Genomic DNA, 72,089 nt, shown 5'->3' with positions numbered 1-72,089 from the left:
TTTCTTGCAGGATGGATGGGATTGGATGCTATAGAATCAAAATTTTAAAGAATCTCAGAGGTCATTTATGCTCCAGTTCAGAGATTCAAATTTCTTCTTTTCCAACAAGTAAGCCAGTCATTCAGCCTCTGTTTGAATATTTCCAGGGACAGAAATTTCACGATCATCTGTTTTTTATTAGAATAATTCTACAGACTCAAAATTTCTCTCCAATCCCTCCACTACTTCAACCCAAAAGTGATCGTTTCAGTGAAAACTGGCATCATTTGTTGGGGGGCAGAGTTATTTCCACAATTCCAGCTATACCCACTCTAGGGATTCTTCAATCACTTTCCCCCACTGCAGCAGAGAAATCTTTTCCTTCTGAACCTGACTAGTGCATAATTATCATATAGACTTTCAATAATATCCTTGGCTCCTTCGAAGGGCAAAAGGCCTTAATGTGACTCTTCACATTTTCTGGGACCACTCTGGGCTGAATGTCCTATGCTCTTGTCCTTCTTCAGGTTTCAGGGATTGTCATGTACTTTCTACCAGCTTGGAAAACTCTTTCTGGTTGCTAATGAGGTGTTTTTTTTTATTATTTCCATAAATTTGGGGGCATTTGTATCAGCTTCCCTTAACTAGGTATACTACCCTAATGTATGATCTCATTGTATATAATAAGAAGGAAATTTTTATTCTAAATTTTGTATTTCACTTATATGATTAATGAGTTAATGTTCATCTCTTCTCATCAAGCACCACATATATTAAGCAGGCTTTTTTGTTTGTTTCATTTTACCTTCAATGTTATAGAACAGTATCTAACATTTTGTAGGTACCAAATTAATACTAAATACATCCTTCTATGTCATAGTAATTTTTGTTCATGGTTTTAAGGTTTAGGCCCATGGTTGGCTGACTGTGTTGCTTTTGGGTCTATGATGAAGCAGACATTCTGAGGGTAAGTGCAGGGCAAAGGAAACTGTTTGCCTCATGGAAGCCAGAAAGCAAAGAGAGTGACAGGAGCGGGCTGGAGTCCCAATATCCTCTTCAAGAGCTCATCCCCTGGGGATGTAGTGCTCTTGCCTCTGGATTCAATCCCCAGCACTGTGGCTGGGAGTCAGAGAAGCACATTCCCAGTGACCAAGACCTTCCTTTAGATCCCACCTCTTTAAGGTCCCACCACCTCCCAATAACACCATAGGTTGAAACTAAGCCTTTAACACAGAGGCCATTTCATATCCAAACTGTAGCACCTACTTTATATTGCAAACTCACTAGCAATTCTTCTTATAACATTATTTGTCCATACTTCATTTAGATAGGCCTTTTTCTCCTGAAAATGTCCCAGTATTTAGAATGTTCGTTTGCATTTTGTTGTGTAGAAAAGATGTAGATGAGTTTTGATCTGTTTATTTTTGTTTTTGATCTCAATACTTTCATAAAAGACATTCTAGTTTTATATATTTAAATAATGTACAATATATAATACTAAATAATTTGTAGCACATAAACACATAATATTTGTTGAGGATTTGTGATGTAGCAGCTTTCATAAAGAAAAAAAATGATATGGAATGATCCAGTTAACTTCAACATAAACTTCAGCTTTAAGTTCTGTTAATATCCTCATTTATAAATAAGTAAATTGGGTCTCAGAATCTCTCTATTGCCTAATGTGCCACAGCTTGTAAGTGTCTCTTCTGGAATTGACTTTGGGCAACCTGACTCTGGAGTCATATTTTTTCAAACAGCATTCTCCTACACTGCTAAAAAATTAAGTCTAAGTTTTCATATGGCAATTCTTGTAAAGTTGTTTTATATGGTTATTTTTAACTCAACTGTTCAGCTTGTATTCACTAAATGCCAGCTACTTTTAAATATATATATATATATTTGAAATACACTTTCATATATATATATATATATATATATATATATATATATTCAAAAGACATTTATATATATATGCTTGTGTTGCAGACATTTGTGTGCATGTGCTATTAAACTGATTTATAATACAGGATATAGTTCAATAAAGAATCTTGAAATGCACATAGGTCCTGGCTTGTTTGCCAAATTTTACAATTACATTATGTTTTTCTCTAATTCGTCTAATTTCATCCATCTGAGTTTTGGCTTACTTTTGGCCTTGCTAGAAAGAAAGCAAAAGCCAAATGAAGCTTTTGATTATTGTCCATTCCTATAGAATTAACAAATATGGCTTTAAGGTGGGCCAAAAATTCCACAATTTTTTGAAACTAGTTAATTTGCGACACCCTATCCTTGTTTTGGGAATATCAACCATCACAATATTAGGTAGACAACATTTTCAAATCTACACCGATCAGCTTTCATCAAGTATGTTCTAGTCCCCTTATATAGTGGAAGTCCTTTTAAAAAGCCTTCATGTGTGGCTCTGTCTTTCAATGATGTAAAAGAAAACCAGAAAATAAAGTTTTAATTAATGTAACATATGCAAATTTTTATTTATAATTTCCATGAATGTGGCTTGTCAGCCCATGGGTTAAGGGCAATTTAACTGGAGAATAACAATAATAAAAAATTAACATTAATTTAAATTAATCATTGTCAAAGACCTGAAAAAATAATGGATTTCAGCACTTGCTTTGTTAGGAATCAAAAGGGAAATTAGATTATTCTTTGGCAGCAGAAGAGGTTATAATTTGTTATAAACCATTGACAGCCTTTAAAATATTCAAAATTTGTATAAAAAACAGCATATCTTTAGGAGAAGTACAATTGCTTGATTCATTTTTTGAATCAATGGATGTCATATCAGCATTAGACAACATGAAATGTTGTGCTTTTGCTCTGATGAGTAAAGTACTTATATTTTAGAATGGTAGTAAGTACTAAAAAATTTGCACCTACTGTTATGTAATCAAACAGAATCAGAGCCTCTTATTGGGTGACAATTACTTAGGAAAGAACATTCTATTGAGAAACTGTTAGTCAATAATTACTTACAAACAGAAGTTTCAAGGTGGAAAGGGACTTAGAGACCACAGTGGGTTTTTTTTTTCTTCTTTTCTTACACTGTTAAGGCAAAACATTTTGTTCTCAAAATATACATTTTATATGGTTTCACCAAATGAGAGGCAATTGTAGTGAGGTTCCTTACAGGAAATACCCTGAAGTCCACTCAATGAGACTCCCATTTTCCTGGATGGTAGCTCCTACCTTATTAGGCAGCATAGACTTACACACTAATTCTACTATGTGCTAGAAATAAGAAAATCGAGGCACAAAGAGTTGAGTATAAGAATTCAAACTTACTTTTTCTGATTCCTAGGTGAAAGCTCTATCTTTTGAAATGTTGCACTGAATGTTAATGTTCAAGGATAGATGTTAGCAAATTGTAATTCCAGGCCAAATGGAAAAGATCTTTACATTACCTGTATTTTGGAATTATTGATTCTACGGTTCTGCTCCATTAGTAGGGATAATTGCTATATGACTGTATTGAGTCCTTTTGAAAGCTATTAGATTCAATTGGATGCTAAATGCATTTTGCTCCCAGTAATAGGTTAGTTTGGCACTGAGATGAATTATCAACAGCAAGTTCTGAGATCGTTAGCAGTCATCAAATCAAATGTGTGTCCTCTTCATATGCCTGGGATAGATGGCCTTTTTGGGGATATTGATATTAAGGTTTTAGTTAATTTTTATGCCCCAAAGTAAGTGAGAAAACATCTGATTTGCAAGTGTCACACATTGCTCTTACCTTTTCCCCATTAAACTAGAAGGAAAATCTGAGGTAAAATAATTTTATGTATGTTGGTACAATCCTATGATAATTTACATAAATTTTAAAATTGCATATACCATATGATCCCAGTAACTCTGTTAACATTTAAAGACTCAATGACACACATTTCTTCAAGGTTTTGTTAATTCTCCACTTATGGGTAATTCTATGAAATCAAATCTCTCTTCATCTGGAAATAATATATGTGAATGGTAGTCCAGATGGAAGGAGCGCTTAGATTTGACTATTTCACTAATTCATCTTTCTCTTAGGTTACCACCTTTGTGCTTTGTTTTGTTTTTGTCTCTATTTTTTGGTTTAACTACGACTTTCCCCAAATTCACTTTCTAAGGGTGATCTGAGACCCTGTCTATCTTGCCCAAAGCATGGAAAATGCAGTTAAGAAAGAATACTTTTAAATTAAAAGTGCAATTCAATAGTACCTGTAAATGCTGAGAAATAGATTAATTCATAGGGTGCAGGTCTCTGATTCTATTTTAACCTAAGTCTGGCCTGAGTGTAGATTGCCAGACAATTTAGAGGACAAATAACTGCCCTTTTATTTTCTTTCTTTCTTTCTTTCTTTCTTTCTTTCTTTCTTTCTTTCTTTCTTTCTTTCTTTTTCTTTCTTTCTTTCTTTTCTTTTCTTTTTTTTTTTTTGGTTACTAGAAATTGAACTTGGCCACTGAGCCACATCCCTAGTCCTATTTTGTATTTTATTTAGAGTCAGGATCTCACTGAGTTGCTTAGCACCTTGTCATTGCTGAGGCTGGCTTTGAACTCTTGAAGCTCCTGTCTCGCCCTCCTGAGCTGCCATTGTTACAGTAGTGTTCCATTGTGCCTGGCCTAACTGCCCATTTCTTTCTCTTTGGAAACATGTTCTTATTGGCTATGAGCTGAAAGTCCTTCATGATGGTCCAGATAACTTCAGTTTTCTGAATACCTTTCTTCCTCTGTTTTAAAGCCTCTGATTTCCTGTGGGCTAATGATTCAGTTGCAATTCCTTAAATGATTATCCAATTCAATCTGTCACAGAATTAACATTGGAGAAATGATTGACGTATTTGATCCCACTGAAGGGTCATAGTGGTTCAGGTTACTCATCTCCAAATGTTCTTTTTTTGATAACATTTTTCTCATTTCTTCCAAGGGAGGAATTTTCAAGAATAATATGGTTTTGGTTTTATAATATCATTCCAAATTGATAAGATTTACCTTAAATTTGTGTGGAAATCCTGAGGCCTGGGGTACTGGAACTGGACATTTTCATGTCAAAAGTCATGATTGCCACTAGTAAGTAGAGAGAAGAGGAACAAAGTAATTCTATTCTTTTCTCAAAAGAAACTGAAACTATCCCTCTATTATTTCAATGACACTATGATTTCCAGATAAAGAAAGATATAATTCACTGGAAATATCCATAAATAGGAAACTTTTAACATTGATTATATATATTCCTTTAGGACTAGACATGTCTTAGAGGCAAGTGTTAAATTTGTAAAGATGATCAGAAAACTAGAGTTCCTATGCATATAGTGCTATGTCTCATCTTAATTTGAATGTTCTTGATAAAATCACCTGTTATTTTTCAATAAGGCTAGTGGTAGCAATTCTGATTTTTCCCTCCTTCAAACCATTCTGTGTATACCAGTCAGAGTGATCTTGCTAAAACAAAAATCTCATCAGGTTCTTCTCCTACATAGGCCATTGTATGACCCTTAACAGGGGACATGACTGTACTTGGCTCCATCTTCACCTTCTTTGTGTAGCATTATAGTGACAGATCCTTATTCAGTTCCTCAATAACATCATGTTCCTCTCATCTCCTGGCTTTACATGGACACTTCTTCCTTCCTGGAATGATTTTATTCATCCACTCCCTGTGTTATCCCCCCATTTCTATATAATTAAATACTCATCATTGTTGTAAGCGAACATTTGATTCCCTTTTATGTCAACCCACCCCTGTGTGGGGGGGGACGGGGGCAGGTGTTACTCATTTCCCAAAGCTTAGTGAGCCAACTTGACACTTGATCAGGCAGCACTGTCCAGAAATTATGTTGTGGACAGGTTGCTGGGAGTGTAGAGCACTGTACATGGAGACTTCTAATTTCAAACCACTGTTTCCTTGTGGAGACTGAGGGGTAAAAAAAAGTATTTAAACATATTGTGGCATACATTAATTCTTCCTATAAATTCCTAATAATTCAGAAATACCTCTCAGATATTTCTATGGCTGGAATCTGAAGAAACAACGATGTTGATCTAGCATGGGAAATAGATAGGCTAGCTAACCATGCCTCAGAAAAATCTTCTGTCTGTAAGTCAAGAAATTAGATATGACATTTATTGAAAATGAACACATTTTATATGTGATTTTCCTAAAAAATCCAGATGGATTTGGAATTGGAATTACAGATAATACCACATAAGCATTCCTAATGTTGTCAGCTTCTTTGGGATGAAGTGTCTCACCCCAACCCTTCAGATGGTCAATTACGACTTAAATCCTCTTTAAAGCTCCCTAGGGACTCCACATTACCTAATGTCAATTGCTCAATTACAAATCAGGTTTCAAATGTCTCCAAATTCTGCACACTGAAGAGGTAAATGGAAAAAAAAATTGAGTGATGGAGAAGGACCAGATCAATTTGGACTTTCATTAAACTGCACATAATTAACACAGAACAGATGCTTCCCAATTAATTGTGCTGGCTTTAGACTACTGATTCTCTTGGACAAAAGTTAGAGGAAGTAAAAGCTAGTAGAACTAAAGCATAGCCTATAAGTCTGTAATAGTTTATAATATTATTATTATTATTTTAGCTAAAATTATATGTACTTCATAAAATTAAATACCATATAAGGTTATTTAAATAGAGGTAGGCATCTTCATATAAAAGCTGAACATTTAAAACAGATAATATTGATAAGAGCATCCCAAAAGTGAACAAATACTAAGTAAAATGCATCTATCTACCTAAAGAATATATATGTATATTTTACATATAACATATATATGTAAATATATAATATATAAATAAATATATATGTAAAATCTCATTACTAGTTTTTCTCTTAGATTTATATAAAAATTTTCTGTAAGTGTAAGAGCAAAATTACTTTCACATATTATACATATTATATATAAATAAGTTATATTCCCAGGAATCTGAGAGCAAAATACTCTAGGTATTCACAAAATGCTTGAAACACTGGTACAGCAGGACTACTATGATGATTTTGACATCATAGAAAATATGACAAAACGACTTCCTCCTAGTAAATAGGAAGTGTCCTACACAGGCCAGTGAAAGAATGCCATACACCAGGAAAAGATACCAAGGCTTTTCTAAGGCACAATTCTGAAGGAAATGTAAGTTTTAAAAGATGACATTATGAGATGGAGTCATTATATTCATGCTCAATATAAAATATGAAAAGCAACCATCTTTCCCATCCCTTTAAAAAACTGGGATTTTAAAATTCATTTAGTTTTGTATATCTGTTTTTAAATAAAAGTTTAAAATGTTATTAGTTACTTTAGCTAAAATGATATCAACTTATTTTGTTTTTAAAACAATAGTACATTCATATCCTTGGTTGTCATGCAATCATCAGGGATGTTGAAAATACTTTCCATATGAAGAAAGCAGAAAAATGGGGATACAAATTCAATTGAAAAGGTGGATAAACAATGCATGATCTTTCCACATACAAGTAAATATGTATACACATGCATTTACAAACCAGTTTGAAATATGTCAAAATATCCATAGTGGGTTTATCAAGATGAAAAACTAAGTCTTATTTTAATTATATCTTCAGAATTGTCTATAATTCAGCTCTAATAACTCATTGAAGACCTCTGGTGTCAAATTATCTGTGATTTGATTTTCTTTATCATTTGCTGGATGTATGACATTGTGTAAGCTATGTGAATGAGCTAAGCTTCAGCATCATTCTCTGTAAAATAGCAATAATAGCACCTACTAGTAGAGAGAAATTTAGTTTTATGAGAAAAATCTAAAAGAATACTTTTCAAAGCCCCAGCACTAAAGCACAAAAATATTTTTAATTTTTGTGGTGATGATAATGTTAATAGCAAGAGGATGTAATTAACATTACAGTGATAATATTTATAGTATAAAGTGGCAATAGTTTTTACATAAAGAGGAACTGCTTATTTTAATAACCAGTAAAAATTACTTTTATGAAACCTAGCTTTGGTAACTTCTGCTTGATCAATAAGTTCTTGGGCAAATTTAGTGGTAAACATATACTATAAAATAATCATTCAGTCCTGTTAACAACCACTATCTGAATGTTACTAAAAGACTTAGCAAAATGCTACTTTAAAATATAACTACAAAAAAGTAATTTATGAAGAATTTGATTCTCGCCATATTGCTAAGTTGAAAGGGCTCCTCACCTTCTATCTCTGATCTCTTCAACATTTTTATCACCTAAAATTATTTACTCAGTAATTATTAAGATTTATTTATTTATTTATTTATTTATTTGAGAGAGAATTTTTTAATATTTATTTTTTAGTTTTCAGAGGACACAACATCTTTATTTTATTTGTATGTGGTGCTGAGGATTGAACCCAGCGCCCCGCACATGCCAGAGGAGCGCGCTACCGCTTGAGTCATATCCCCAGCCCAAGATTTATTTTGTACCAAGCATTAAGCTAGCCAATGGAGATAGGTAGTAGAAATGGTAGACATACCGATATTTGTATGAATATTGAATTGTTATCTGAGATACATAGCAGAAAATAGAACACTACAGCATAGTGTGAAAATATCATGAAAAGACAGGTGTAGTCTGCCCATATGGGAGCCCATGGATTTGGGGAAAAGGTTATAGAAGACTTTCTTGAAGGAACTGATGCTTGAAATCTTAAACATTAGTTGAAATTCACTAAGTGGAGAAAAAAGGGAAAGATCAAATAACATGTGCATATGCTGGAGCAAAAACAGAATATAGTGTGTTCTGGAAACTAAAGTGTAACAAAATAACTGTACAAAGAGTTCAGCTGACAAAGTTAGCAACAGGAAGACACAGTAGCAGACTCTCACTATTAAGGATTCTATACAGGTAATTTGAGATGCCCTCTGAAAGTACCCACTGAAGATGAGCTCAGAATAAACAATTATAAACCTTGAAAAGAATACAAGCAACAAAATGTGTTTATCATTGCATATAAACTTATCTCCTGGTATCTGAGGGGAACTGATTCTAGGAAGCACCCCCCCACCACCACCACCAATACCAATTTCCCTGGATGCTTAAGTTCATTATGTAAAATGGCATGATATTTGCATATAACCTATGTGCATCCTTCCATGTATTTTAAATCATTCCTATATTTCTTATAATGCCTAATAATATGTAAATTCACATAAATAGTTGTATTATTTATGGAATAATAACAAGGAAAGATATGCATGTTCAATATAGAAACACTATTTTTTCCTGAATATTGTCAGTCTCTGGTTGGTTCAATCCACAGATGTGGAACTCAAGAATACAAAGGGTCAACTGTATATGCATCATTTAGATTCTTGCAATAAGTAGAATCAATCCCAGCTGCTTCAAAAGTAGTCTGCTTACAGACGTATGTTAGGGTTGAAAAAACTAGCAAGTTATGGTAAAGCGCCCAATAACTAGCAAAAGTAAAAAGCCTTTTCTTCTGCTAGGTATTTTCATCAGGGAGATTGAATTAATCTGATTAAGAGTTGAACGGGATTTGAGATTTGTTGTGGCTCTGCTTAACTTCAGCACAACATGGGGTTCCCTATATGGACACCTTGTGTTTATGACACAAGGCTGTTTTTCCAATGTATTAAGTGCTCTGTTGTGTTTTCTTAAGTCTTCTCTTACCTCTTCTCAGAGAATGTCTCTTCACATGCTGAGAGGGTGAGACCTTTTTAGTTCTAATACCTATCTTCTATCTTTACTTATGGGCTTAAATCATAATCCTGCCTTGATCCCAGCAGAGTTTTCCTCCTTCCTGCCATAGTTGCAATAAGTTTTGACCAGTCTCCCAAGGGCAGCACTACATTTTTTCCTGCCTGCCATATAAAAAGGATTTTTGTTCCATAGTGGAGATGGAGGAGAAGGGTCTGGGCAGAGTTTCTTGTCCTTCTGTTATAGCCACTGTTCTCTTTCCCCTGTCTGCATCACCAGAGATGCTTTATATCTCTTCCTCATCTTTACTATGAGTTTTCAGCAGTTTTTGTGGAAGAAGAGCAGGAAGCAGACTCCTCCATCTTCTATACTCCCTGAGAGTTTCCACACAGACCCCCACCAGCCTACATTCAACTTTTATCAACTTGTCAACTATTATGGTTGTTTCGGCCTATTTTATGTTGCCATAATGGAATACTTGGGACTAGGTGATTTATAAGGAGCATATATTCATTTCTCATGCTTTGTGGGATATTGGAAAGTTCAAGTTCACAGGATCCATATCTGGAGAGGACCCACATACTAAATGTCCTATGACATTAGACAGAGGGGCGAGACTGCAAGAGAGCAATGGGAGAATATACATGCTTTTATACCAAACCCACTTTCACAATCATGACCCACACTTGCAAAAATTACATTAATCAAATCAGTAGGGCAAAACCAGTGTGATTTAATCACCTCTTTAAAGTGATTAACACTGTTGCACTGGGGATCAAGTTCCCAGCACATGAACTTGAGGGACACATTAAAACTTTAACAGAAACTGAACTCTTCTTAGCAGTTTCTGGTTTTTTCTACCCCAGCTTAGCATGTACTCACATTACTCTTCCTATAAGTACAATTTCTTCTCAGATTTGGAGTAATTTGTGCAGGCAACATCAGCTTTCCAGTAGGTTATGATTTTTGAAGTCTGTCTAATTTTTGTTGTTAGACTGAGAGCAACCCCTCTTCCAAGGATCTACATCCTGAGGGTAAGCCAGAAACCCTGCCAATGAAATAGTAACTAATACTATAGTATTTACTTTGGAGAATTTCCTATGTTCACAATAAATACAGTGAATGAGAAAAAATTGTTTTTTCACCCACAGAAGTTGTGCAGTTGCTTATCAGAGGAAAAGTATTTACCTTGTGCTGACTAACACAACATTAAATGCCTGAGATGACTGGCAGGGACATAAGTGGTGAAATTACAGGAGAGATATAAGGGGAGAGATAACCCAGAGGCCAAAAGAACTCTTCATAGAATTTCAGGAGGATAAAATGAAGCATGGGCCCAATCACTAGAAACTGAGTTATGAGGCAGACACTGGTTTATACAGTTAATGAAATAATTACAGAGATTTAATTAGAGTAAAATGAAGGCCAAAACACAGGGCCAAAACACATGGGAAACAAGGTAAGAACAAGTCACCCAGCAAAACTGACTCAGTGTGCACAGTGAGTTATGGAGTTCCTCCTGAGTCTCAGCATCTCAGGCAGAGCCCTAGCAGACCCAGCAATGGAGACTACAAGGATCTACCACAGGAAGCCAAAGAGTTGTCATAATTCCAAACAGGCTAAGAACCTTTCTTGCAGAAAAAGCCTCTTTAATGGAAGAATATATCATTTTGATCAAAATGCCATTGTGAACTTTTCCTTCTGTGGCAAGCAGCTTGAATGCTAAGACACCACCACCCACATCCATATGTCTCAGTGTATGCATTGCCAAGATGTCTGCTTGCCATTTGCTCTGTCTATACAATGCCAAAAACCCAGGTGAAAAGTGAAAGATTCAGTCAGTGTTTCTAAACACCCAGATGTTTGGCACCACGTATGTAAAATATCTGGATCCATGACAGCATCTCTCACTTTTTCATCTGGTTGTTTGGCATCACATAACACAAACCATTGTGTAGATGCTAAGTACTCCTAGGACTAACATAATGTAGAACATTACCACAAATCAGTACATTTTTCCTTAAGTAATAGAGAATCTTTCAGACTCAAATTGGACTTGAGAAGATATCTCATGTGACTTCCTCATAACATATCAGTGATACCTCTTCGAGCAAACCAAAGAAACTTCAAGAAATCTCATCTGATATTGAGAAAGATGAGCTTTCAATCTCTGGCTTTAGGTTATAAACAGGAATACAACTTCATTCAAAAAACATTCTCTAGATAACTCCCCTAATTCAGGCCATGGGACTGAAAAATAGATATATCTGATATGGTTTGAGTGTATATTCCCCAAAGTTTGTCTCGATCCTTACTGTGGCAGTATGGGACCTAATGGGAGGCTCTGACCTCATAAATGACTTAATGCCTTTCTGGTTCTCGGGAGTTCTCTACTCCTTAGGACTATTCATTATAGCAAAAGTGGGTTGTTAGAAAAAAGTTTGCAGCTCATGTTTTGTCTCTTCCACATGCACCTGCTTGTCCTACCACTTTCTGCAGTAAGCTGAAACAACATGAGGTCCTCATTAGAAGATGAGCAGATTCTGGCACAATGCTTTTGGACTTCCTAGCCTCTAGAATATACAGCCAAAATAAACTCTATTCTTTACAAATTATCCAGTCTCTGGTATTCTGTTATAGCAACAGAAAATGGATTAAAACAATGTTTTCAAGGAACTTGCTTCAGACAGGGCATAAGTAAGGCAGGAGCAGGGACATGAGGGGACTGCCTCATTAAGACAATGAGTCAAGAGGATTTAAGTACTTAAACACAACCATTGGTGCTTGAGTAGCTCTTAGTATAGGCATTATGATAGGTATGACACCAATTTTCCTCAAATAATCTGCATAAAACCCTTAACACGTGGAGATTCTTATTTCAATTTTAATGGCCATTTAGAGGAATTAAGTAACTATATTAAAGCCCTACAGGTTGAATATTCAGAGGATGGATTGTAGAACAGTATCTGCTGCCTCCAAACTCCTTTCACTGAAATACCTTGCCTCCCTTCAAACCTCTCTAACAAGTTCTCAGTGCCCACATCTTGTCAACCCAGGGGACAATAAGACCCCAGAGAAGAAGATGTGATTCCCCCAATATTTGGATATTTTTACAAAAAGAATATAATTACTCAAGATAGCCAAAACAGTCAAAAGAAACCAATAATACACACAAAAAAGAATGATTAACCCTGAAAGAGAGAAGAGAATTCAGTCTCCAACATTAGAAAACCAGGGGAAATGGTAGGGGTATGGATATTAAGAGCAAGTCAGAGACATTCAGCTGGAAGTTTTCTAATCCAAAGAGTCAATTTCTCACCTTGAGGATATCAACTAACAATAAGCTCAGACTAAGGACTTCCTTTAAGAAGACTACTGCAGTAAGAAAAATGTTCCAATCTCAGGGTTTGCACGTATCTTAAAAATAAAATGAAAAAAATAAAGCTTTTGTTTTACAGGGAGGATGATCAAGGCTAGCAGAAACTTTTAAAAGGAAATCAAGCAAGAAATCGGGGCAAGGAACAGCCAACAGCAGGACAGAGGAGGTCTGACATAAACGTTTCTTTTGGTCAGCTGATGGTTGGAATGAATAATGTTTGTTCAAAGTTGGGGCGTGTGCCGCATTTTAGTGCTTGCTCAGATTTGGGAGCAAGACAAAGTTCTGGCTCTGTGGAAAGGAAAGAAGCCTAACTAATGTTAAAAAAGGGTGGGGGGTAGGACATGGCAATTAAAAACACTTCGTTAAGAGACATCAGAGTATTGACCTCTGCAAAAAAAAAAAAAAAATCACCTGTTTCAGCTGTCACAGTTTATTTTGCCTTTAACAGCTTTCTCCTTTCATTTTAGCTGCATTAATGTTTTCTTTTAATAGTGCTATTACTATAAAATGCTGCCATAAATAACATACTCATACAATACTCATGGCCCTAGTTGCCCAACCTTGGCTTCATCCAATGCTGAATCAGGTTTCCTTGAATAGAGGTATTACAAATCCTCCCCACTCTGAACTGTTCTCTGTCTCATTCCAGAAGATTGGTCCATGGCTGTGGGGGATTCCAGTGAGTTGTATTTTTGGTGACTAAGCCTTTGGCTCAAGAAGCCCTGCTCGATTGCATTTCCTGGATTTCAGTTTGAAATTGAAGCATTCCTCAAATTTGCTCATTTTGTTCCTGATAGAACAACTTCTTGAAGTGGAAATTATGAATCCTTACCTCTGGACTGCTATGAGACTAAATGACTCACTCCTGAATTCTTTGGAAAGCTTAATTTAGAATATAAGTGCTTTCACAGAAGACAGAGGTTGATTGTCTCTTTGGGTTTCTGGAAAGAAACATATGGGGTTTCTTTGACCACTTGGAATTTTCTTTCAAGCACTATTAATTTGACTTAAACTGATTTTCATAGATTAAAAAAAGAAACCAAATTATATCCTACTCATCAGTAACTTCAATAACTGAGACCATAACTTTTCAATAAAAATAATTAAGATGAATGCTTTTATTCTGCAATATGAGTGAAGTGCAAGATGCAACAAAGCTTGTGGATATTTGTGTTAGAAAGCTTTTTGTGATTATAGGGAAATACCTGAGGCCACTAACTTTATGAAGGGAAAAGTTTTATTCAGCTTACAGTAATGGAGGTTCAAGGGCACAGCACCCATTCTTTTCATTTCTGGTGAGGATGCCATGGTAAATAACAGATGGCCATGATGGGAATGTGGGTCAGGGTGAGTGGTCTTGGATTAGGAAGCAGAGAGACTAGCATCCTGCAGTCCCATTAGGAGTAATACTCCCAAGTGCCTAAGGCCCTACCCCTAAACCCCATCTCCTAGAGGTTCTACCACTTCCCAAAGGTGCCAAAACTGTGCCAAGACTTCAATCGCAATGGACCATCGGGGGACACAAACCATGTTTAATTTATAGAAACATCCCATATTTTGCTGTTTCTGTTATTGTTATTTTAGGAGAGTTATAAAAAACAGTACACTGCTTAGATTATAATGATTATTTTAATTGACCACCCTCCCTTGCCATACGGGTATATTTTCTTAGTACTTTCTCCTTATTTCTAACTTTTACCATGATCATTGTTAATTGTAACTCAGGTTTCTCTTACAGAGATTGAATTATATATCCAAGAAGGCAAGATAGTCTGTAGGGACAGTAGCAGGCAAGTCATTATGGACTAATGCTGGTCTTACAAATGCGGTATTAAAGTTATAATGAAACACACCAGGGGTTCTGGATAATTTACCAACGTCTATCATACATATCCCAGAGACGAATGCTTGAATTATTCAAAGTTTAAGGAGGCAAATGGAAGAAATGCATTTTATACCTAAAAACAAAAACAAACAAATAAAAGGCCCCAACAGCTCTGATTACAATGTACATCCAGGTTACTGGAAACAATTTTTATTTCCTGCTTTTGTCAAAAAACAAGGAAATAAAATAATACAAGAAATGAACACCATCATGTCAGAGTGTGGTCATAAGTAAAGCTATTGGCAGTGATTCAGGCCAATTAATGTTAATGTTACAGAGAGAAAAAATATTCCATATAAATTGCATGGCACCCTTCCTCTGTAAATAAATAATTAGAAAATCATTGAAAAGTTCATTTCCTGCAGCTGCCATATACTCTTCCTGAGACTGATGCCATGTGCATTGTGTTTACTGTTCTACCTACTAAAACCTATCATTTTCTAAAGGAAAACCATGTGTGAAGCTGATCAAGAGTGAATAGTTGTTACCTAGGAAACAAATAATTCTACTAGTATTGTGCACTTGTTTTCAATGAGAAATTGTATCCCTTCAATTATTAGGTGAGATGGGAAAGTAGTAAACAATGTTATAAATCTTTGGAATCCACTCTATGGTAATGGTGCATTAAACACTTGGGCAACTAGAATTCTCAACAACAAATAGATCTAAGAGGGTGTACTACTGTACAATTCTATAAGGATCACAAACACAACAGGGGAAGGAAATTGACTACTCAGCATTGGCACTGCTGTGTCTTATCTACTTGTCCCTAGCCTAGGTTAACTGAGCTAAGGACATGCCCTGCTGTGCTCAAAATAGATAAACATGGCCCAAAGTTGATAATAATTGACAAAGAAAAATACTGTTGCAAATGACAAGGCACCTCAGAGGACTATCAAATTTATTATCTTGAAAAGATTGGATTTTCACAAGACTATCAAAGAGAAGGAGGGAACAGAAGGGAGTTAAGAAACTGACAGTTAATTGAATTTTCAAGACAAACTGTCAATAAGGAGAAAATCAAGGGAATTATATGAATAATTTAATAAAAGAGGACCCCTCCCTTAATGTTCTGAATTTTGTTATTCTTTATGGAAGTACTATAGGATGTTAGCGTGTGTGTGTGTGTGTGTGTGTGTATGTGAGAGAGAGAGAGAGAGAGAGAGAGAGAGAGAGAGAGAGAGAGAGATTTTAAGAACCATTTACATTGGTAGTAATAAATTCATTACCATTCTCGCTGTGGCTTTGCTCAGGTGAGAAAAATACCTAAGACTTTTGTGTCCTGATGTGAAGAGTATTGTCTTAGGGGTTACAGAACCTGGGCCTTGCTGCTCAGGGATGCAGTAATCTGGCTAGGTCATTTACATATAAAACTATGCTCTCTGCTTTGCCCTGGTCCACAGCAGTTTGCATCTTTCTAATATTTATTTGAACTTGAAGTTATATATTCACATAGATACCATCTGCTTTTAGGTACAGCTATAATCAAATGTAGCCAAATAACTGATTTTATGTGTTTTCCACTCTACATTATTAAATGGCCCCTTCACTCTAACAATAAGGATTTTCATTAAAAAAGAAAAATTTCAGCAGGTGTCCTCACATAATTTTTAAATTTTTAGAAATTAGCAAAACCAATTTACAGAGCTTTCCCAAAAACTATACACCAAACTCCTTTAATACGTACCCAGAACTCTATGTCTGAAAATATATAAATATAACTTGTGTATCATCTCTCTCTATTTAGGTCACCAACATAATATATGATGTATATGCTAATGGTTATTAATATGCATGTATGTATATAATTTCTTTGTGTTTCTCACATTACATTTAATTTAAAAAGAAGAATGTTTGTTTTAATTAAGTACATGAGGAGGAGAATGAGAGGTTGATGGACAATATTTTGGTTGCTTTAATACTCCTCTCAAATCCACTTGATATGAACTCTTTTTTAAAAAATATACTTTAGTTGTTAATGGATTTTTTACTTTATTTATTTATTTATTTATTTATATTTGGTGCTGAAGATCAATCCAAGGGCCTCACCCATGCCAGGCAAGCATTCTGCCACTGAGCCACAACTCCAGCCCCTTGACATGAATTCTTAAAGGACAGTCAAAGAATTCTGAGGTTCTAGTTTTCTGAGGAACACTAAAAAGTCCCTGACTCAACCAAATCATAGATCTCTCTGGGTTTCAGTTTCCTGGTATGTATAACTATGTTTTTTGAAATATAATTTTGTGCCTCTTTTTCAATGGTAAATTTACTATTAGGGCTTCCTTCCTCAAATAATGGGATGGGGTGGGTCGCAGAGTAGGGTAAGGAGGGTTGATATGCCTGCTCTGTCACTTCGGCTACTGTGTTATTTTGAGCAAATTCCCTTACCTTTCTCAGACTCAGTTTTCTCATTTGTAAAATAAGTTTTAATGATACTTGTTTCTAAGCATCACCTTACAGTGTTATATCCATTTCTCAAGTAATACCTGGAAGATGGCAGGCTTTGAAAGATATCCTGTGAAGTGAAAAAAAAAAGGTATGAAAGAGTAAGGAATAGATGCTATTCTATAGTATACCTAGAAGTATAAAGCCCTGCATAATGAATCAATAAATGTCAGTCATTGCTATTAACCTCACACTATATGCATTGCTATAGGTACTCCTCCTATCTTGGAATACTGGTGTGAACAGTGCACACCCAGTGGAGGAAAAATGAATTCTAGCAAACTGTGTCAAGCAGAGTCCTCCAGAGAAACAGAATCGATAGGACACGTGTGCACACGCGCGCACACACACACACACACACACACACACACCTTTCCTATTTTTTTTTTTTTTTTTTAAAGAGAGAGTGAGAGAGGAGAGAGAGAGAGAGAGAATTTTTTTTTTACTATTTATTTTTTAGTTCTCGGCGGACACAACATCTTTGTTGGTATGTGGTGCTGAGGATCGAACCCGGGCCGCACGCATGCCAGGCGAGCACGCTACCGCTTGAGCCACATCCCCAGCCCCAGACCTTTCCTATTAATCCTAAATAAATCTAACGATATTTATTTTAAGGACTTTGGCTCAGATAACTGTGAGCTGGTAAGTCTTAAATTTATAGGCCAGGCTGGCAGGCTGGAAACTCAGACTGGAACTGCTATGGTGGTCTTAAAGTAGAATTTTTCTTCTGAGGAAAACCTCATATTTTTCTATTGAGACCTTTATCCAATTGGATGAAAACCAAAAATGTTGTCAACAGTAACCTTAAAGTCAACTGATTTTAGATTTTGACATCTTAAAAATACCTTCAAAGTAACACTTATATTAGTAGTTGATTAGTGACTGGGCACTAGAAGCTAGGCTAGTTTATACACAATTGCAAAAAGCAACCAAATAGAAACCCTAAAAACAACAACAAAAACTTTATATCTTTTCTAATAGTTTAGAAATATTACTTGTATTTATTTATCATCATTTATCCATTTTCCATAAGAAGCATGCTAACAGAATTGCATGAAACGCAGATGAATAAACAATTCCACCTATATAAAGTAAAACAAATGTGCTAGAACAGAGATTTCTTTCTAATTTTAGTGCAAAGCACTTATAAGGAAATGTTAATTGGTTACAAAGAAAATATTGTCCTTTATATGTTCACTGTGCATATTATTAATATTATGTTGCCTTTGATCTCTTTACCATTGCTCTTAATATTTACTTGGCACAGTGCAGACAGGGGGATTGTCAGTAACCTGATTCACCCAATCACTATAGAAAAGCAACACAATGAATTAGGCTACAGTTGCCTATTGATGGTATAAGAGATTAAAAATTTTATTATAGTAATTGAAATGAAGAAAATAATCTACATTTCTTCTTACAGTATCAGTGTATTATTATGTTCATATTCCAAATACTATTTAAGTAATAATGCTATAAGTTACCTAACCTGAGAGTTTATCCTTCAAACTTAATGTGACACATTATAAAAGTCAGCCTTAATTTTCTTGAGCTGTATATGGATCTAATAAAGGAAAATCAACTTCAATATCTTGCATTTGCCTACTTTGTATTAAGCTGGTCCTCGTGGGAGTTACAAAGACATCTTGGAAATGGTCCTGAGTCAGTTAATAATAAAAATCATTTTCCCTGAAGAAATCAACATACCGTTTTGGGCACAATTTATTATTACATATTCATTTTAGGCAGAACAGCAGGCAGCTTCAAGAAGAGCTAATTTAATAGTGTCCTTAAAGTTCCTGCCTGTTACTGTTGCTCAGAAACCTACATATTTAATTGTTAGTTCACCTCATCTATCTACACATTTGGAAATAGCTACCTAATGCATCAATTAATTAAATGTAATATCAAAATATAAATGGCTAAAATGGCATTTAAAATTTTACTTCTAGATATTTTCTTTATTAGATTCATCTTTAATTATTCCTGATAAAAATAAAATTACATAAAAGTTAAGTACATAATGTCCTATGAAAAGTATTGACATAAAGATTGTTAAACATATATATGAAAGCTTTAATTCCTGTAAATGCTCTTAATTTTTCAGCATTAAACAACTCAGAACTAGTAGGAAAAAAATTACCTCATTCTGCTATTAATCAGAAATTTTTAACAGTGTCTACTAGTCATCATGGGGGGTCTACATCACTGGTTGTCAAAGCTGAATCATCAGTCATCTGTATCCTTTGGCAACCAAAAGACAACATTATTTCTATTTGACCCAAATGAATGAGAGTGTGGTAAGTTCCTAGTGGGAATTTTTGAAGATCAAAGTGAACCCCTGCTTGGTCTTTGTAAAGAGGGCACAATGCAATGCCACAACCTTCCATAGAAAGCACCACATGAGTGGCAGAGAACTGAGCAGATGGAGTAGAATCCAGGCACTTGCTTGGACCTAGAGATGATTCCAGTTGTGAGACACAACACTTTGGGCTTTAATGATGAGGGAGACCAGCACAATGTTCTTTGATATAATCCCAGGGAATGTTTCCTCATAATCAAAGAGAAAAGTCACATAATAAAATATCAGTGCAAGTGGCTTTGCTTTTGGTAATCCAGTAAGAACATAGCAGTGCCTGGGGGCGGGGGTGAGGGGGTAAGAAGAGCTAGACTGATGTCAACAGAGTATTCTCTGTTGATCTCTCATCTGAGGTTGAAAGAGTGACACAGACTAAATACCAATTACTGACCAGACAGCAGAATGGGCTGCAGTACATGCATAGGAATTAACACTTCCAGGGACTTCCAGGGACAAGTGGCGAGGCCCCAAGAACTCCAGGGGGAGGAAGAAGCATTGAGGAGCTTACATTGACTTTTCATAATGTGGATTGTTATCAAAGACATTTTAATTACTTATTCATGCACTGCTTAACAATCAGGAAGTGTTCTGATGTTAGGTAATTTTGTCGTTTTGCCAACTTCATGGAGTGCATTTACACAAACCTAGAGAGTCAACCACTTAGCAGGGCCTTTTGATGCAAACAGGAAACATGGGAAACACAGATATATGAAGCTGTTGGTTGTATAACACAGCACAGTACTTCCCAGTAATTTTTTATACATAGAAATAAAATAAGAGTACATAATCTAAAACAAGAATAAAAGTTTAGTATACACATAGGTCAAGAACACATCACCTATTTTCAAGTATTTATACTACACAATTGTATGTGTTATACTTTCACATGTCTGTCAGCACCTTAAGTTTGTTTACACCAGCATCAGCAGAAACACATGGGGGATACATTGTACTCCAATTTTATGATGGCTACAGTGTCACTTGGTGATAGGAAATTTTCAACTCCATTAAAATCTTACGGGGCTGCTCTCATGTTTGGTCTATTATTGATTGAAATGTCATTATGCATGAGTACCTGGCTGTGTGTGTGCTTCTTCCGAGTGCTTGCAGGACTGACTTTTTAATAATTATCTGAAATATTGAGTAAAATACTTTGTCAATCAGGAGGTCCCAAACTTTATCTCACTCTCTCAAAAAATTTAGCAAGACAACATTAACATGGGAACACCCATTTGGGATGAAAGATTCAGCATCTGATACTGCTTTTTATTTAATGGTTGCATACCATTAAGGGAAACAAAATTTTGAACAAGTCACCTAAAAAAGCAGCAGCTTTGCAAACTCTTTCTACCTACTGCCTGAGGAGTAATGAAATGTTCATCTTTTGGATGATATTAAGCCAAAAACCCATGATTCCCATTTTTGTCCTTGGCTCTTGGGCTCCTGTGCAGTCACAACCCAAAATTTGTGAAAGGTGTTTCCTGCCTTTGTTTGCTGTAGCTACCTAAATACTTTGGGAGTAAAGTAATATTGTACCAAGGAGTAAAATTAAGGATTCTTAAGAAAGTTTCATATTGTTTGCTTTTGAATATCAAACCTCATTTAAAACTCTATGGGTTCTATAATCTGGAAATAATTGAACTGTTCCATAGACAATTATCTCACTTTCCTGAAAATCCAGTACAATACCCTCCTTTCCTTTGAAGAGAACTTAAAGGGAAAATGTGTCATCACTCATGATTCAGTCCCACTCTTCAGCCATGAATCATCCTTAATTCATGTCCCCATTCCAGGTCACACCAGGATGAAATAGTCTTTATATCCTTGGGGCCTGAGCCTCAGTGGTGATATGGAGACAGTTCTCTAAGCATCTAAATAATCATCCAGCCAGGCTCTACCTGCATGGGAAAGTATAATCCATGGTACAGAAATGACATTCAGAGGGTCATTGTATAAAATATATAAATTTAGTGTAAAAATTCTAATTTTTTATTATTTTTTGTCTGAATTTTCAATTTTAATATTCCTTTAGTGTTGGAATCATGTAAGCCTTGCACATGTTATCTATATAAAAAATGAGAAAAACATTTGAATTGTGTAGGCTTATTAGACAGAGATTTTCAATTTGGGAATACATCCTTTATATGGAATGCCTATGATCAATATTTCTCTGTCAGATATCAAACTCATGTGTAAAACATATTGGGTAGGCACAATAGTTGTGGCATGTACAAATAGCCTTTAAAATAATTTCCTCTTTTTTTTCTTTCCTACTCCCAACTTTTTTTTTTCCAAATAAACTAGGCACCCAATTTGTTTTCCATAAAATTACTCTCCAGACGCTTCAAATGTATTCCTCTCAGTGCTGTTCTCTTAGAGCATTCATTTAGTTCTGAAAGCAGCATTCATCTGATTTGTCTCTGCAATCATTGTTTCAGATGAGCATATTCCCAAGGACAAATTTAAAAGCACTAATGCAGTTTTATCTGTTTGAAGTGGTCTGCTCTGTCATCAGCATTCACAAAGCTCTCAGGTCCAGCTCTAGCATTCTCAGTGAGTACCTCCAAGTTCTTATTCTGCTTTCATAAGAGCACTGCATTCTGCTCTCAGGATGCAATGGAAGGGACTTTTGTAAAGAAGGATGACAAGGAATCCCAGAAAGAAAGGCAATGGGTACAGTCAGAGAGAGTAAAAAGCTTTACTATTTATCCAATCCTGATGAAATGATTATTTCATGGAAGTGACTATGAATCTTGCTGTTCACAGGATTGAAAGCAGCCATTTAATAAGGGCTGCATGTAGTTAAGTTGACATAGTCAATGTGTCCAGTGTATTGGTATGTATGCATGTGGGGTACGAGTGTGTGCATTTATTCAGCCTGTATATATAAACCTGTGACTTTTCTTTTAAAAGAAAGCAATTCCTAGTTAAAAGTGACTTGATGGTGCAGTGTAGTACACTCTATTAAAAATAAAGCTTCACAAGTCAGCATTTGCTGGAAAGTGCCTCTTATCAACTCTAGGAAAAATGATCTTGACTATAATTTTCAGGCAGCTCCATCCTGTTCACATGTCTTCTCTTAACAGTACCTGAAAAGTTTTTTTTTTCCATTTGAGATTTTATAATAACAACAAAAAGGATTAGCTGAGAATGGTTGAACCCACTCTGTAGAATGAACTCTGGTGCATAGCAAACATTTAACTTAACATCAAGGAACATCTAGAGTTTGTAAAGAGGATTTTATTATGATCCCTAAAAAATAGTAGACACTTTTCAGGCACTTGAGATTAAGGGATTTGTGTGTCTTTTTTCTTGCAGAAATTTTCTTTTGGCTATGTTGTTTATAGGAAATTGTTTTCTACATTCTGTGTCGTAAGATATAGAACCATGACTTAGAGAAAAGAACACAGTGTTCAAAAGTGAAACATTTGGAATCAACTACTTGCTCTATTCCTCCTTATGTGTTAGATTTGGGCAAGCTCCTTCACTTTTTGACCTCTGACTTATTACTCTCTAAAACAGGAATAACAACATGACATTTATTTAAAACTTACAACAGTATTGTTAGGCCATCAGGGCTCAACTCCCAGTAAGCACAGAGAGTGTTACAGAACAGTATGTCTCTAACACTGCACAGAATACTGCAAAACTGGGACAGAACATATTTACTCCTCTCCAGTACATTACTGTAAACTGTTCCAAACCGATGTAAACCAATTCAATTCTGCATAAATCAGAGGTTCTGTTTTGTATAAAAGCTGAACACTTTAATGTGGATGTTTTCTGTTCTGTTTAAGCAAATTTTGTTACCAGTTGTAATAAAAGCAAGTCTCAAGCCAAAATCTATATTCGTATTGATGTAATTAATTAAGCCTGTACTAAGAGGTAGACATAAAAGAGTTCATTCAATGTTATCTATGTTTGATGAAGACCCACCTCCCTGTCTTTTTAGATGAAAAAAAGGTTCTATACATTTTTTATATATGAGTGATTTGTCAGAACCAGATACTAAAATATTTAAGAGGCAGATTTTACTACCTTTATAAATTATCATCAGTCACTAAAAAATTATCTCACCCAAACAGTGGACTGGAGTCCATTTAGCAGTTTAGAATGAGTGCCACTTCAAAGGGTATAAGTGACAGATCTCATAGTTTCTAATTTCTCACTTTATGGAAGTATTGAGTGTGTTTCTAAAATACTTTAACTGATCTACATATCTTGAATTTTACTAATTTCACAACTGAGAACCCATTTTTAATATCTATTATGTTGATTAACAAGCCTCTAAATGCACCAATGAAAATTCATTTCTGACATTAAGTATGCTAATTAGCCACTCGCTTCAGGGTTTCGTAAAATATAAAGATAGATGAAGCTCATAGTGTAGAGTCCTCTGAAGTGTGGCTGTTCTTGTATAATACTGCCTGACTACTGTATGTGAGTTTTTACCAGAACAGATGACAGTTCTAACCATTGTAAGAAGAAGTGAAAACTCCTAATAAATACATTCATATTTCATTTATTGTTGAATAATTTAAAGTGATTGACCAACATCATGACATCAGGTATCTCAACTTTTTTATCTGTTATGTCTGCCTCTGACATATTATGGTGTGTATATATATATATATATATATATATATATATATATTAGATACAGATAGATTATAGACAGTTATATAGATATATATATAGATAGATAGATAGATAGATAGATAGATATAAATGTCTTAGGAGAGACATATACACATATGTGTGTGTGTGTGTGTGTGTGTATATATATATATATATATATATATATATATATACATATATATATATATATATATATATATATATATCATATACAGTTCTGATCTTATAAGCCTCTCTCCAAGACATAGCATGAAAACCAGAATTTGTCTGCCCCAAGCCAGGTCATATAAGCTCTAATCTTCCCTATCCACCCATTGGAGTTGAAAATAAGGAAAATCTCTGATTGTTTATCTAATAGTGGATGCTAACACCTCAATGTTAGAAAGCAACCAGACCCATAACTGCAAGGATTTGTAATGTTGAAGAATTTGAGTAGATGGGGCTTGATGAATTTCACCACTCGGACTATTAGTATTAGATCAGATCCTTTTAGTCCAATCACATTTCAACATTGTTGTCCAGGATTCAATTATGCCTCTGAATTGAAGTTTCCATAAAAACCCAAGGAACAGGGTTCAGAGAACTTCCAAATAGTAAACACATGGGGGTTCCTGAGAAGTGGTGCACCTGGAGGGAGCAGAGATGCTCCGTGCCCCTTCCCAAATACCTTGTCCCATGCAGCTCTTCATATATGCCCTCTGTAATAGCCTTTATAATAAACCATAAATTAGAGATTCCCTCAACACTATGAGCTACTTGAGCAAATGAATCAAACATGAGGAAGGTGTTGTAGGAATCCAAATTGATGACTGGTCAGTCAGAAACAAAAATAAACTAACCAGGCTCTTGACTGGCATCTGAAATGGGAGGGGTTGCAATCTTGGGACTCGGTACTCAACCTGTGGCATCTGACACAATTTCCTGGTACACAGTGTCAGAATTGAATTAAGGAAAAGGACATCCTCATGGTGGCCACTGCAGAAATGATTGCTTGCTTGGTATAAGAAGTAATCTGTGTTGTGAAAGTATAGTAAGAGAAACTGAGTCGCTGTGGATTGGATTTTCCTTCTGCATCTTCAGATTTATGCTTTCTATTCCCCTTTTCTATTTAAATGCTGTTGTGGGGTTTTCTTCAGTCCCTCTTGCTTTTGGCAAGTTGATGCCTTCCTGAATCCACATCAGCAACTTGACTCTCTCCTATCTCCATATCCATTTGCAGAAGCTGTAACTCTCTGTTATTTCCTTTCACCAACTGTAGCCCTCTGGATTCAGCCCCCTGAGGGTCTTACAGTTTAACAATTCCATAATCACTATGTGTGGCCTATAATCACCTGGCATTATTCCACACTGCCTTATCTTTCAGGATAGTAAAGGCAAACATATGGGGAGAAGAGCTGTGATGGAACTCTCTGGGCCAAGGAATGTAGTACAGGTGCAGAGGCTAAATGCAGGCCACTTACAGGCCACTTACAGGCCACAGACCTTCTTTTCTTTTTTCCCATGGACTGTATGCATACACTTCAAACACACTGGCAGAGACCCCAAGCCCCCAACCAGAACAACCCAAATATCAAACAGGGGCTGGCCTGTGGAGAGAGCTAAATTTTCAAAAAAGCCAGGTGTAGTGTAGTCGAAACACACATACTATGCCCATTCTGTAGTTTTACATGGAAATGTAAATTTGGAACAGTTAGTAGTGTGTGCAAATGGATTAAGAATCTTGGCTGTTGCCAACAAGAAGTGTGTGGGCCTTTTAAACTGTGTCTGGGAGTGAGGGTGTGAGGAAGTAACTATGGGTGACGTTGGCCCACTTCAGTCTCCCTTCATCCTCCACACTCTGGCAAGACTTATGGATCTTGGCTGGAGAATTAGTTTCTTCTTGGCTTTTGTTTCTCTTTTCCTCACCTTACAATTTATATAGAAACTGTTTCCTCTTGAGTTTGTTCTTACACCTCAAACTCATTGGTCCATTCTGGTTTATTTATTCCAGATGTTTCTTATGCACAGAATAAAACATATAATGTATGACATAGTTGTGGGTAACCATGTTTTTCCACTGACTCTCATATTAGGTTTCTTGGCAACTTAAAATTTGCTAGGTGATGAGATTTTATGTAACACAGTAATAATGTTTCACTTTATTTGATATTATATGCATTTCAGATAACTTTAAATATTTTACAAATAGCATACTCATTCATTTTGTGTGGCTAGAGAGGGTAAAATTTCATGTGTCTAATTTAAAAAATGAGATTCAGAAATAAAAAAATACAAAGATTGTCTTGAAGCCTGGAATATCTGTTTGATCCTTTCAAACCATGATATTATGGGCAAACCCCACAGTTTTGGAGAATTAATCAGAAATCTATTGTACTAGGGGGTCATAAATATATAAGATAAAGAAATAATTACATGATGTTAATTTATTTAGAGAGATTGTAAAGATACAATCACATGGTCAAATATGCTTAGAAACATTCGGAATATCTTTACATAATAAATGTTATAAATTTCTGGGTGAGGCATTTTACCCCTATAATCCCAGAAGTTTGAGGTTAAAGCAGGAGAATCAAAAGTCCAAATCCAGCCTCAGCAACTTATTCAGGTCTTAAGCAACTTAGCAAGAGCCTATCTCAAAATTAAAAATATTAAAAAATTAAAAGGACTGTGAATGTGGCTGAGTAGCTAACCACGCTTGAATTCAGTCTCTGGTACCAAGTAAATAAATAAATATTATAGATTATCATAGTTTTAAGAATAGGTCTCTTTCAAAAAATATAAATTTATAGAAAAATATAAATGACCTAAATAAAGGAATCTTTCAGTGGGCTGAAAGAATGGAGTGATCCCAGTGTGTTTGGGGATTGACTAAATTGGAGATGCACAACATACCTGAAAATAATATTGTTGAAATTTTTAAAAATGAAAATAACTATTTTAACCTGCTTAATAAGTGTCTTCCATCACAGAATGAGAATAAAGTATGATAGGACTTCAAACTTCAGCTCTAACATGTAAGGATGTTTGAAGTTGTCGCCTCAGTTCTTTTTTCTTTTTAATTAATTAATAAATTTATTTTAATTATGCATATATGACAGCAGAATGCATTTTGATTCATTGTACACAATTGCAGCACAACTTTTCATTTCTCTGGTTGTACACAACATAGCATTGCATCATATGAGTCCATCTCATTCCACCATCTTTCCTGCCCCCATTTTACCTCCCCTTTGTCCAAAGTTCCTCCACTTTTCTTAAGCTCCCACCCCATTATGGATCAGCATCCACTTATTAAAGAGAACATTTGGCTTTTGGTTTTGGGGGATTGGTTTATTTCGCTTAGCATGATATTCTCCAACTCCATCCATTTATCTGCAAATGCCATTTTTTTTTGGTTCTCTTTTAATGGTGAGTAGTACTCCATTGTGTATGTATACCACAGTTTCTTTATACATTCATCTATTGAAGGGCATCTAGGTTGCTTCCACAATTTAGCTATTGTGAATTGAACTGCTATAAACATTGATGTGGCTGCATTACTATAGCATGCTGATTTTAAGTCCTTTGGATATAAACTGAGGAGTAGGATGGCTGGGACAAATTGTGGTTCCATTCCAAGTTTTCTAAGTAATCTCCATATTGCATTCCAGATTGGTTATATCAATATGAAGTCCCACCAGCAATGTATGAGTGTGCCTTTCCTCCAACATCCTCACCAACATTTATTATTGTCTTAATTCTTGATAACTGCTATTCTGACTGACATAAGATGAAGTCTTTGAGTAGTTTTGATTTGCATTTCTCTAATTACTACATGTGTTAGACATTTTTAAAATATATTTGTTGATTGAATGTATATCTTCTTCTGAGAAGTGTCTGTTCAGCTCCTTAGCCCATTTATTAATTGGGTTGTTTGTTGTTTTTTTTTTGGTGTTACTTTTTTTAAGTTCTTTATATATATTCTGGAGATTAGTGATCTCTCTGACATACATGTGACAAAAATGTAGGCTGTCTCTTCACCTCATTGATTGTTTCTTTTGCTGAGAAGAAGCTTTTTAGTTTGAGTCTAGCCCATTTATTAATTCTTGATTTTATTTCTTGTGTTTTAGGAGTCTTGTTAAGGAAGTCGAAGTCTAATTGGATGTGATGAAGATTCGGGCCTACTTTTTTCTATTAGGCTCTGGGTCTCTGGGCTAATTCCTAGGTCCTTGATCACTTTGAGTTGAGTTTTGTGCGTGGTAAGAGATAGGGGCTTGATTTCATTTTGCTGAATATGGATTTCTGTTTTTCCCAGCACTATTTGTTGAAGAGGCTATCTTTTCTCCAATGTATGTTTTTGGCACCTTTGTCTACTGTGAGATAACTGTATTTATGTGGGCTTGTCTCTGTGTCTTCTGTTCTGTATCATTATTCTACAAGTCTTTTTTGGTGCCAATACCATGTTGTCTTTGTTACTATAGCTTTGTAGTATAGTTTAAGGTCTGGTATTGTGATGCCAATACCAGAGTGATCCTTCACTCTTCTTACTAAGGATTACTTTGGCTATTTATATTACTTTGGCTATTCTGGGTCTCTTCTTTTTCCAAATGAATTTCATGATTGCTTTTTCTATTTCTATAAAGAATGATGCTGTGATTTTAATTGGAATCACATTGAATCTGTATAGTGCTTTGGGTTAGTATGGCCATTTTGAAAATATTAATTTTGCCTCTCGAAGAGCATGGGAAATTCTTCCATTTTCTAAGGTATGTTTCCAAGTCTTTCTTTAAAGTTCTGTAGTTTTCATTGTTGATGTCTTCCACCTCTTTCATTAATTTGACTCCCAGATATTTTATTTTATTTTTTTGAGGCTATATGAATGGGGTAGTTTTCCTAATTTCTCTTTCAAAGGATTTATCAATGGTGTATAGAAATGCATTTAATTTATTGGTATTGATTTTATATCCTGCTACTTTGATGAATTCATTAATTACTTCTAGAAGTTTTCCAGTGGAGATTTTTTTTTTGGGTGGGGGATATTCTAAGTCTAGAATCAATCATGTCATCAGTAAATAATGATGGTTTGAATTCTTTTTTTCCTATTTTTTCCTTTTCTATTTCATGGAATAATTTGAGAAGTATTGGTATTAATTCTTATTTGTAGATTTTGTAGAACTCAGCTGTAAATTCATCTGGTCCTGGGATTTTCTTGGTTGGTAGGCTTTCGATGGCATCTTCTATTTCGTTGCTTGAAATTTATCTGTTTAAATATTGTATGTCCTCCTGACTCAGTTTGGGTTAATCATATGCCTCTAGAAATGTGTCTGTGCCTTTGGGGTTTTCTATTTTACTGGAGTATAAATTTTCAAGATGCATTCTAATTGTCTTCTGTATTTTAATAATGTCTTCTGTGATATATCCTTTTTCATCACAAATTTCAGTAATTTGAGTTTTATCCCACCTTCTTTTTGTTAGGGTGGCTAAGTGTTTGTCAATTTTATTTAGTTTTTCAAAGAACCAGCTTTTGGGTTTGTCAATTTTTTGAATTGTTTCTTTTGTTTTGATTTCTGCCCTTTCTGTCTTCTACTACTTTTGGTGTTGTTTTGTTCTTCCTTTTCCAGGGTTTTGAGATGAAATGTTAGGTCATTTATTTGTTCAATTTTTCTTCTTTTAATTAGTGAGCTTAATGCAATGAACTTTTCTCTTAGCACTGCCTTCCTAGTATCCCAGAGATTTTGATAAGTTGTATAGAAGTTGTCATTTACTTCTCAGATTTTTTTTTATCTCCTCCCTGAGGTCTTCTGTTATCCATGTGTCATTCAATAGCATATTGTTTAGTCTCCAGGTATTGGGGTAGCTTCTCTTTTTACTTTAATCAGTGATTTCTAATTCATTCCATTATGGTCTAATAGGATGCATATTATTATCTCTATTTTTTTGTATTTGCTAAGAGTTGCTTTGTGGCATAACATATGGTCTATTTTGGAAAAGAATTCATGTGGGGGCTGGGTATGTGCCTCAAGCAGTAGCATGCTCACCTGGCATTCGTGCTGCCCGGGTTTGATCCTCAGCACCACATACAAATAAAGATGTTGTGTCCGCCGAGAACTAAAAAAAAAGAAAATGTTAAATATTCTCTCTCTCTCTCTCTCTCTCTCTCTCTCTCTCTCTCTCTCTCTTAAAAAAGAATTCATGTGCTGCTGAGAAGAAAGTATATTTGCTTGTTAATGGATGGAATATTCTATATATGTCTATTAAGTACAAATTGTTTTAAAAAAATTATTGATTTTTTAAAATAAATGACAGCAGAATGCATAACATTTCTTAGTACACATATACAGCACAATTTATCATATATCTGGTTGTATATAAAGTGTGTTCACACTACTTTGTGTCTTCATACATGTACTTTGGATAATGATCTTCATCACATTCTACCATCCTTGCTAACCCCCTGCTTCATCCCTTCCCTTCCCACACCTCTGTTCTATCTAGATTTCATCTTTTCCTCCCATGTTCCCTCTCCCTACCCCACTATGAATCAGCCACTTTATATCAGAGAAAACATTTGGCATTTTTGTTTGGATTGGCTAATTTCACTTAGCATTATCTTCTCCAACACCATTCATTTACCTGCAAATGTCATGATTTTATTCTCTTTTATTGCTGAGTAATATTCCATTGTGTATATAGGCCACATTTTTTTATCCATTCATGTACTGAAGGGCATCTAGGTTGGTTCCACAGTTTAGCTATTGTCAATTGTGCTTCTATAAATATTGATGTGGCTCTGTTCCTGTAGTATGCCTATTCAAGAGCAAGGTAGAACTTTCCATCTTCTAAGATCTTCTTTGATTTCTTTTTTTAGGGTTCTGTAGTTTTTATTGTGTACATATTTCACCTCTTCCATTAATTCCCAAGTATTTTATTTTTTTGAGGCTATTGTAAATGGGGTCCTTTTCCTCATTTCCCTCTCAGATGCTTCATCACTGATATACAGAAATGCCTTTGATTTATGGGTGTTGATTTTATATTCTGCTACTTTGCTGAATTTAGTTCTAGACTTTTTCTGTTGGAGATTTTTGGGTCTTCTAGGTATAAAATCATATTGTCAGCAAATAGTGCTAATTTAAGTTCTTTTTTTCCTATATGTATCCTTTAATTTCGTTTGTCTGTCTAATTGCTCTGGCAAGTATAGAATTTGGATATTCTATACTTAAAATATCCAGAAAAAAAACTCCAAACTATCATTATTTGCTGATGACATGATTGATTCTATACTTAGAATATCAAAAAACAAAAATAAAAACAAAAACCTGGAAGTGGGGAAAGACGGCATCCCTGTCTTGTTCCAGTTTTGAGATGAAATGCATTCAATTTTTCTCCATTGAGAATGATGTTCGCCTGGGACTTAGTGTAGATAGCCTTTACAATGTTGAGATATGTTCCTGTTATCCCTAGTTTTCCTAGTGTTTTGAACATGAAGGATGCTGTATTTTGTCAAATGCTTTTTCTGTGTCTATCAAGATGATCATACGATTCTTATCTTTAAGTCTATTGATGTGATAAATTACATTTATTAACTTCTGTATGTTGAACCAACATTGCATCCCTGGGATGAACCCCAATTGATCGTGGTGCATGATCTTTTGATATGTTTTTGTATTCAATTTGTCAGAATTTTATTAAGAATTTTTGCATCTATGTTCATTAGAGATATTGGTCTGAAGTTTCCTTTCTTTGATGTGTCTTTGCCTGGTTTTGGAATCAGAGTGATATTGGCTTCATAGAATGAGTTTGGAAGTGCTCCCTCTTTTTCTATTTCCTTAAATAAATTGAAGAGTATTGTTATTAGTTCTTCTTTAAAGGAATTGTAGAACTTGGCTGTGTATCCATCTGGTCCTAGGCTTTTCTTGGTTGGTAGACTTCTGATGGCATCTTCTATTTCATCACTTGATATTGGTCTGTTTAAATTGTTCATATCATCCTGGTTCAATCTGGGAAAATCATATGAATTAAGAAATTTGTTTTGATGCCTTCAATATCTTCTATTTTATTGGAGTATAAGTTTTCAAGATAATTTCTAATTATCCTCTGTATTTCTGTAGTGTCTGTTGTTATTTTACCTTTTTCATCACATATACTGGTAATTTTATTTTTCTCTCTCCTTCTCTTCATTAGCTTTGCTAATGGTCTGTCAATTTTTCTATTTTTTTCAAAGAACAAACTTTTAATTTTGTCAATTTTTTCAATTGTTTCTTTTGTTTCAATTTCATTGATTTCACCTCTAATTTTAATTATTTCTTGTCTTCCACTGCTTTTGATGTTGATTTGTTCTTCTTTTTCTAGGGCTTAGAGATGGTATGTGATGTCATTTCTTTGTTGACTTTTTCTTCTTTTAAGGACTGAACTCCATGCAATGAATTTTCCTCTTAGTACTGTTTTCATAGTGTCTCAGAGATTTTGATATGTTGTGTCTATGCTCTCATTTACATCCAGGAGTGTTTTAATCTACTCTTTGATGTCTTCTGCAATCTACTGTTCATTCAGTAGCATATTATTTATTCTCCAGGTGGTGGAGTAATTTTAATTTTTTATTTTGTTATTGATTTCCAATTTCATTCCATTATGATCTGATAAAATGCAGGGGAGTATCTCTACATTTTTGTATTTGCTAAGAGCTGCTCTGTAGCATATTATATGGCCTATTTTAGAGAAGGATACATGTGCTGCTGAGAAGAAAATGTATCCGCTTCATGCAGATTGAAATATTCTATATATATCAGTCAAGTCAAAGTTATTAATTGTATTATTGAGATCTATAGTTTCTTTATTCAACTTTTGTTTGGAAGATCTATCCAGTGGTGAGAGAGGTGTGTTAAAGTCACCCAAGATTATTGTGTTGTGGTCAATTTGATTCTTAAACTTGAGAAGAATTTGTTTGGTGAACATAGATGCTCCATTATTTGGGGTAAATATATTTATGATTGTTGTGCCTTGTTGGTATATGGTTCCTTTGAGCAGTATGTAGTGTCCATCTTTATCCCTTTTGATTAACTTTGGCTTGAAGTCTACTTTATTTGATACAAGGATGGAAACTCTTGCTTGCTTCCACAGTCCATGAGAGTGGTATGATTTTTCCCAACCTTTCACCTTCAATCTGTGTATGTCTTTTCCTATCAGATGAGTCTCCTGGAGGAAGAATATTATTAGATTTTTTTAATCCAATCTGCTAGTCTGTGTCTTTTGATTGGTGAGTTTAAGTCATTAACATTCAGGGTTATTATTGAGACATGGTTTGTATGTCCAGCCATATTTGTTTATTTTTGTTATTTAACTTGACTTGATTTTCTTCTCTGATTAGTTTTTCCTTTAGGGTCATACCTCCTTCTGCTGATTTTCATAGCTGTTTTTTGTTTCTCTTCGTGGAATATTTTTCCAAGGATCCTTTGTAGTGTCAGTTTTCTAGATGTAAATTCTTTTAACTTTTGTTTATCATGGAAGGTTTTTATTTCATCATCAAATCTAAAGCTTAATTTTGCTAGATACAAGATTCTTGGCTGGCACCCATTTTCTTTCAGAGCTTGATATGTGTTGTTCCAGGAACTTCTTCTAGCTTTCAGGGTCTATGTTGAAAAATCTGCTGTTATCCTCAATGGTTTTCCCCTATATGTAATCTGATTCATTTCTCTTGTGGCTTTTAAAATGCTCTCTTTATTCTGCATGTTGGGCATTTTTATTATATTGTGACTTGGTGTGGATCTGTTACGATTTTGTCCATTTGGTATCCTGTAGGCTTCTTGAATTTGGATTTCTTTTTTTTTTTCAGAGTAGAAATTAGAAGTTTATTAAAGGACAGCAGAAAAGACTTCTCCCGGAGGAAGAAGGGGACCCAAGAGGTGGAATCCAATGAATTTGGATTTCTAATTCATTTTTTGATGTTTGGAAAGTTTTCTGACATTGTTTTATTAAATAGATTGTTCATTCCTTTGGTTTGGACCTCTAAGCCTTCCCCTATTTTAATAACTCTTAAATTTAGTCTTTTATGGTATCCCATATTTCTTGAATGTTCTGCTCATGGTTTCTTACCTTTATCATTGTGTGCACTACATTCTTTTCAAGATTATATATTTTGTCTTCATTTTCTGATGTTCTATTTTCCAAGTGGTCTACTCTGTTGGTGATGCTTCCATTTGAGCTTTTAATTTGGTTTATTGCTTATTTCATTTCAATGATTTGTTTGGCTTTTTTAATAGAACCTCTATCTCCCTGTTGAGGTGATCTTTTGCTTGCTGTATTTGTATATGTAGCTCCTAGTCAAAGTGATCTTTCATTGCCTGTATTTGTTCTCTTATATCTTCCTTGAGTTCACAGAACATTTTATCCATGTACATCCTGAACCCCTTCTCTACAATTTCTTCTGCTGTGGCTTCCAATGATTCTAATAATGTGATGTCTTGATTTGTTTGGAGCATTTTCTTCACTTGTCTTTGCTCATGTGTCTTCCTTTCCAGCTCTGTGGTTCTGTGGTGTTATTCTTTTTACCCTATAGTTTTGTAGTGCTCTTATATCCTCTCAAGACCTCTTTTGGCCAGATGAAGATCCAATTTGGGAGCTACTCCCAGCAAATGTGGAAAGGGAGGTGAGCCAAGATGGAGGCAGTCTGCTTCCCACGCAGCGGTATCTGATGAGGTGGGGGGGGGAGCTGGGTGATATCAATGGTGTTGGCATTGTGCTGGGGTAAATAGCAGCTGAGTGACCTGTGTGTTGGCAGAGAAAAGTCTGGGAGTTCTGTAGAGGTACTGATAGGTGACTGTGGTAAGGCACTACTTAGTCCTGCATTTGTTGGAACTTTGGGCTTTGGGTGTTGGGAGCCAGGAATCTGGAGTCCTGCTTTAACACTGAGACCTGGAGCCCTGCATTGGTTCCCAGCATTGGTGATTTCTGTGGAAAGCAGTTGTATAGGGCTCTTCTCACACTCTCAGAGATGCAGTATTCTGACTAGGTGAGATCTGGATCATGTAGCAACACAGAATGCTGCCTCTCTCTGGCCCACCATCTTCATTCTTCAGGTCCAAATTATTGATTGTATTATTGAATTCTTTAGTTTCTTTGTTTAGTTTTTGTTTGGAAGATCTAGCCAGTGGTAAGAGAGTTGTATTAGTGTCACACAGTATTATTTTGTTGTGGTCTATTTGGTTCTTGTATTTGAGAAGAGTTTGTATGACACACACAGATGCCTCATTTGGGGGAACATATTTATAATCATTTTGACTTGTTGAGCTCCTTGAACTCCTCAAGCAGTATGAAATATCCTTCCTTATCTCTTTTCACTAGCTTGGTTTAAAGTCCACTTTATCTAATTTGAGGATGAAAACCCCTGCTTGCTTACATCATCCATGTGTGTGTTATGTTTTCTTCCCGCCCTTTCACCTTCATTCTGTGGATGTCTTTTGCTGTGAGACGAGTCTCTTGAAGGTAATATATTGTTGAGTCTTTTCTCTTTTTAATTGAATCTTCTAGTCAGTGTCTTAAATGATGAGTTTACACCATTCACATTCAGGGTTATTATTGAAATATGATTTGTATTCCTGAACATTTTGGGTTATTTTTGGTTTTTAAGTTGACTTTTTTTAGTTGGCCTTTCCTTTAGTGTAGTTTCTCCCTCTGCTGATTTTCTTTGTTGTTTTTCATTTCCTCTTCATGGAATATTTTGCTGAGGATGCTCTGTAGTTCAGGCTTTCTCACTGTAAATTCTTTTAATGTTTCTTTATCATGAAAGTATTTTGTCATCAGATCTGAAGCTTATTTTTTTTTTTTTTGGATATAAAATTCTTGGTTGGCATCCATTTTCTTTCAGAGCTTACTGATGTTGTTCCAGAATCTCCTGGCTTTGAGGGTCTGGGTTGAAAAATCTGCAGAGATATGAATTGGTCTCCCTCATAAGTGATCTGATTTTTCTCTCTTGTAGCCATTAATATTTTATTCTTATTTTGTATGCTAGGCATTTTTATTATAGTTGCCTTGGTGTAGATCTGTTGTAATTTTATAAATTTGGTGGAGGCTTACACTTCTGTAAGCCTCTTGTTTTTGATTTTTCCAAGTCGTTCTTCATGTTCAGAAAATTTTATGACATTATTTCATTAAAGATTTATTTTCATTCCTTTGGTTTGAAACTCTGTGCCTTCCTCTATCCCAAAAATTCTTTGATTTGGTCTTTTGATGCTATCCCATAATTCTTGGATTTTCTGCTCATCGTTTCTTACCAACTTAACTGTGGTCAACTTTATTTTCAAGTATGTATAAATTGTCTTCATTATTTGACATTCTGTCTTCCAAGTGATTTTGTCTTTGGTGATGTTTTCTATTGAGATTATTATTTTGTTTATTGTTTCCTTCATTTGAAGGATTTCTGAGTGGTTTCTTTTCAGAATCTTTATCTCTTTCTTGAAGTAATCTTTTGCTACCTGTATTTGCTACCTTATCTCTTTGTTGGTGTGATCAATGGATACCTGTATTTGCACTTTTATCTCTTAGTTGGAGTAATCAACTTTTATTTGTATTTGCTCATTTATGTCATTCTTTAATTCACATATAATTTTAATTATGTATTTTCTTAACTTCTTATCAAATATTTCATCAACTGTGCAGTTCATGTATTCTATTTTTGTAGTATCCTCATTTGTTTGTGGCACTATCTTCCCTTTTCTTTTTTTTCATGTTGTCTATGTTTCTTCCTTTCTTGCAGTGTGAACCTGAGGTATTATAGTTTCTACCCTATAATATTATAGTGTCTGTGCAGATTACCTGTACTTCACCTTGGTGTTAGGCTTCCAGACCCTGCTGGTGTCTGTGATGGATGCTACTGCAAGTAAAGTTGGTGGTGGCAATAGTGGTGGTAACTCATGATAGAAGTGGAGGTGTTCCAAGATGGGTGCAATCTCTTTTAGAGATGGGTATGAAAGGGTGAGACTTACACTGGCTTTGGCATTTATGCTTTAAGGTGCAGCTCCTTCTTGGCCCTGTCTGTTGTTGCAAGGTGGAGGCTAATGTGTGGGAAGAGCTATGACAATACCCTGGGGCCAGGCTCTGCAGTGGGTCTGTTGTTCAGCAGGGGCTGTCTTGGGCCAGGGCCTGAGCTCATATGTGGGAGTGCTGGGAGGGGTGTGAACCTAGGCCTACCCTGGGCCTGGGCTCCCATGAAAGTGGACAGAGGCAGTCCTAGGCCTGGGCCTGGATTTGGTGTAGGTGAGCAGGTCAGTAAGGGTGGTCTTGAGCTGGGGCCTGAGCTCAGACATGGTGTGCCAGTCACTGGGGTGGACCTGGGCTTAACTTTGGCCTGGGATCCTACATAGGTGGTGGAGAGGGTCCTCGCCCCTAGTTCTTATGAAAAGAAAAACAATCTTCACAAACTAAAAATCAATTACTTTTCTTTATAAGAAAACTGTTGTGTAAGACAAATTCCCACTTTATATCTGGAGAAATTGATAAATACAGAGAATCAAAACTAAAATCTGCTTATCATCAGCAGAAGTTACTAGAGAATTAACTGGTAGCAACACTTAAATGGTAATTTTGATAAATTGCTAGAGGCTAGTGTGGAATATCAGGAGAATAAGGAGTTCCCAATAGCTCAAATTTTCATGAAATCCCCACATTTTTGTAGGTATTAACTTTGGGAATACTATCTGATTGTCATAATGAAGAGTTGAGAAAGAGCCCCTTGGTCTCTGAAGGGGAAGTGTTATGGGCCAGGCTATAAATGCTTCTCCCATGGGAAAGTTCCACCTTTGTACCCATTACTCATTGCCTAGCATAGTATACTTGGCAGCACAAAACAACACTTCTTATATAATATAAAATTGTTCTCTTTGTTTTCCAGTTTTCTTGTACATTGTACCTTGTCAGGGATTGATTGTCTAGACATTAGTAACCATTTTCTAACTGGCACTCAACTAGGGTCATTTTGACCCACTTCCCTTCTGCTTGCTTGCTGCTATGCCAACCTGGAAGTTCCCATGGGAAATACCAATGTACCCACTGCATTGTTTCACTAAATGCTCGATTAAGCTTCTGTACCCCTGCTTGCTTGCAGCTACATGAACCCAGATGTGGTTTTTTCCTTTTATATATCTAAGATGTTGAGACTTGAGGCTTTTCCCTGCAGAGATAGTTATGAGTCCTGTGGGGAACAATCACTGGCTGGCTAAATAAAGACTCTTCAGTTAGGACAAAACTGGGACTTGGTGTGTTTTCTGAGTGAGCATCCCTAGAACAGATGAGACATCATTATAAAATATATCCTGGGAGTTTTGAACAACAATGGCCAACTCTTGAGGAAATAGCCTTTATTAGCACTTAATCTCACCTGAAAAAAGACATTCCTGCAACTGCAGCTCTTTCTAGCCTTCTGGTCTCATGTAAGTTGGTGGGAGGAGAAAAAGACAAGGAAAATTTGTAAAGGTCACAGGGTAGGAACTTGAAGACTGAATTTTAATTATAATATTATATAATTCTCCCCTTCTCTCTCTTGCACCTTACTGCAACATCAACATATCTCCAGTATAATGACAGTGGATTAGAACTGAATGAACAGTAAGACATAGATTTTTTTCTGTGTAGGAAGACAGAATTTCCCAAGCAAATAGGGAGTATAAAAACAAACATTGTGGAGGAATTTGAAGCATCTGGAAGCTACAGCAAACATTAAAAACAGTTAAGTTCTTAGCCAGAATAGTTTGAATTTCACACTTGTAGCCTATTAAACATGACTTATAAACTGAAAAATCATGTCCATCTTTCCAAAAGGAACTACACACACACACACACACACACACACACACACACACACACGATGGTATGCAAACATGAAAAAGCACAATGTGAAGAGTATGTATAAAACTAAAGAAGACTCAAATATATCATGGATGTTGAAATATTATGTAGAAATTTAGCTATGAATAGTATGTTAAGGAATCTAATAAAGAATATAAAGACAATAATATTGTGTAATATAAGCAGAGAAAAAGAAACTCTAAAAGAGAATTGAAACAAAATGCTGGAATAAAAAAAGTGATCCAATGATTTTGATGGGTCTCATCCATGTGTTCGACATTGCCAAGTTAAGGATAAGTGAGCCTGAAGATAGGTTAATAGAAACTCTCAAATAACAGAACACTGAGAATAAATAAAGCAATACATAAAATCCAAGATTTATGGGATAACTCTACAAGAATCCCTCAATTGGGAGATCAGAAGAACAAGGAGGAACAGGGAAGAATAAATAATTGAAATAATGACGGCTGAGAACATTCTGAATTTAATGATAGATACCAGATCTAGGAAAGTAGAGACCATTAAGTATGATCATTATATTTTTGAAAACTACTCCCAGGAATATTATACTCAAACTGAAGAAAACCAAAGAGACACATACACACACACACACACACACACACACACACACACACCCTCACAAACTTAAGACAGAGAAAAATGAACTGACAAACAATATATCTTACATATGAGAAATAAGACTCAGAATTACAGCAGACTTCTTTTCAGAAACTATGCAAGCAAGAAGAAAATGGAGTGAACTAGTTTTGAAAAAAAATAAATAAACACTAACCAATAATTCAAAAGCCAGTGATATTATCCTTCTAAAGAAATCAAGATTGGCTAGGGATGTGGCTCAAGCAGTAGTGCGCTCACCTGGCATGCACAGGGCACTGGGTTTGATCCTCAGCACCACATAAAAATAACATAAAGATGTTGTGTCCACCGAAAACTAAAATAAATAAATAAATAAATAAATAAATATTTAAAAAATTCTCTCTCTCTTAAAAAAAAAGAAATCGAGATTTTCTGAAATCAAAATTGAAGTAATATTGCCAGTAACCTGTTTGCAAAAAAATATTCAAAGGAGTTCTGAAGGTAGGAAAAAAAATGACATTCATCAGAAACTACACAAATAAGGGGAAAAATAGTGGAAATGAACTGAATACTCTAAAGTAGGCAGAGCACAAATCTCTACTCCTGAAGTGTGGGCTTTGTATAGTAACTTCCTTCCAAGGAGTATAGTTCAGAAATGGTATAAAAAGGAGAAAAAACAGATAAACACAACTGATAAAATGCTATTCTAGCCAGTTGATCAATACTAACATCAGTTATAAACCAATTTTCATGGTATGCAGCCTTGATTTGTCATAATTTGAATGAAACTTTTTTTCTTCCTTTCCAAAACCAATAATCCTGGTCTAAGGATGAGAAAAGCATTGGAAAAAACTGGACTGGGAGATATTCTGCCAATATCCTACCAGTACTCTTCAAAACTCTTTAAAAGGCCACTGAAAACAAGGAAAGTCTGAGAAATTGTCAGAGTATAGAGAAACCAAAAATAAAACAAAACAAAACAAATAAACAAAACATCATTAAATAAGGCCTCCAAGAAAGGATTCTAGAAAATAAAAAGTCATAAGATAAAAACCTAGGAAATCTGAATAAAGTATGAGTTTTACTTAATAATATTTTTAAGCATTGGTTAATTATTTGTGACAAATTGTTAGTCCAATTTTTGTCACTGTAACCAAAATACCTGACATGAACAACTTAAAGGAAAAAAGATTCATTTTAGCTTGCAGTGACAGAGGTTTCAGTCCACAGTTAGCAGGCTCTATGGCTTTGGGCCAGATTGGAGGCAGAGCATCATGGAAGAAGGGTATGACATAGGAAAGCTGCTTAGCTCATGATAGCTGGAAAGCAGCAAGACAGATGGGAAGAGGCCAGAGACAAGAAATACTGCAGTGATTAGGCCCGTTGACCTCCTTCCTAATTCAATAAGGCCCCCCTCCTCAAATTTTTACCATCTCCTGATAATTCCATCAATATAACCTGTTAGTATGTTAAGTACTGATGATATCAGGGGCTTCATGATCTAAGCACTTCCCCAAAGTCATACCTCTGAACATTGTTGCATTGGGGACAAAACTTTCAACACATGAGTCCTTGGGGAACACTTCATATTTAAAAATAACAAATATGCACTACAGTAATGTTAGATTTTAATAATAGTGGAAACCAGTGAAGGATATATGGGAAATTTTTGTAATACCACAATTTAAAAAAAAAAAACTAAAATATATTACAATTTTAAAAATAGTTTTTTAAAAACACTAAGCTGGGCATTATTTCTAGAAAGCCTTAGAATCATGATTATAGACTTATTGAAAACCCAGTATATATTTCTACTGTTTAAAAGCAAACCAAACAAAATCTCACTAAATTTTGCACTTTGTTTCCAATAGTATTAGTACACTATCTTTAGACCAATGAGAGCAGCAATCACTTTAGCTACAGATTCTTTGAATAGAATTAGCAATAATGAGTCTGGAATAACAAATAAGTTGAAATCTGTCAACAAATAGGAAGTGAGAAAGTAATCCATTTTCATATTTTTTGATCATTTGTCATCTGGCTCAAGGTGATCTCATCATTCCATATATTCAAAGTCTCTGAGAATGGACTGAGGAGACCATTTGCATTAGTCATGGAAAACAAACCTCACAATCTTTGGGTTTTGATTAGAAAACTAATTGTAATACTTTCCTAAAATAATCATTCTTAACTCATAATTCAAATCAGATTTGATCTAAAACTGCCACTGTATGTAGCAAACTGCAACCCCACTTGCAACCCCAAACTGCACCCTTAAGAGTATTTTGTGTTGGCAAATAGCTGAGTCTCAGCCAATCACAGCAGCCAAAATTCAGCCAATCTCAGGCTGCCAATGGATAGACCATGTCCATACAAGTCAAATGTCTCTTTACACCATTCCCAAATAAGGCAAATGTCAAGTTATGACCTAAGCTATATATTATTTTATTTTTCTATCCTATAAATTTTGCCTACTTAGATTACTAGGTAGAGCTTTCTGTACCTATCCTGGTTCTGAGTGATGCCCAGTGCATGAATTATTCTTTGCTAAAATCAACTCTAAATTCATCTAATTTTTTAACATGATTTTTCAGTTGGAGGATGCGATGAAAGCTTTGGATGTTTTTCTTACTCTATGATAATATACACAAGGGCTAGGGATGTACTTCAGTGGCAGAGCAATTGCATACTACATGTGGAGCCCTGAGTCCCACAAGTGTGTGTGTGTGTGTGTGTGTGTGTGTGTGTGTGTGTAATTTACTGTACTGTTTCGAAAATTTATTTGTATTTCTTAATGCCTCTATATAAATCTTAGATTATACACTCCTCTTTTAAGATACTTTCTTCTGATTTAAATTTATAACATTAAATAATTGGGCTCACCAATTTAAGGCTAGTGCTATTTACAGTTTTTGTTTTTATTATACTGAACTACACTTCCTAAAATTTATCAAGGTCCCACCTTCAATTTACTTGGCAAGCATGAACTGAACACTTTTATTTTGAGGTTGATCACTGAAGTTTGTATCATATTTGCTCTTATTTGAGAATATACTTGAAAACCAATGCCATTTTAGTTAATGTTACATCACCACATTGTTGTATTCAAGTAAGTAAAAGCTTAATAATAATCATGTTTTCACTGTGATTTATCATGATTCTACACATTGTCAAGAAAGGGAAATCAAAGGAATTGTGCTATAATTTTATCAGAAAAAAAAAAATGAAAGGCTTTGAAAACTTCATTACTCTGGATTGTGATCCCACTGTTTAGTAAATATTATGGTAGTATATTAAACATCTGACAAATTAAGTCCTTCTCATTGCCATTTTTCTGATGACATAAAAATTCCTTTATTAATAGCTTTGCTATAAATATACACACTAGATATTTAATAATTCAAATGTTCTGTTGAATGTGGTTAAAAACCAATATGCTCTTCACAGGAGGAAAATATTCCCAAGATAAATGTTAAAATGCAATTGTGGGAAAATAGCAAGAGATTTTAGGGCTTACAAGTGAATGATAATGATAGTAGTGATAACAATAATGGAAAAGTAAAATAAATAAACCAAAAACATTACTTGAAAGAGCTTTTTAAACACTTTCCTCAAGCATCAGTGTGTGTGTGTGTGTGTGTGTGTGTGTGTGTATGTGTGTATGTACATCCACATGTGCTTCCTACAGGGATTATATATGGATTTTTTGTTCTTCATAGTAATAAATTTATACCAAGAAGTTTCCCATTAACTTAATAACTCAGAAGCTACCAAGTGATGAGTGTCACTCTTTAGTAAAATAAAGGAATAAGGAAATGACAATTTAAATTAGATGTCTCCTTAAATCTGAAAGCCGATGCCATTCTGAGGCACTGGCATAGGAATTAAATGTTCATTTCTATCTATGGAGATCCCCTCCATTAAGTGTGATTTTGAGTAGAGATCCTAACAGTCATGCATGAGTATTCATATTTCCAGTTTCATTTGGCCTCAGTGTTTCTGGCTTATGAGCAATCGTAATGTGGGCAGCAAGAAAAGGGTAATCCAGATAACAAAAATAAAATAGCATCACACTTGCAGATGGCCAAGAATTGATACATTTGCTTTAGCCAATCCACTTAGGTTCTGAGACCAGTCTTCCCATCTACAAAATGTAGGTATTAATTATAGATACAGTCAAATGCTTTCTAGAAGTTAACACTCCTCTTGAGAAGCAATTTTAAAATATTGAGAAGAAAGCCCATACATATATATTAATTTGACCCCTGGTAAAGCATATTTTTTCAACAAAAAATATGTTTGGCCATATTAACAATACAAACTATTTTGGCAGATTTTACATGTTTGGTTCAAAGATTGTTTGAAAGATGCAAATAATCTTGAAAAATTACACATAGTCACTATGATTCATCACTTTTTTTCACACTCTACTGTGAGTTGATTTTTCTGGAATGTTGTATTCTCTATCTCAAATAGTAATTAGTTGGTAAGTTAATGTCTCAATGTTTGAAATGCTATGTTTTTGTTTTTGTTTATATTTTAATGTTTTGTTCTTGGCTGGAATAAATATATCACATTATTAGATCATGTTATTAAAATATGCAGGTAGCTCTCAATTCTTTAAGAAATTTTACACTGAAAGTATTTTTAAGTTGGCTTTGGAACCCCCAAAACTTCCCACCAAAAGATGGTGTGCATTAATACAGAAGAAAGTAGCAGTTCCATAAAAATAAGTAAAAATTCTACATAAAATATTACATTTGGAAAAAAAAAATCTCAGCAATCACAAAATTAACATCTATATGTTCCAGAAAAGGAAGAGTGATAGCAAAGTTTAAGCAGTGATTGGAAACTGAAGCAGAACCATTCCCTGGGGAAATCAAACAGATTTAGACCTTCATAATGGAGAACTTGGAGGTGTGTCAAGCCCAGTATGCATGGGGCAGGAAGCTGGACACCAGACTCCAAGCAAGAGCAAAGAATCAGGGGTGACTGTCTGCAGGGATGCCATAGAATATCATTAAGGATGACTTAATTTACCTAATCATGAAGAAGACCAGAACTTACTTTGATGGTTTAGGAGTGAAAAATGTTCTTCCTTGCTGTATACAGAAGAGAAACCTCAAACATCCCCTGGAAAATAGCATAGGACCACAGGAGTAGAAACCTGACAAGAGAGGAGCTACCACCAAAAAATTCAGACACAAGAAATAGTCTTTATTCTTCTCATCTTTAAGCCACCAGATCATAGTGGAGGATATTCTCCTCTGCTTCCTTCTAGCTATGTAAAGTTTTAAGAACTAAGGTAAAACTACTACCAGATCACAATGCATGATCACCATTTGCCTATGGGACAGCCCTTTATCATATACTCTAGTTCCCCTTTCATGCTGATACCCATTTGCTTTAACTTCTCTTTTATGAGTTCTCACTTTAAAAAAAAATTACCATGTGTCTATTTATGTGCTTATCCTTTTAAAATTACATGATGTTTTCTATGCATAGGTATTTTAATTTACATTAATGACATTTTGCTATAAATTTTGTTCTATTTCTTTCCTTTATCACTTAGTACAGAGCTTCCAAGGTCTTCTGATATTGTGTTTACATTTGATGCTTCAACCTACTGAAGAAGAGTCAGTCCATAGGTACATTCACTGCCTTGACCTTATTCATCCTTGGGAAGAAATCATCAAGTCTATCTCTAATTTCTCACTTGGAGTCTGGTGTCCAGCTTCCTGTCCCATGCATACTAGGTTTGAAGCAGCTCCAAGTTCTTCATTATGAAGGTCTGAATCTTCCTTATTTCCCCAGGGAATGGTTCTGCTTCAGTTTTCAATCTCTGCTTAAACTTTGCTATCACTCTTTCTTTTCTGGAACATGTATGTACATGTTAATTTTGTAATTGCTGAGATTTTTTTCCAAATGTAATATTTCATGTAGAATTTCTTCTTATTTTTATGGAACTGTTACTTTCTCCTATATTAATGCACACCATCTTTTGATGGGAAGTTTTTGGGATTCCAAAGCCAACTTAAAAAATACTTACAGTTTTTCTTCTATTCACATTCTCTGTTTGTGGGAACACTGAGTCATAGGCAAAATACTCATGGTAGTGTGCTAAACAAACTTATACGTGACCTCTGGTGAAACTATGTAAGCATTTCTCTGTGGTACACACCAGAGAACATATAAACACTACATTTTGCTAAATGCCACCATGGACTCTTTGAAACACTTATTCAATTAGTACTTTACACATTTTACCACAAGTTAATAAATATTCTCTTCTTCTGACATCCTGAAAAACATTTTGTATTCTTTACCCTACAAATTGTTTCCATTCTTATGTCCATAAATTTTTGGATTTTTAATAACTTATTAGTTTGCATTTATCTAATTACTGGTTTCAATGATCTTTTCCAATACTTGTTAGACATTTTTGCTTACTTTGATTAGTATATTTCTTTATATATTTGCTATTTGGTTTCTGGATTCTTCCCTCTTTATTTAGCGAATGTGTGTGTGTGTGTGTGTGTGTATTAGTTTTGTATTTGTCCACTATATACATTGAGTGGCTATGCCATGGCCAGGTAAGTCAGCAGGTCTGTCTGAGAACTGAGCAGTTCAATGGGTGATGGATTCTTCAATGTATGGTCCCCTTATCTAGAGCTTCTTGCTTTAATTTTGAGTGCCTGTTTTTGAGTACATAAGTTTTCTTAAGAGCTCTTCATTTTTGTTTGTTTTCCCCACATTCACTCTTGTGACATTGTGGTGGGGGTCTGCAGCTTGCTGAGGGAGAAAGAGATTTGTGCATCAAGTTGTTTAGGTGCAGGTCAATCTTTAAGGCTAACTACAAGGTATCTAAATTGTTAAACCTAGGCCTCCAAAGTCTAGACATTAACCCAGCAAACTTCTAAATTCTAATTAGCTTTCTCTTTAACCTCATCTTACTTTCCCTTTTGATTTTCATGGTGTGAAATTTCAAGCTGTTAATAGGATAAAATTGCTTCTACCTTTGTTTGCAAGATATGTCATTTCAAAATTTAATATCTGGAAAATGTCCAAAGGGGAATTTCATCAGATACACTCCATTCATTAGTAGAAAGGTTATTGAGGTTCTCTATAGAGTACATGTAGAATATAAGGACCATTTTTTTCTGTTGCTTGCTTGTTTTATTCTTTTCATTCTTGTCTCCTGATCTATTCATATTTACAAAGGTATAAACAGGTATATTTGATATATTCAGAAATCCACTAGTATTTTAATAAGAAAACTGAGCAATTAAACATCTTTGAAATTTGTTTTAAGGTAAGGTCACCAATGAATCACACTTATGTTTATGAATTGTTTAGTGTGATTTTAATAAATTTGATGAAAAGGAGGAAAATTAATGAAAGCATTTTTTTTTAGTAATTTAAAAATTTTCAGATTTATGAAACACAAAATTTGTTATAATTTATTGTATCTTACACTTTTAAAACATGGTTGTTATTTGTTTCATGATTGTCAAATTTAAGATTATATTGGAAACATACTCATTAGTAAAACCATTATTCCAGCCTGTGGGTATTTTCATTAGCTCTATCTGGATGGTATAAAAAGAGTTATTTCTTAATCAACATTGGTTACAGTTATTCTTCCTATTCTCCTTACTTACTTGGTACCATGGTACAAATTTAGTCCTCTACTTGCTGTTGTACTTTTTAATTTAAATTGATTTTAACTAATATATAAAAACATAAAAAATATACATGTCCATGGGGTGATGTGATGTTTCTATACATGCATATGTTGCATATCACGTTAAATATATCTATTGCCTCAAACATTCATTATTTATGGTGAAAATTTACAACTCCTTTTTCTAGCTTTTTGAAATGTACAGATCAATATTGTCATCTCTAGTCACCCTACTTTGCAATAGCACACCACAACTTCTTTCCTAATGCATTCTACTTTTATGTTATAAATACAAGATAGGACCAGAAAATACTTTTCAGAGTCAGTGCTTTAGTTAATGTGATAGGTAGAGAAGGGACAGTCAAGTTTACAAGGTGGTTTTATATTTAAAGGAAAAAAATTAATTGGGTTTTGTTGTTTTTACTTTTGTTTGCTTTTCCCCAAAGTCTCTTCTTAACTGGTAAGCCCTAAATGTCAGCTCTATAATCCCAGCAATAGCTTTACCAGGTGTGTGTGCCTGGATCACATGGTTCAATGAGCTGTATGATCTGCTCTGCACAATCTCTCCTCTAGCCAGTCACTGATGCTATAATCATAGCCTTGAAATGTGTGGGTAAATAAGGAATTCCTGTCAGAAATGTATGACTTCTCATTTGCTTTCCTCAAGGGACTCTTAATGGTAAAACTATGGTAAAATGAGCAGTTTCTTTTTTCTCATTATATGAAAACAATAAATTGTAATTTATGATTTCAAGCTTTCTTCCAGTACCTCATTAAATCGACTCCCGTGCTATGCAAAGCCCCTTGTGAAGGATGTTTCCACGGGAAACTCGTTTCATTAAGCTCTCAGTCTAGCACTTTTGTGGACCTTTGCTATTGCCTTTTGATCCAAAAAGGGACACAGAGATGGCCCATCTCTTCCTAGAGACTATTTAATGAATAATTTTTCCATCCATTCTGACTCTACATAATAATTAATAATACAAAATTAATCCAGTCATTTCCTCTACACTTAATGGTCTCGGTCTCGTAGGCTGGTCCTATTTTGGGATGGCATGTGGAATAGATTAGACATTTTATAATACTGAACCATTTCCATACAAAATGCCAAATTATTTACTCAGAAGGAAATTTTAATTTTTCCAAAGGTGAAACACACTAGATAAAGTTTTATTCCTCTCTACCATAAACCATAAAATTAAAGGAGATAGATGGGTTTTCCAGGGCTTACCAAGACTTGATCCAATGTTACTATAACAGCATCACATTCCCTCAAGGCCAGGCTGCTTAAAGCCATTCTACAATTTTTTCCATAGTTTTGTTTAAAAAGATCTCTCTTCAGACCAATCCCCTACCCCACCCCACCCCCATAAAAAGGTCCTATGTTCTCTTCAATATGCAAATGCTAACATACAACAAGGTTGAGAGGGAATAGAAGTTCAGTGGATTAGACAAAGGAAAATAGGGAAATGAATGGTAGGGAGGGGGGATAGGAATAGGAAAGACAGTGGAATGAATTGAACATAACTTTCCTACGTACATGTGTAAATACACGATGGTGAACCTCTACATTGTATACCTCCACAAGACTGGTATCCCCAAATAAGTGAGTAGACTGGAAATGGAGAAAGATCTTCATAGTCTTCTTGCACATTGAACCCAACATATTGCTAGAACTATGGAACACAGCACAGATTTCACCCTCACGTTTGAAACCAGACATGAATTAAACCAAATAGACCTTTTAGAGATGGGGCCCAGGGGAGATATTAGGTCTTTGAAGTGTGCTCTAAATGGGATTGTGGGATCCTGGCCTCTATCTTTCTTTTGTGTCCCAGCAGTGAGGTGACAGACTTCCTCTGCCATGAGCTCCTGCCATAATGTATTGCCTCACTACAGGCCCTGAATCAATGGAGCCAACAGACAATGAACTGAAACATACAAAACGGTGAATGATATTTTGTTACAGTAATAGTACAATGTTTGTCCTGAAATCAAGAGCAAATTACAAAGAGGCAGACACAAGGTTGCATCATGGGTTAGAATTAGTACACAGAGTGTTTAAAATTATCCTCATAAACATGTTAAAGAAAAATAGAGGCAAGAATGAACAGATAGCTGATAATGATTAATAATTGGAACAAAAAGGTAGAAAATCAGAGATAAAAAAGAACAAAATCAAAGAACTTAGCATCAAATAATTTGCCAAACATGCTGAAAATACCAGAACTCAGATTTTTTCCTTTGAAAAATAATGGCTCATATTACAATAACATGGGAAAGAAGAAGAACTGTTATTTTGTGCATTGTTCTCAATGAAAGGGAGGCTTTATTATTATTTTTCTTCCAAAAATAAATTCCTTGGGTATAGTCATTAAACAAATATTTAGGAAAATCCTAGTGTGTGCTAGGTTCTGAAGATAAATAGATGAGTAACCATCATGTCTTATTATCTGGAGACAGGGTGGTGAACAAATGGGTAATGTCTCCAAGTTCATGCATTGTACCTCAAATGTAGAGAGAGAAATAATTGTGTGAGTGTGGGAGGAAGAAAAAAAGAGTATTTTATTATAAAAAGACAATTCTGCATACTTGTCAATTCTTTTGGAGATTGGTATTTGGGTTTATTTATATTTTGGGGCTAACAAAAATAAACCTTCAATATGCATTCTTCTTCAAGAGAGATTCTTAATTTGAATTTACTTTAATTGATAATATAGTCTTAGAAAACAGTTCACAAAAATTAGAATTCATACAAAATGAGGCCATAAAATTCCACATAAAACTGAAATTCAAAATTTAGAGAAAATTCCCCACCCTTTCTACTAAAATAAAAATTATCTTTAAAAAAGAAAAACAGCAAAGAAAACACATCTATTTTGGGCTTTTCCATGGGTGAGGTTTTTTAGAAAGAAGAAAAATTTCTGCCAAGCATTTGGAATCACAATCCAGAAATGACACAGATTTGGGGTTATAATTTATATTATCTGAAAGTCTCTGAACTTCCAATTTAGTTTTAAACTATAGTGGATGCTCGATAGATAAGGTATGCCACAGGAGCAAAATCAACTCCTCAATGGAAAAGTGTTATTTATGTTCAACTCTAAAATTTATGCTATATAGAGTTTTAAGGAATATACCATCCACCTTCCTATTCACATTGATACAGGCCATACATGAGGAAGCAAGACATTATGAATGAGTGATCGCAGGAGAAACAAACCAAAAAACCTCTTGGAATTATCAGAGATCGGAGGGAACAACATGGCAGCAGGCGGAGAGGCAGTGCTTTCAATAGCCCCTCAGGGATGGGGTCATAAAGACGCATAGATAACGCTTAGATTCTACCAACGGAGAATCTCCTAGCAAAATTCCACTGAAGAGAGACCGGCCTGGAGCTACTAGGATTTTTTGAAGTGACAGTTTGCTCCAGATGAGCGAATCCCCGCCACGAGAAGCAGAGGTCCAGATCCGCAGAGGTCCAGATCCGCCAGCCGCTGTCCGCGCCCACGGCGGCTGCCTGCCCACTGGAAGCCAACGTGACTGGGTCCCGCTAGCCTCCAAGATGCAGCTTGGCAGGAAGAGGTCTTTAGCCAAGACTTCATGAAATAGCGAGCCAGCCGGGAGCTGAGGCCAACCGGGGATGGACCAGTCCCACACCTCCCTTCGGACACTCCAGCAAGGAGCCTGGGGCCCGCCATAGCAGAGAGGTGACGTCATCGGAGTCCAGCAGATGGAATTCCTTCCCAGCAGAATCTACTTTAGCAGGTGTGTGACTCCCGCCGCATCCAGATACAGGCAGCCAGGAAACATCGGGGATCTCTTTGGGGGCATGTCTGTGGGGAAGCAGAGGGGATCCCCGACCCCCAACCCCCCATATCACCAGCGGCGACTCCCAAGGTCTTAGCCGCCAGTTTATCACACCACTGGGGCTTAAATGGGACACACAGTGGGGCTGCAAGTGTAACTAGATCTTTGGGGAACCGCTTCCAGTGAACAGGACCTGGCTGGCCGGCTGACAGGAGGAAGGGGGGTAAGGGCTGGAGAAGTGAAACGGCTCTGGACTGACAAGTCTGAGAGACTCCCAGGAGATGCCTTACAGGGATTGCTATTGGCAGGTAGAGGGCAGAGGCTCTGCTCGGAGGGCACAGCTCCGCCTACTGGAAGAGAAGAAAATAGATCTCTAAGACTTCATTTTTTTTCTGCTTCTCTCTCTGTTCCTCTCTCCCCTTTTCCTTCCTTCTTTCTTTCCCATTGTTTCAAGTCTTATTGTTCTTTTCATTCTCCTCTAATCTATCTATCTCTTCTTTCTTTTTAAGAGCACCTTCATTCCCCTACCCCCCAACTTTCATCCCAAGCATTACGTCTTCCATTACGTGTAATTGTGTAAATGCAAATAGGTGAATGTCTCAAGGCTGTCTATAGGGCTCCTAAAAACCTAGCTACTACCAACACCCTGATCCAATTGCCTGTTAGTATCCCTCCTCAGTAGAGAAATCTTCGAAAGTAGCCAAGACATACTAACCCTCATACCATCATAGCACCTAACCTAAACATAAACTCCTAAGAACAAACAACAAATCACTATATGCATACAGAACCCGGAAGCCTTTTATGAATTGAATGAATCAGCTTTAAAGTACAATAAAGCCCAACATTTCTACACATAATCTCCCACCACAAAGGAGAGACAACAGAGATATACAAAGCCAAAACAAATGTATAGGACAAAGCAGTTACACAACAGTCAAACAGAGCTGGAAAGTAATATGAACAACATGAAAAAACAAGGGAAGAAAGGATTACAAACAATGCAGGACAACTTAAATCTACAGGAGGACCTAGAAGCATCAGAAACACGGACAGGGAAAGAAATCAAGGCATACCTAACTCAGAATGAACGAAATATTAGAGAAGACATGAGACAGCAAATCCAAGCAATGAAAGTACATTTTGAAAATGAATTAAACAAACAAATTCAAACTGCAAAGAACGAGCTTTACCAGGACATAGAGATTTTTTAAAAAAACCAAACAGTAATCCTAGAAATGCAGGAATCCATAAACCAGATTAAAAACTCTAATGAGAATATTACAAACAGACTAGATCAAGTAGAAGTCAGAACATCAGATAATGAAGGCAAAGTTTATCAACTTGAAAAGAATATAGTTAACACAGAAAGGATGCTTAAATCTCATGAGCAATCTATCCAAGAGATATGGGATCTCATAAAAAAAAACAAATTTCAGAGTCATTGGGATAAAAGAAGGCACAGAGGTTCAAACCAAAGGAATGGACAATTTATTAAATGAAATAATACTAGAAAACTTCCCAGAGATGAAAGATGGAATGGATTGCCAAATCCTGGAAGCCTACAGGACCCCAAACATCCAAAACCATAATAGACCAACTCCAAGACATATAATTGTGAAGAGAGCCAACATACAGAACAAGGAGAGAGTATTAAAAGCTACGAGAGAAAGGAGGCAGATTATATTCAGGTGTAAACCAATTAGGTTAACAACTGATTTTTCATCACAGATTTGAAAGCGAGAAGATCCTGGAACAACGTATTTCAAACGCTGAAAAATAATGGATTCCAACCAAGAATACTGTATCCAGCAAAATTAAGCTTCAGATTTGACAATGAAATTAAAATATTTCACGAAAAACAAAAGATAAAATAATTCGCAGCCAGAAAACCAGCACTGCAAAGCATTTTGAGCAAAATACTACAGGATGAAAAAGGCAATATCACAACAGACACTACAGAAATACAGAAGATAATTAGAAAGTATTTTGAAACCCTATATTCCAATAAAATAGAAAATAGTGAAGATATCGATAAATTTCTTAAGTCATACGATCTGCCCAGATTGAGTCAGGAAGAGACACACAATTTAAACAGACCAATAACAAAGGAAGAAATAGAAGAGGCCATCAAAAGACTACCAACCAAGAAAAGCCCTGGACCAGATGGGTATACAGCGGAGTTTTACAAAACCTTCAAAGAAGAATTAATACCAATACTTTTCAAGCTATTTCAAGAAATAGAAAAAGAAGGAGCTCTTCCAAATTCATTCTATGAAGCCAACATCACCCTGATCCCCAAACCAGACAAAGACACTTCAAAGAAAGAAAACTACAGACCAATATCTCTAATTAACTTGGTTGCAAAAATTCTCAATAAAATCTTGGTGAATCGAATACAAGAGCAAATCAAAAAAAATGTACACCATGATCAAGTAGGATTCATTCCTGGGATGCAAGGATGGTTCAATATACGGAAATCAATAAATACTATTCACCACATCAATAGACTTACAGACAAGAACCATATGATCATCTCGATAGATGCAGGAAAAAGCATTTGACAAAGTACAGCAACCCTTTATGTTCAAAACACTAGAAAAACGAGGGATAACAGGAACTTATCTCAACATTGTAAAACCTATATATGCTAAACCTCAGTCTAGCATCATCCTAAATGGAGAAAAACTGAAGGCATTCCCTCTAAAATCTGGAACTAGACAGGGATGCCCTCTCTCACCACTTCTATTCAATTTAGTTCTTGAAATACTAGCCAGAGCAATTAGACAGACAAAAGAAATTAAAGGCATAAAAATAGGAAAAGAAGAACTTAAATTATCACTATTTGTGGATGATATGATAATATATTTAACAGACCCAAAAGGGTCTACAAAGAAACTGCTAGAGGTAATAAATGAATTCAGCAAAGTGGCAGGATATAAAATCAACATGCATAAATCAAAGTCATTCCTGTATATCAGCAACAAAACTTCTGAAATGGAAATGAGGAAAACCAGTCCATTCACATTATCCTCAAAAAAAAAAAAAAAATAAAACATAAAATACTTGGGAATCAACCTAACAAAAGAGGTGAAAGATTTATACAATGGAAACAACAGAACCCTAAAGAGAGAGATAAAAGAAGATCTTAGAAGATGGGAAAATGTACTCTGTTCATGGATAGGCAGAACTAACACCATCAAAGTGGTGATATTACCCAAAGTTCTCTACAGGTTTAATGCGATGCCAATCAAAATCCCAATGGCATTTCTTGTAGAAATAGACAAAGCAATCATGAAATTCATATGGAAAAACAAAACACCCAGAATAGCAAAAGCAATTCTAAGCAGGAAGTGTGAATCTGGAGGTATAGCGATACCAGAGGTCAAACTGTACTACAAAGCAATAGTAACAAAAACAGCATGGTACTGGTACCAAAACAGGCAGGTGGACCAATGGTACAGAATAGAAGACACAGAGACTAATCCACAAAGTTACAACTATCTTATATTTGATAAAGGGGCTAAAAGCATGCAATGGAGGAAGGATAGCATCTTCAACAAATGGTGCTGGAAAAACTGGAAATCCATATGCAACAAAATGAAGCTGAACCCCTTTCTCTCGCCATGCACAAAAGTTAACTCAAAGTGGATCAAAGAGCTTGATATCAGAGATTCTGCGCCTGATAGAAGAAAAAGTTGGCTCCGATCTACATATTATGGGGTCGGGCTCCAAATTCCTTAATAGGACACCCATAGCCCAAGGGTTAATAACAAGAATAAACAAATGGGACTTACTTAAACTAAAAAGTTTTTTCTCAGCAAGAGAAACATTAAGAGTAGTAAATAGGGAGCCAACATCCTGGGAACAAATCTTTACTCCTCACACTTCAGATAGAGCCCTAATTTCCAGAATATACAAAGAACTCAAAAAATTAAACAATAAGATAACAAATAACCCAATCAACAAATGGGCCAAGGACCTGAACAGACACTTCTCAGAGGAGGACATACAATCAATCAATAAGTACATGAAAAAATGCTCACCATTGCTAGCAGTCAGAGAAATGCAAATCAAAACCACCCTAAGATACCATCTCACTCCAGTAAAATTGGCAGCCATTATGAAGTCAAACAACAATAAGTGCTGGAGAGGATGTGGGGAAAAGGGTACACTTGTACATTGCTGGTGGGACTGCAAATTGGTGTGGCCAACATGGAAAGCAGTATGGAGATTCCTGGGAAAGCTGGGAATGGATCCACCGTTTGACCCAGCTATCGCCCTTCTCGGACTCTTCCCTGAGGACCTTAAAAGAGGGTACTATAGGGATACTGCCACATCAATGATCATAGCAGCACAATTCACTATAGCTAGACTGTGGAACCAACCTAGATGCCCTTCAGTAGATGAATGGGTAAAAAAAATGTGGCATTTATACACAATGGAGTATTACACTGCACTAAAAAATGACAAAATCATGGAATTTGCATTGAAATGGATGGCATTAGAGCAGATTATGCTAAGTGAAGCTAGCCAATCCTTAAAAAATAAATGCCAAATGTCATCTTTGATTTAAGGAGAGCAACTAAGAACTGAGCAGGGAGGAAGAGCATGAGGAAAAGATTAACATAAAACAGAGGCGAGTGGTGGGAGGGAAAGGGAGAGAAAAGGGAAATTGCATGGAAACGGAAGGAAACCCTCAACGTTATATGAAATCACATATAAGAGGTTGTGAGGGGAAAGGGGGGAAAAACAAGAGAGAGAACTGAACAACAACAGATTTGGTAGAGAGGGAAGATGGGAGGGGAGGGGAGGGGAGGGGGGATAGTAGGGGATAGGAAAGGCAGCAGAATACAACAGTGACTAATATGGCCTTATGTAAAAATTTGAATGTGTAACTGATGTGATTCTACAATTTGTATTTGGGGTAAAAATGGGAATTCATAACTCACTTGAATCAAACGTATGAAAGATGATATGTCATGAGCTTTGTAATGTTTTGAACAACCAATAAAAAAAAGAATTATCAGAGTTCTTTAAAAAATTTTTTTAATATAACTGAAGAACGAAAGAAATTGTTGAGTACATGGCTAAGAAATAAAAGAGAACAAAAATATGATGAGACAAATTTGAAAAAGACCCAAATATAACACTGAAAAATGATATCAATCTGATAGTTAAAATTCAAATCCTAATATGAATTTAATTATTGGACTTGAAAAGGAAAATGAATAAACAGGCAATTCGATATAAATAAATCATCTAGAATGGAGTAGAGAAGCATAAAGAAGAGTAAACTTTTAAAGAAATGTTGAGAGTTGGGTAATGCAATGACACTTTAATAAACAATTCTCAGAGGGAGAGGGTAGTCACAAAGATGCAATAAGCGAACAACTCGTTGGTAAAAATTACAAGTTGGTTGGTCTTTCTTCCTCACACAGTCTTTTTTAAAAAATGAGATATAATTTACATTTTGGAAAATTTTCTGTTTAAAACTACACAATTTAGTGACCTTTTGTATATTCACAAAGTTGTGAATTGATTATCATGATCTAGTTCCAAAATATTTTCATCTCCCCTAAATAAATATTGTACTCATTAGGAGTCACTCCTCATTCCACTCTATGAATCTATGGAATTAACTTTTTTCACATTTCACATACATGAAGTAGCACAATGTGCAGTCTCTTGTGTCTAGGCTTTTTTTTCTTAGCATAATATGATTCATCCATGTTGTACCAGGTTATTACTTCATCTCCTGTGGCTGAATAAAGTACCACTGTACAGGCATATGGCGCTGTGTTTCTCCATTTCATAATGGAGTCTCTCATCTGGTTTGTGTCCACTTATTAGCTGCTGGAATAATGCTGATGTTGTTTCATTTTCTCTGATGGAAACTCTATCACTAATCCATAGCTACCACCTCTCTCCCTACACCGACTTTCAGGAACTGTTTCTGAAATTCTCACCCTCAAATGCTGCTTGTTCTGATATCATGGACCTTGTCTCAGATATTTCACTTTTGGAGGCAATGAAAAATAAATCATAATACTGCCTTTTTACATGGATTTTACAGACATTACCACAATAGCATTTGGGCAAGATGTAAACCTACTCAATCTATCCCATACTTTCATGAGCTCCATGAGCTCTCTAAGTAAAAATCAAAAGCAAAACCATTTTAACTACTATTATAAATATGCATACTGGAATAGATTTCTCATTGCCCTCTAAGAAAATTACAATATTTTGCCATTATTATGTTCTTTTATTTTCTGCCTTAGGAACCATGAAGAAGTTTAGACCCCCAGTTTTTTATTACATAAAACTATTTCTTAATGAATTGTGCTTCTCATTTTTTTGGAGATATCTACTCTTTCAGATCTGAGCAGGATCTAATTGAGAGTGATTTTAAGTGATACCAGGGTGCATTCAAATACCTTAACTAAGCCAAAGGGCACTTAACAGAATTGGAAGGCATGCTTCAGTTTCACATGAAATCTTGCTTCTGACCCAGTTCACAAGGCTTTAAGCCTGTGGTGGAGTTTACCATCTTTATTCTTTTGTTTACCAACGATGTGCACAACCAAAGACTCTCACAGCTGGTACTGATCAGACCAAGCCAAACAATCAAAACTTACATCAGTGAGGTAAGGTCAAGGGTCAGACATCCTTGGCAAAACTAGCTAAACATTTTTGTAAAATTACTTGCAGATCCAACCAGTTACCAGTAACTTTTCAGCATGAATGGGATCCAAAACACATTTCTATGCCTGTGGATGTACTTTCTCAACTCAAGCAAAAAGTAAATAATTGCCTAATCTGAACAACTGAAAATATAGGACCTGAGGGATGGGTGTGGAAAGGGCAAATTAAGGGGAAGGAAAAGTAAACATTCCCAGGAATAGCAACTATGCTAGAAGTTTTCAGGACCCAATAGACCTTGAAAATTGGAGGCCATTTTTTTATAATATGTGACTAAATTGTATATATAATTATATTTGTTACATATTTCATATAAAATCAGAACTTTAAACAGTCAGGAATGTGATCCAGAAGAGGAAAGAAATAGAAATGCTTTAACTTTTCCCCTGAAGCAAAAGAAATAGAAATTTATTATGTGTATTTGGATGCCACTTTTCATATTTTTTACTACCTTAATGGGTGAGCTGAAAAAATCCATTTCTTATACTTCATGTATGGCCCTTTTGGATTGAAATTTAAGTCATTGGCAAGAAACATTGATTTGGTTGGGCAAAAGTTTAATTCAAAGCTAATACATTTGTCTTACATAGCTGGTTTGCCAAACAGACTCTTCAAATTTAAGCACCTTGAAATAAAAGGAAGGTAAAAATTTGTAGGAGAACTAAATTTGTGATAGCTATGCCAGATACTTCATAGCCAAAAAGTAAACAAATCTTATTTGCTTACCTGTGAAATAAGCAAAATACTTTTAAATTAATGTTTAAAAACAAAATTGTGTTTCTGTTGCTTCAATAGGTATATCTTGGTCTCTTCCATAGAATGCATTCTTTTTTCTGTGCATTGCTCTTTTTATACCTTTTGCTCACTTAGCCCTTAAATCATTGTAGCTTTTCACTATTTTACTCCATCTCTCTTTGAGGGAAGGACCATGTCTCATTCACTTTTGAATTACCAGTGACTAGAATATAATAGCTGTTCAACAAATGTACATCAACTGAAACATTTAATAACAGCAATCATGATTATAAAAGATGTCCTAAAAGCTGATTGCTATCATGGTAATTATTCTTTATTTGGAATCTTTCTCCTAAGTCCCTGGGGTTTGGAAAAAAATCTGTCTAGAAGAATTCAACAGATTGGCTTTCCTTGGGAGACACCCAGTGTTTTTTCTCTTGATCCATAATTGCAATAAGTCTTTCAGATTTGTTTTATCAGTTTCTGAGGACAGTCTTTAAGATTTGTTTTATCAGTTTCTGAGTTAATACAGATTAAAAAAATAGAGGGGAGGGGAAGCAGGAAGGCAGATAAGGACATGATAGAGACAGAAGTAAGGGTAAAGAAAGGGAGAGGGAAAGATTGGCCAAGACATTGGCTGCTATATTTGTCTGAAGACATTAGCACTTTTTATGTAATTGTCATTTTGGCCCCCAATTTTATTTTTAACATATGTGCCTTGTTATAAACCAAGTAGTGTGCTGTGAAACATTCCTCACTCAACATTACACCAGGGCCAGTTCCAGAATCTATTTCTTGTCTTCATGCTTTAACCCTCATATGCCAAGGAAAATAGCCATTGCTGTTTACCCTGTGGAGTCAGTGTACAATCATTATTTTATTTCATTTTTTTCTTATTTCAAAATTGGTAAATAATGCATAGCATTAAGAATACAGGTATAGCAAACATGATTCAGAAACTTTAGTAAGAATTCAAAGAGTAAACTCAATTTTTTTACATTTTCCTGATTTTGATGTTATATGTGTCCACAATATGCAATCTCTTCTGAATGCAACTAATTGCTCATGAGCACTCATGGGTGGATGTGGGACAAGTGGTTTTATAGGTATAGATTCCATATTCCAAATGCATATCTAACATGTTTTAACTTACCATTCATTCTTGTTCTTACTGAAATTGCATTATCAGAAGTCAATATTGAAATATAAGTTTTAAAGCTTTTAGATGACTTCTGATTTTGAAGGCATAGTATTTGCTCTTTAATTCCAAAACATCTTCAGTTTTACTTTTAAAGACACAATTTATTGGCGGGGTGGCATATCAGGAATTGAACCCAGGGGTGCTTAATCCGATAGCTATATCCCCAGCCATTTTTATATTTTATTTAGAGGCAGGGTCTTACTAAGTTGCTTAGGGCCTCCCTAAGTTGGTGAGGCTGGCTTTAAACTCACAATCCTCTTGCCTCAGCCTCCCCAGCTGCTGGGAGTGTAGACATTTGCCACCAAATTGGCTTGTCACTCACATTTTCAATAAAACAGGATGGTGCAGTTTTTGTTATTGGTCAGGTCCTTCTCATTGAATGGCTGAGACCAGGAAGATTGCAAGTTCAATACTAGTCTCAGCAAATTAGTGACATCCTGTCTCTATATAAAATATTAAAAGAGCTGGGGATGTATGGCACAGTGGTAGAGCACATCTAGGTCAGTCCCCTGTATCTCTCTCTCTCTCTCTCTCTCTCTCTCTCTCTCTCTCTCTCTCTCTCTCTCACACACACACACACACACACAAAGAAATTAGATAGAAATTTTTAAAAAAGTAAACTACAATGATCATGTCTCCAGTCTTCTAATTATATATTCTCATATAATGAGATATTTAGCACTTCAAACAACCTAATAATTGTGCAATAGTGATTAATTTAGTATTCCATCATCCTTCTTTGTGACCCCATCATTCTTCTCTTCTTATTTCACTTTTGTTTTTTGAAGCTTAGCTAGAAATGATTGACAAGTAATGATAAAATAATCCCTAGGATGATGAAATTGTAAAATGTTTCAAGATACAGGAAAACATGGGAAATCACAATCTGTAATGTATCTTATATATAAAGTGGCCAATGGATCCAAATGATAATTATAGAACCAAATAAAGTTTATCCTACTTTAGTTTTAAAAAGTGAATCATTTTCTTTTTTCTTTGGAAAGTTTCTAAGAAAGAGCAAAAGTCACAAAATGTCAATATTTACAAATAGAACTATTCTAAAAAAGAAACTCAGAAACAAAAACTGGCTCAAATGAATTCTGCTGATGTATTGAGTTAATTGGATACATAACAAATACTTTTTGATATCAGAAATTAGTAGAGTCCAATCTCTGGGTTGAAATATTCCACCTATTCTTCTGTATATTGTCCAGCATTGAGGCTAGTATTCTGGTGTTCCACCTTCATCTTATTCATTGCATCCTTCCTTATAAATCCAATTTGGCATCAGTTTTTGTTTGGATCAGTCCTGAGGACTTTGATCTAGTTCACTGCCCCCATAGGTGGAAGACTGTGAAAATCTTGATTTGGTAAACAACTTGAGCTTTTCATGTGAAAATAAACAGCTTCCAGGGAAATAGGACCAAAATACATTTTATTTCCCTGGCTCTGTCTGTCTCTTTAACTCAGAAACTCCAGCTGCATACAAATCACCTCCTTCCCAATGCACCCAGAGTACCTTTTGGGTGCCTGCTGGTGTTCATGACAATCTTCACTCTCCCAGAGGCATAGTGCTTCTTGGTGTTGCTGTTAGGAGTAGCCATGTTCCCATCCAGGGTTTCTGGGTCAAGTGTTAAGGCTTTCCTCTTGATAAATCAGTCCTCCACCTTTTTTTTTATTGATGACTTCTATAAGTCTGCAGGGTATCGATTTTTTTTATTGATGACTTCTATAAGTCTCCAGGGTATATTCTAGCCTTATTATATAGTAATCTTGTGGAAAGATTCCAGAGAAATATTGTTTGGGCCCAAATATAGAGTTCAGTGAAGCACCAGGTCTGAGTGTCACCTACACCTCTCTCTTCAAACAGGATTCCTGAGGGTTGAACAGGGGTAACTTTGAGTTTAGGCAGGGAAATACTATTTTTCTCTTAATGACTAAAGTATCTGAGTCCTGTTTCTTTGCTTAATTCTGTTGATGTCCTAGTTGTTTTTCTCCAGTCTCCTTGTTTCTATAAAATCCTCTTAACTAATCAGTCAGATATTTCCAGGTAAATTTCCTCCCAACATGCAAAAGCCCCTTAAAAATTCAGATGAAGTAGAAATCAAATTTATCTGGGTCCATTCAAATATTGCCAAATACGGCCAAATGTCTTTAAATATAATCAGGTCTGATTATGTCACCAAAAATCATATGCTAAAACTTAATCACCAATGTGATAAGAGGTGAGGTCTTTGGGAGAAATAAGACCTCCACTCTTGTGAATGGGGGACTAGTGGCTTTATGACAAACGTGCAATTAAACCATAGACTGCTTCCACCACATGAGGATGCTGAGGCACCATCTTGAAAACAGACAGCAATTCTTACCAAATGCCAAATCACCTGGGACTTTGATCTTGGACTTCCTAGCCTCCCAAACTGTCAAAAGAAAAATTCTGCTCTATATAAATTATCAAGTCTCAAGCATAGCAGCAGAAATAGTCCAAGAAATGGAGCAAAGTAAAAGATTGGATTTTGAACTGCAATGACCCTGTAGTTAAAACACTTATTGTTTTTAACATGTTAGTAAATGTTAAAAGTCTGTATGTCATAATTTGGAGAACAACAAAATATGTGAAAGAGTAAATGATAACCTTATAAAAAGGATCCTACCATTGTTTCTTGTGATTATTAATCTGAGTTTGCAACAGAGATGGAAAAAATAGAAATAACAATATTGTATTCTTAAGCTTACAATTCATTTGTCTTTACTTTTTTATGTTTTGACAATATTTTGGTTGACTACTTGAAATATGCTGAATAAAAATAATTATGTAAACTGCTCAATTTTATAAAATTGAAAACACATTGTAATTTTGGTTTTATATTTTCCCGTAATTTATATTTAAGCATTTATGTGTTATTAAACATTATTTGAAAATACAGTTTTAATGGCTTCATAATAGACTATTGTAAGTAAATACCACAGTATATTTAACTAATCGCCTATTGTTAGACATTTAAATTGTATTCAGTTTTTCACTATCATAAAAAAGATTATAAACAGCCTTATACAGAAGCTTTTGATGGCATATTTCTGATTATTATTTCTCTGAGATGGATTTCTTGGAAAAGAATTACTACCTCAAATTTTATGAATATTTCTAAGGCTTTTGAACATATCACCAACTTGCCCTCCTAAATAGACATATACATTTACGGTTTGCTCAGAGCCCTTATTGTATTGATTTTCAATCGTAAAAAGAGAAAAAAACAAACAAACAAAAATTTTCAGATAGATACTCAAGACATTTCATGTTTTATATGGTTCAATAATGAATTATTTAGCTGACTGTTTTTACAGAAGGATACAAAATGTGCAGACAACAAGAAATTCTAATATTTTAAGCATTTCTTCTTGATTATTAAAACAATCTGAATTAATCAAAAGATTTCATATAAAAGTGAGAGTTTATGCCTGTGGTTGGGAAATCCCATTTACTTAGAAATATTCTCATGCATTTCCAAGTGTCTGTTTTGAGCAAAGCACATAGTTATTGGTTGTCTACACAATTTTGGTAGGGAAGCATTGTCAGACCTTGTTGCTTTTATAAAGATTGAAGATTAAACTCAAATAGCTTTACCTGATGTGATATAAAATATATGGTAGTCTAAACCCAGGTCTCTCTGTTTACAAAGCCTCTGTGAAGTCCTCTGTACCATTGTTGATGCTAATAAATACAGTTTCAGATTTTTGTGATATTAGGAAACTATTGTAGGTGAATCTGGAGCATTCAACATTAAAACACAATGGAACCAAGGGATTTGTTACTTCCTCTCTCCATTATCTGTGTGCTAGATTTTATGTGAAATACTGTTCTTCATGATACCTGATTTGAAATTCAGGAAGCCTAAGTTTACTTGGTCAGGAATTATCAAATTCCCCATATTTAGGGCATCAGTAAGTTCAGAGTGCAGGCAAAGATTAACAGGCCCAAATAAATTCCATCATGTGCTGATGTCAAACTCAACACTTTCCATTCTCTGATTTCTCTAAATTAACACAGTGAATACTCTGAAGAGCCTTTCTATTGTTGTTTGTCAAGCCTCAGATTTTCCACCATTTATTTTTCTCCCAAGATATTTTGTTTACAACTATATTGTTCAGGGTGTTTAGGGAAAAGAGATAGCGAAGTGATGTGGTATACCAGATAAATAATACTCAGAGCAAATGGAGAAAAATAGGGCTGAATCCACAAGATAACCACACTTCAGGTGACATTGATTTGTATCCAGGAATACCTGAAAGGCTCTCCAGTGATTCTAAATACTTAAGAGCATATTCATTTTCTTCGAAGAGAAACCAAAATTACCCAGTAATTTAATTCTTATTGAACAAGAAAGGCAGTCAGTTATACACTCATGCACACAAACTCACTGGTTTTGTTATGCTTGTTTCCACGTGCTTGAATCGGAAGGGTTAGAAATACATTTACACAACATGAAATGGAGAAGCAACCTTCAGCTATTGTTAGCTTGGCCTTGGACTTCTTGGAATGTCAACTGATCGATCAAAGAGTTGTAGCCAAATTGCCTATGACAGAATATTTTCTCTGGGAGAGACCGAAAAACATCTATCATGCAAACCTGCTGCTCTCAGCAATAGCAATAAAGGTACCAGCAAGATAATGAGTTAAAAACTATAAAGGATAGGGTCAGGAAAACTTTTCAGAATATATTTGTATTACTTCTTTTCACACTTTTCTTTTATCTGCCTTTATATGCATTCCTGACATCATTGATTATTTTCTTCTGAATATTTTAGGTGTATTTTTAAGAAAACTATTATGATAAATATCCTTGTTTTACCTATAAAGATAACTTGTGGTGGGTTTCTCACAACTAGGCAGAAGATTGCCATTTGAAAAAGGATAACATATGATGTGAACTGTAGTTTGCATGCTATATTTTGAATAGTCAACCATTTTTTATATGAAAGAAAAGGTAGCAGATACTATCTTATGTAAAGACACTTTCATAAGAGCAACTTTGCTGGGAAAAAAAATCTGTCTGCTCCTTTCAATCAGAATGCATAGCATTATAGCAAGGGAGAGATTTTCCTATTGCTATTAAAAACTCTCTTATACAGAATTTCCTCACAGGTTCTTTGCAGAAAACAAGGTACCTGATTTGTACAAAAGAACACTGCTCTCTAGTGGAATAAGGAGAAAGAATTCCATTACCTCACTGTCTTTTCTTGCATTCTTGGCTGCTGCTTACGAAAGGCGGCTGAGCTTTGTCCTGGACTTATGACATGTTATGATATATGGCTACAATTATTGTGATATTATACTGTGAAGTGGTTTTGCTCTTGTAATCAAGCAAAAATCTTTTTCCCCTAAACCCTCTTTTGTAAATTGAAACCAGTAGGTCTCACTAGCCCTTCCTTCTCAGCTGCTGCCTGTACAAAAAGAAAAAAGCCTGCAACTAATAATGATTTAATTTACACAGGAACTTGCAATAATTTAACTCATATCAGGTTAATTTGGAAGTGATTAATGGCAGTGTTTATGGGGCTGGAAATTTTTAATAATGCTTTACTTGTGAATTTATGGCATTTGTGTTCCTGGTGTGGGTTGCCTTTTTGTTTTGCTTATTAGCTATCTCGCCCTTACCAACCTCATGCACATTCCTACTTTTCCCACCCTTTTAGGGTAGGACACAGGTTCAGGAAAAAAGTGATATTCATTTCACATTCTTTCTTCTTGTAAAGAAGGGCCACAAAATTAGTAAAAATTTGTTCTGAAGGGGGAATTATTTATCCAATTGCACTAGACATCATTTTTAACAATATTGCAGGACTATGGGTCATTTGATGGTCACCATATTCACACATTCTTTACTAGCCATCATGAAATGGGCTGTAGGGATTTTCCAGAGTGGTTTGGTACCACTGTGCAGGCACACATGTGCATAGGAATGTATGATAATCAGGTATTCCAAACAGAATACACAGTTTGAGGTTTAAACCTACAGCCAGAGCCCTCTGAAGATTTGCCATCAATGTGCTTTATTTGTAAGGTTTTGAAAAATAACTTTAAGTTGGTTTCTCTCCCCAACTTTCCCATGCTTGATGGAAAGAAGAAACCCTGCTTTGTTCAGGATCCTGGCATGCAAATGTGCATGCCTATTTCCCCCCTCAATTTCCATCTATTTTCTAAAAAGCATTAAGATTTCAAGGAAAAACATTAAGTAGCAATTTGAGCCAGAAATATTTTGTTCCATAGATGATTCAAAACAAAGGTGAGCTAGAGGCCTGAGCACCCTTACCTTTCTTCTAGTCAGTGGAATGCTCAGTTGTTATGGTCTGGATCTTAAAATGTCCCCCAAAGTCCATGCGGTGAAGGCTTGGTCATCAGCCAATGGTGCCATCCCAAGATGGTAAAACTTTAGAGTTAGGGCCCAGTGGGAGGTAGGTCATAGGCAGGGAATATTGGGACCCCTTGTCTCTTCCTCTCTCTCTTTGCTTCCTGACTTCCTCTCTCTCTTTGCTTCTTCCTGACTTCCTCTCTCTCTTTGATTCTCTTCCTCTCTCTCTTTGCTTTGCTGTACCACATGCTCCCTGCCATGATGTGCTACCTCAACCACAGGCTCAAAAGCAACTCGGCCAAGTGACCATGAACTGGAACCTCTGAGACTATGAGCCAAAGTAAACCTTTCCTCTTTTTCAGTTGTGTATCTCAGGTAGTTGACACAGCAATGGAAACTTGACTAACATAACATACTTAATTCACAGCCCACTCTGTTTCTGTTTAGGTTCTGCTCTGGCTCTATGGATCACTGGATCATCATATACATTTATGGGTAGTAGAAGTCAATAGCAAACAGGAAAAAAGATGTTTTGTGAGAATGAAAAGCATAGTGTTCTTTTTTTGTGATAAATATTTACTTTATCTCCACCTCTTCACATCTGGGCAAAATTAATCATCTCTAATTAAATCTTCCTCCAAAAAGCACTTAAAATATTCTTCACACTGAGCCATGTGTCCTGTGATAGCTGAGGTAGTAAAACATTTCTTTGCAAAATTATCTTCTCTAAACCTAGGAAACAAAGCTTGGCTTCAAAATTCTGCCCAAAGGGACCTGTTAGTTCTCATTTTCACATGTGTATGAACAATAGAACACCATTGTTCAGAGAGAGGAAGCTACTATTGAAAGTAGGTCTCATGAAAACCTGGAAATATCACAATCAGAAAAAGTACCTACAAGCTTCAGCTTTTCTAGCAAGACGCTTTGAGCCTTGAGTCCTGTTATTTCTATGTAACTTAAATTTTCATTTTCAATATAGGTAAGAATTACCTATATTACGAATTGACATGAGAATCAAATAAGGCAATATAAGAGAAAACTTTCTGGAAAAACATGTTGTAATGCCCATACTGAGAAGTTTGAGTACGCCTTGGCTACATGCAAGTTAAGTGAATGCTGTAGCTTCTTTTTCTTTACAAACTTGACCTTCTGCTTCAGTAAAATAGAAATAGTAAAGATAAATGGTCCTCAACTTATGATGGTTTTATTTATGATGTTTTTTACTTTACAAGGTTGTGAACAGCAATACACATTCAGTAGAAACCATACAGATGCTCCACCACTTATGAATTATGGGCTTAATTCCCAGTAAACTCATTGTAATTTGAAGATATGATAAATTAAAAAAAAGCATTGAAAAAGCACCTGGCCTACTAGCCATCATAGCTTAACCAGGCATACCTTTGAGTATTGATTGTAATTGTGCCCCTTGTAATCTCGTGACTCACTGGAAGCTGAGGCTCACTACCACAGCCCAGCATCAGAAGACAGTATCCTAATACATATAACTAGCCTCAGAAAGATAAACATAGAAAATTCAAAATTGGGTTCTATTGGAATATGTATTGCTTTCACATCATCAAAGTCAAACAATCATAAGTTGGACTGTTTAAATTTTGACTGTGGACATACCTAATATTCTCTTACAGTGGGCCTCAGCTGCATCATTGGTGTGGTTACAGGTGAAACAGTAGACACTCTACAGTTGTTCTATGTTGCTAAGTTATGATGTTCAGTAGGTAATTAAATAAATTTGTGATATTTTCAACTTATGATTTGCTTATGGGGACAAAACCCCATCATAAATTCGGAAGCACCTATAATTTACAGAAAGGGTTATTATAAAGACTAGGGAAAATGTGTGCCAAACGTCTGGAAAACCAGTGCATGGTTTGGAGGGATACCCCTTGTTAATTGTTCTCCTTCACTTAAGGTGTGAAAGTACCTGAGGTCCTTCCCTATCCATTGTCCTCCACAGCCATATTGGAAGTGAAAATTGGGACACATACACAATTTGGTGACCATACTATTTCTGCAGGGTTTTTCCTCACTCAAGGAAATGTGAGGTATCAAGAGTTGTTTAAAGCTTGATCAGTTAAAAAAGGAGTTTTAAAAGGCAGCACTCAGTTCCTTTGGTGAGACACTTTCTTCCACAGTTTAGTAGAACTCTGGTCCACTTTCTTATAGAGAATTTCATCTTCCAGTAACCCCTGACAATATTGACCTTCACCTGAGCTCTGTGCTCCTGAGAAACACTGAGGGTGAAGAAAGTCCCCTACTTTTTGCCTTACTGCAAATAACTATCCATGGGGAACTTCCTTGTTTTCCTATGATCAGCCAGACATTGGCTCTCCACATTCACATTTTTGTCTCACAAATGATTAGCTGAGATTTTTTGTTCCCACTGATCAATCTGAACACAATGTCCACCAACCTGACTTGACTTGCCTTTGCTCCGCCAGGGCCCTGAACTTTGTCTTGCCCTCAGCTTACAGGACCACCAGCAGGCCTGACCCCTGTACTTCAAGTCTCCTCCTGAGAGCTGGCTGACTACACACAAAATCATTTCCCGCTCAAGGGTCCAGTCACACATCCTCCTCAGCTCACACCACAAGATCAGGTTCTTTCTGGCCTTGTTACTCCTTGCCACAAACCAAAAGTCCTTTTTGCTGACCTGTGCAGATCACAAGGTCTAGGTTTTCCCTAATTATAATACTCTGTTCCAATGAAGTCTTTGCTTAACTATTTTGGATTAGTTTTTATTCAGTACCAACAAAGTTCTTATCCCAAATTTACTTACCTACCATTTGTTTTCTCATTCCTATTCCTTGTTGGTACTTAAGGTCTTTCAATCTTGATATTGCTTAAAACAACAGATGAGGAGGTTACTTTCTTAACGCAATTTGATTATGAGTCATTTTATCAACTAAGAGATAAAACTGAAACTGGGTAGCTCCAGGAAAAAATGGAAAATCTCCTATATGCTAATGTCCAGTTCTTTTGTAAATCTGAGATTGAATCATCTGCCAGTTGTCACATTAAATTCCTTAAGCACCTTCATTTAGTCTTCCCACAAGCTGCCCTTAAATGAAAAATGAAATTGCAGAAGAATATTCACAATGTAAGATAGCATGAATAGCAACTTAAATGGGAGCAATTAGGATAAAATTTTTGGAGAAAATATGATTATTTATGTGCACATATGTGCATATGCATTCACATGTAAAGAGAAAACATCAATAGTCTGAATATACTTAAGATACACGTGAGCTGCTTAAAATAAAAACAATAACTACAACAACAAAGTAATCCAAATCAGAATAGAATCTTAGGAATCATGTAATGAAGCATGATGAGAATGAAAACATAGATATCTAAAACATGAATTAGGAAAATATATTTAGCTTTGAGCACTCTAGAAAGCATAGGCAAAGGAGAAATTGGTTTGATCACAGAGTTCTCAGTGAGAAACCAGTGTGTCACAGGGTACAAAGAGAAGTTGAGACCCTTAAATACAACTTATTTTGGAGAAAGTGATGTTGATTATTGAACATTCAAGTTGGGGAATAAGAAATATGAAAAGCTCTGCTTCTTTCCACCAGAGAGAAGAATCTAAAGCTAATGAAGCACCTTGGGGTAGGTGGGTGAATCACTGCAGTGGTACAAAGCTTTGGCAATGTCATTTGAAACATCCCTATGGCCTCCCAAATTTTGGATAGGTGTTACTAAACATTTTAAGATTCCACTCATGTGTGAGGACATGTGGTGTTTGACTTTCTGTGTCTGACTTGTTTCAGTTAACAGAAGGTCCTCCAGATCCAGCCATATTGTCACAAATGACAGGAGTTCATATTGGTTTAAGGCTGTATCATATTCCACCATGTATATATGTTACATTTTCTTGATCCATTTGTACAGTGATAAACTTGTGTAAAGGTTATGTTTGTTTTTTTTTAATTTTTTTATTTTTTTAAGCCAGTGAAAATCTCTTGTTCATCTGGCATTACAGCAGAGTACAAAAAATATAATAGTGGGAGAAGAAGAGTTGGCTCTAACAATACAATGAAAGAGTATGTATACTTCTAGAAATATCCAAAATCATGAAGTGGACTTTTAAATATTTAATGACTAGGAATATTGCTATTAAGAAATTATAACTCAATATCTCAAGGAAAATGATAATTTAGTTTAAATAGCTTAAGAAGAGAGACAAATTTTTTTCTTCATTTTTTTAATATTTATGTCTTCATATAAAAGAAACTGAACTGAAAGGTAAATTACAATGTTAAAAATTAAGCCTCCAGCACTTTGAAGGCTTTTGATATCAGGCCATCCTTTCTAATTACCCTCAATAAAAATCAGTTTATTAACTTTTAGTTATAATTTTTGAAATACAACATTATGAAGGATCTGAGGAGTACTGCTCAGGCATTCACAATTTAGGAACTTATACTTAATGATGGACATATTCCTAAACCTACTGCCAACCAGTGTGATGCCTATATAGATATTTTATTTAGAGTGTTGGAGTTGTGTTTATGACTAATTTAAATAGTTTCATTTAAAGGAAAGTTTCCTAGGCTTGCCTATATTTACAGAGTTCAGGCATAATGATACAGTATAGAAAGTAGAACTCTTTCAAAATTTTTTTCTCCACCCATGCCAATATTTGAAATCAATAATATAAAAATCAATATATCAAGTAGTTATTTAAAAAATTAACACACTGGGGGCTGAGTATGCAGATCAATGGTAAAGCACTTGCCTAGCACACACAGGCCCTGGGTGCAATCCCTGGCAGTACAAAAAGAAAAGAAAAGAAATTAATACAATGGATTTAGGGTAAAAAGCAAAATCCTAAATCCAATAGATAGATGAAGAATGGATCTATAAAGAGGGATCATAACCATAAACTGAAGGAAGGATTTACCCATAAAGTATTCAGAAAAACCCACTGGTCAGCATCCTCATTGTATTTCATGAGGTTCTGCCTCAGAAAGGCAGTCATGCATCATATTTGAAACACAGGAAATTAGTGATTATGAGATCCATGGTTTCAGCAGCTCCTGGTTAGTATCATTATTCCAGTTCTTAATATTCACATTCTTTGTAATGAGTTTTGCATTTTCTTCAATTTTCTTTGGGCAGATATATTTCAATTCCACATAACATAATGGGGAAATTATGTTAGGATAATATAGGAATAAAAGGTGCCCCTTCGTTTTCTTCTTAGTTTTTTCTTTGCCTCAGGGAAAAACAAAGTATAAGAGACAGTAAAGTGAAACTTCCCTGAAATACACAGCACAAGGTTTTTATATTGCTATTACTGGAGAAAAGGCTCAAAATCCACCACATAAAGAGAGCTCTCCCTGTCATTTGAAAAACCTCAGATGTCAGAGTATATATAAGACAGTTCCCTTAATTCTTCTGAGGTATTTTACTTTTACCCCCTGGGTCAGTTGACAAATTGTCAGGGTAGCACATGATAACAGGTTGATTTACTTCAGGTTCGGGGTCTCTAATATCAAACAACAAACCAACAAATGTCCGGAGGATCTCCATATTTCATGCTTCAAAATCACATCAGGTACAATGCTAAACTGTCTTTTAAACCTGAAATTGACGCCACTATCCATTAACATGTCATGCATCTCTGGACAAGCTTCTGAAAATGGGCTCATGATATTGTTGGTGGTTGGGTGCCTCTGCAAAGTTGTGACTCAGCTTACCCTCATTGTAAATTGAAAGTAAGGAAACATAGTTGCCATTTGTCCACTGAAAGAGCAAAATCAACAAAGATCAGAGTGAGATGGC

The sequence above is a fragment of the Spermophilus citellus genome, assembly GCF_964194105.1.
Source record: "Spermophilus citellus genome assembly, chromosome: 2".
Taxonomy (NCBI): Eukaryota; Metazoa; Chordata; class Mammalia; order Rodentia; family Sciuridae; genus Spermophilus; species Spermophilus citellus.
The sequence above is the reverse complement of the archived record's forward strand: the minus strand, read 5'-3'. Positions refer to the sequence as shown.